The following is a 72,089-nucleotide window of genomic DNA, read 5'->3' as shown; positions in this document are numbered from 1 at the left end:
TAGGAACTTATGTTTTTCAAGTGATAGAAATACTTTTCTGCTTTTCTCCTTTCGCCTGCTAATTTGCTTTAGCTCTCATTATAATTCAGTTTTGTTAAGTTCCATTTGTTCATTTCAAATTTTGTGTGGAGTTGTTTTTTGGTCATAATCTTCCATATCTAATTCAACTTCTAAATGTTCAAGCTTTCCATTATTTTATTTTTCTTCTTAAGTTTTATCACGTTTTTTGATTGATGGGTATTTTATCGTGCATTCTCTTATATTGCATTGCAAAATTTCATAAAAGAGTTGTTCCTAAATACTTTTTCACCATTACTTTCTAATTTGTAGTATTGTTAAACTGTTTCTGGATCGTATAGCAGACTATGCATGAATTTCCAAAAGCCTTTCCCCATTCCTAGTTTTGTGAATTCTATTTTTATTGATATCATTGAATGATCTGATCTATAACCTGTTTTGTCAGTTGAAACAACTGATTTGTCCAGGAAGAAGTCTAGTCTGGCCTGTTTCAATGGTTTGGGTTTTCGCCAAGTAAATTCCACCAAGGATCATATAGATTTAGTTCTTCTAAAGAACCGATTTTCTTGATTTGGGGTTATTTAAATGCATGTAATTGTAAGTATCCATTTATCGACCCAGCACAAAGTTATGGTCTCCACAAAATATATTGTTTCAGAATCTAGATAATATATTAGACCCTTAATGTTTCGATAGAATTTTGGTGTATTCGCATTAGCATCATAAATGTTATCTATGGTGAGAACTTCGTTAGCTGTCTTAATCTTTAGATAATTTCCATTTTCTAAATTCTTTAATATCTGGTCAGCGAATCTATCTTTAAATATAATGGCTACACCTCTTGACTGACTGGAGAGCGAAATTCTGATGACCATTCTAGTTTCTTTTCCTGTTCTTCATCTTTCGTAAAATGCGTATCGCAATAAATATTTTCCTTATTCGTGTGTAAGTTTACAAGAGCATATCTTCTTTTCTTTTCATTGTTTAACCCTTGACAGTTAGAAGAAAAATCTTAATTTTATCTGTCCTTTTTTCATGTTTTATGTAGTTTAACGCAATTTTGTTGTTTTATATTGTCCACCTTGTTGCGAAAACTGGAGTGCATTAATATATCCCCCAAGTATTTTCTAAATAAAATTGCTCAATCAAGAGACAAAGGGATTGTACAAATGAAGTGATAAAAAGAAAGGATAGACTAAAACAACACAGTAGCTTTCGTCATTACTTGGAATGCAGGGTGAACTTAACCACCAAACAGAATAATATTAAACATATCTGTAGAATAATATTACCACAATAAGGCATGAATGTAAAAAGAAGCATAAATAGGTCGTTATTTCATTTCATAGTCAAGTTAAGAAAAGAATCCTATGTCGTACTTACAAAGTATTTGTTCCAGTGTATATCCTATTAACCCATTATGAATCATTAAACCGCGCCATCAAGTATCAAATGCTTGGCGGGAAAACTATGGTATAAATCAACACGTGCAACTGTCCAACAAGGTGCCTCACAGTTCAACACTTGGTGATAAGTTCAGATTCCTGCACGCGAAATCCTTTGATATCAAAATTGACGGTCAAGTACGAGTTTGATATTGTTGACATAATATTTTTCTAAAAGTATCAGTTATAGGTAACGTTGCCTAAAGATAGTGAGACATGTGCAGTTGAAACAAATTACGTTTAATTTTGATTGTAACTTAAAGAGTCACAGTAATTTTAAATGACCAGGCTGGTTTCGTAACTTTTTCAGAAACATGAATTAACGTATTATTGTTTAGATTAGATTAGGTGTTCATGTGAGTTAATCCAGGAAGTCTCTATATCTGTCAAACAAGAACTGCGACCTGCACATGTCAACTGGGTATAATGGCCATGTATTGATCAGACCCTGAGTCTGTGTGATAAAGGATGATTTTTATAATTGCATTTCAACATTTTCGTCACGGTATGTAGTAACTAACCCTACCTCAGTTTACAGACTTTTATATATATGTTCTACTGCAACTGCCGTTATAATTAATCGTAATCGCACAATATTGCATGTCTCTCCCGTTACATTGTAAAATCGTATTAAAATTGCTTTCCTCTCTCAGGTTACCTTGCAGATGTGATGGCACAGAAAGATTTGATCTTTTATACCACTGGAGCTTTCTTCATCTGTAGCATCCTGACCATTCTTCCTTTCCTGTTAAAGAAACAGCTTGTGTCACGACAAAGTCGAATGAGGGCTGGTGATATCAAAGTGACAGGAATAACCAACAAAGGTGCAGACCTCGGATCCACAAATAACTTTACCTGATGTCCGCAGATGATCATGTTTCCATCTCATTACCATTCAACGAACTAAAACTCATTATATGATTTCTACCGCTTGTCCTTACATCTTAGATGAATACAACTCCATTTTAACTATTTGCAGCAAGTTTACTCTTCAGAATGAGTTATGTTTACACAGGTTTTAACAGTGTTTTAATTATGTCCAAGTGAGTTTGTTAAAGAAGGGGTTAATCTCGTTTGACGTTTTAATGAAGTCAAAGAACAGGGGTTTGGCGCTGGCTTACCAAATATCATTACCGGTGTAAACATCGGATTCGAACCCACGAGCATACAATCATAGAACGCATATGTGACACAATTCTCCACACCGTAGTGAAGTGTGGCGCCTTTGGTGACTGGACCACACGTACCTTTCACTATGCTGATGGTGTATCTGGAATAAAAATGCTATATCTTTTTTCCCACACAAAGGGGTTTGTATTTACAATCTGCCAGAGCTCGGAATCGGGCAGGTTTGGGTATTTTGGAATGTAAATGAAGCTATATTATAACGAGAAAATAATTTATGGAAGCCCTCATATGAGACATGAATCTCGAGGCCATAACTTACCTTATAGTGTGCTCAGCTTGGGACGCGAAGCATGGAGAATGTTGGAAGCTCTAAAGGTAACATGTATCAGGATTAATTTGCGGAACTCAACAACATAACTTTTCCAAATAGACGGTCAGATTTCTTAAGTCAAAGATGGCGGCATGTTCCTTGCATGTTCGGCTAGTTGCCAGTGATGTTTGAGAGGGCTGAGATGACAGGAGCATGGTCATTGGTCGTGTCCATTTTCCTAGTCACATGGTCCTCGTGTCGGCCATTATTATCATTGTTTCTATTGTCTTGCTGGAATGAATGTAATTGTTAGACGGATAGTTATGGGTGGGAAAATAGAGTAGGAATTGAATAGGTGTGTTTAGGGACATTTCATTATTGGAGTTAAGATAGAGGGGTGGGTATAATGTATACTTAAAGAGATGGTATGAATGGTATTACGTAGGTCTGATGTTTTAGATAATTTCATGAATGTTTTGCCCCTTATTTCTGTTTAATAATAAACCTTAAATTCGTTCGTTCATTCGTTTTTTTTTGGTTTTGTGTCTATGATTGGAAGTGATAACCCGACCAGGAGGCTAACAGAAGATGTCGGCAAGGAATACGACAATGCACTGCACTAAACATGTGACCTTGGCCACAAATCTATTTTGTTCCGCTGTCACTGGGCGCCTATTAAAGCGCTATTATCAGAGTGCACAACAACGTCTGCTGATGAGAATTGCAACAACTGAATACACTGATGCACCCTCGGCGTCAAAGACGTCGTTTGACGACCGAATAATTAGGAAGATGCAATGGCATGCTTGAACTTGGGTCAACACAACGTCACGTTGCAAGCGTTTTTTTGTGTAAGCAAAGTGTGATTCGCTGGGCATGGAATCGGTGCATTGGAACAGCTACCCAGCGACATGCAGGTGGTCCACCAACCCGCGGGAGGATTTCAGCAAAGACGTCATTACTTCGTGACTGCCACCACACTCAAAAATGACCTGCGGCGGTGCGTTAGATCATGCGTTGGACAGGCCAGGGTGCCGTTGTACAAAGCGATCTTAACTTTAAGGTAATCGTAACACCCACACCTTGACATAGACGCACGGCAGTCTCAGCGTTGAGGGTGTTTTGTGCAACGGCACCCTGGGCTTTTCACTGATGCACCGAGATACTGTCTAGACTTCATAGATCCTCGTGGCCGAGGCTGGCGTACGCAAAGAGAAATATTTCAGGATTTCAACGAAGCCAAAGATGACCGCTGTGGAGGGGGCTCATCGTCTATCCGATTGTGGAACTCTATTCCGAAATTCTACGATTTCTTGTTTTAAAAATTCGTTACAAAAGCACCACCCCACGTCACCTGCGTACTTCGCTTATGGAAAAGAAAATATAATATCTTACACACAAAACTGAGATACATGTGCAGTCAATTGAATTACGATTTATATAGAATTGGTATAAAAGATCACCCGAACTGTACATGTTCGAATACATGTGAAAATTCATATCATTATCTCATGGAATATACATTGTTTAATCATCAGCGTGAAACTATGTTAAACAGCCTTAAAAATATTGTTCATAACATACCTGTTGATGTACACTTACTGTAGATCACGTTGTTACAGAAAATGAAGTTATATTTGAAGCAGTACAACATTATATATGTACAACTAAAAGATTTGTGTAAAGAACTGTTCATTCAACAATGTATCTCTCTCTCTCTCTCTCTCTCTCTCTCTCTCTCTATATATATATATATATATATATATATATATATATATATATATATATATATATATAGTGTTGTATGCATATACATGTATACTGATTTTGAAATTGTGATTTTTTTTTGTAAATACCAGGGAGAGGGCATTCTAAGTTGGAAGAACTTGTCCTCCAATCCCGTTCACTCATGATTTGATCTTCATGTCCTACAGTGGACAGGATGACAAGGTGTGCATTTCAGGGATGACATTATGTGTGTGTACTTCAGGCAGTATACTTGGAATTTGGACCGGATTTCATTCTTATGGTCAGGGTCATTCATGCCTACTTAGAACAAAAGACCATTATCTGTATGGAGTGGCCAAACCTCAACCCTATCGAACACATGTACAGATCGCCCTCTCACGAGGAACCTTACCGTAACTCGACAGACAATGTGTTACTGCAGTGTGGAACAATAGTCCCTTGGTAACACTTGCTGGAATCATGAGAAGATGGTGCCATGCTGTGATCGCATCACGTGGATCACATACGCGCTACAGAGAGTCTGTTTTGGGTGACAATGAATTTTTTTCGTGATCTTTTACAGTTTCAGTTTTGGTCAGATACTCTTATATTGACAGGTGATCTGAGTGATTATTGATCACATGTTGTTTGCTGGCATTGTGTAGCACATGACAACGGACTTTTGTTCATAAAATATGTCCTCACTGATTATTGTCTTTGGCTAGATCGCAATGCACAGAATTGGACGTTTTACCTTTCAAAGTGGTGATCCAATGCAACATTTGAGGAGTAAACGTTTTCCCTCACCTACGATCTGTCCGAAACGAAATATACATGTAAGTAACTGTATATACACATTATTGCCTATTCAGTCTTGGACCTGAAATATCTTAGAGGCAGAAATAATGAAGACGACAGAAAGGGTTATTTTAACTGCCAAGCGTTCAGGTAGAGGAAGCCTGGACAACTGATATGTGGTTTCGTACGATTTTTACTGCCTCAAATGTATTCTTAACTTTGACATATGCCTTGTGAATTCCGATTTTAAATAATTATATATTCATGAAATAGAAGAGAATAATAACGTTGAACATACGTTTCTAGAGTACTCTTTATTGGATATACTTTATTGGAAATGTAGAAAATACTCCTGAAGTAAATCATTCGTAAATGTGGGAGTCTCTGGTTTCCCCTTCTGTGTACCACACCAGATGCGCTCATAAAATCGCTTTGTGTCAAAACGTGTACCAACAATCCCGTTTGTCTACACTAAAGTACTGCCGGAAATGCTAGAAAAATGTTTTTTTGTGGCTTTATCTAATAAATACGAGTCATAGGACTATAAAAAGAGCATATATCAAAATAACGCAAATTGCCATAATCTGGCCTGTCATAACTGACACTGTCATTACCCCTAAAATGTACTTTTATAGGTAAAATGATGACCAGCTTAGAAAATATTCGTGTGTTGTCATGCATGTATGAAATGGCCTATAACCTGAGGTTATTCTTTAACACCTTTCCCGAGATGATGACCTCACACCATCCCGTGCATTCTAACAGTTGCAAATGTCACCGAGTTGGTCTCAAAATATTGCTGTTATTGTACTTAATTGACATGTGCGTTGATGGGGTAGCAATTAAGGCTGTGTACTGCATTATATTTGCTTGGAAACGTGATGGACTAGTTTTGAATCCAGAAGTATTTGTTGTTCTTCAGATAATTTCTTGATGTAGCATTTATCTCCGCTGATCTATACTTTTGAATGTGGTGTTGTGTCTTGCCACAAACTCTTTACACTTAGCCAAGATGGGTACAGCAGGGTTGAGCATACAATGTCTGATTGGCGTACGTAAGACAACGTCACCGTGTTGTGCCGCCAGCACAAATGTCCTGTACTTTATAGGGTTCTTATTCAGCCGAATTTTCTCCATGAGGTGAACTTTCGTTTCATAAGGTCTGAAGTCGACAATGTCATATATTTATGTATGGTATCCTTCGGATTATTCATGGTTAGGGCGACAGTATCTAATTCCCGGACGTTACATTAGCTGGCGTTTCCTGTGACAATGACACTGACGTTGTATAAAATGGGCAATAGCTGAAGTTCCAACCAGTCTATGAACACATCACCTACTATACTTTCCTTATGAAAACTAGCACACATCCATCAATAAGCCCCATATCAGCGTGCAAAGTAATGACACGATTACCTTTACCTGATGGTCTATGGGTGCTTTTTGTCCATCTGCCGATAGCCACATGTATTCAGAGGAATTATTCATCAAGGTAAATTATCTGGACGCCCTGACTGTGATAGTTATGAATAGTTCGGATATAATGTGACCTCATAGACAGGATGGAATATTTTCCTCTGAAGTGCTCGGTCAGCGCCACGCGCAGTGTATCGAAATCCCATATTTTGGGGGGCAATAGTTAGTGCAGTTAACATTAATTGTATCTATTCTTCCCAAATTCAGGGTTACCTTCTACTCATAAGGCTTGTATACTATACGCCTAATCACCCTGTATCAAAGCTGTCTAATATCCTTTTACGTCCCAGTTTTGTTTTTGAGACCACCCCTTTACATCTTTTGTTTTATTTATCATACCGTAGACTTGATGGTATGAATTGAAAACCATATAGCTTGGACAGTTTGGTAATTCACCCTATCTAAATTGAAAAATGATTTCCCCTTATCTCCCAAAAGAACCCAATACAGATTCCATATCGTACACCGTGGTTATGGCTATGCAAGTGTAATGTAACATGCATCATGGGAGCAATGTTAACAAAACAAACGCAGAGTCATTTTGTGATTTTAGAAGATGCACATCTAGAATTTTCTCAAAATGATTTTTGTGTGTAGATTAGATGTTTTATGAAGACTATATTATCATCAATAAAACAGATTCACGTGCGCAATTGTATATTGTCCGTTTCAGACAGTCATCATTGGACTTCCTGTTTTCGTTCGAATTTGTCCCCTGTAAACTTGTCGATATGACTCATTGTGTCTGAAAAACTTCAAACCAAGGTTGTCGGTCGGTACTTACTCGATATTTCAGAAACAACAGTCTGTGAAAAATTATACCCTTTTTAACAGGCAAAAAGCAGTTTTCTAGTATTTCCGACAGTACTGTAGATTAAAAATGTAATTTACAGAGTGTTTCTCATCATTCTGGCCCCAAGATAATGTGTCACAATTCTGAAAAAAGATGAAATATAGATGTTTGATTCTTGCCTGATGGAATCGGTGATACTTTGATTTAGGTGCATCTTATGAATAATATATTGATAATGAAAGTGAAATGTATGTACACTGTAGAGACTGCAAGTGCATTTCTGCTACATCAATGATGACCCTGAATCGAACAACTAGAAAAGAGTGTTGCGTTTCCGTATATTTTAAAACCTATGTATAAAGTAAATGAGTGAGTTAAAACTTATAGTCACATCGGCATTATCGTCACTAGAAAATGTTATACATTAATAATAATATATTAAAAACTGTCGACAATTGACAATAATATAACTAGATTATCGTTGATAGTCCTTAAAACTAGTATTAGAGTATTAAAATGTAGAACTATTTGCAGACAGTACAATATACGAACGGACTATAGATCGCCCGCAACTAAAGGTAGATCACCTTACAAAGCTTAAGGACTCTGCATGACACACCATCAGGGTTTACATCAATCTTTTAGTCGCTGGCGATAGTTTTTAATTTTAGGCAAATATTTTAAATTGAACCAACATATAGACTACCAAACCACAGGGAACTGACGAGAAGCTTAATGGAACTATAAACAGATGGGCACTGTCTTCCATTCTCTTACACTATGGGCGTCTTTGCTTGTCATTGACTCCACGTTTGCAGACGTTCATCGTGGCCCTTGAATAGAACTGAAGGTCGTATGGATCACTGTAGAATAATACAACTTGGTTTGAACTTCAGGTTACGTGTTTGATGCCTGCAAGTAGAAAACTGCAACATTATTACAATTGTGTAATACTTAAATTTACAATGATTGTTCATTTACTGATAATAAATATTTGATGATTGTTTTGTAAGCCAATATACCAATCTGAGCAGAAAACAGTGTTAAAAATAGAACATGAACACTACTTGTCAGATATTCTCGTTTATCCAGTGTATTCCATCTCCATTATGTTACAATAATACCGTGAATCCTTTCACCACCATAGCTTTTTTTGACTATGGAACTAATCAAAGGATACTAAAAGTATTTACATTCTTCTTTCATGATTGAAATAAACGGAGATACCCTTACCCTCAATACTGAACTGATACTGTTTCACAAAGCGTTCTTATGAGTTTGTGACTACCATAGTTAAACCCTGTCTCGTGGTAGTCGGAATTCTGTTTCGCTACTCAGAAAATAGATGTCAGATGTCATTAGCTCGTGACAAGTTGAACATCGTCAGTATTGAAAGAGAGTAGCCTATAAAAAGTCAGGGTTGGAGGCATCAGAGAAGCGTCTCCCACTTGTTATCAACAGAGTTCGCTTGTTATGTTTCTCTGGCCTCCAATACCAAAGGGGATATACATGTGTTACTGAGGCGCGATATGTACAGGACGATTTGTATTACACAACCTCACTTCATTGATCTGAGCCAAAAGAAATCAGGAAGATATTAAGATATTAACTTGGTCAGTTCCAAGTGTATCATCTCCTCTATTGTCTAGTGTACATACGACAGTGCCGAGCTGGGGATGCTATTGATATGCTGATAGCAGAAATGTCCAGGCCAAATAGACAATTCAATCATGTTAATGCCTATTTCGGTGCAATGCACGAGGGGGTCCTGCCATACACCCGTTGTATATGAGAGAGGTGGGCTGCAAAGAATATCTCGGAAAGATTTCCAAAATCATATTGTTATTCCTTGAGTATAGTTTACAAAGGTCTTAATTTCAAGGATAATAATCAAAACAAAATGCTCAGCAGTTCTAGCTCCTATTATTAATGAACAATAAATCGTAATACATAACACCATACAGTAACGTTTACAGCACCGGTCTTTAACAATTGCTGTCAAAGTCCACAATGTGGAATACCATGGTCATCTGTATACCATCAAGTTCCCGAGCCTTTTGAAAACCCCATCAGATTTCATTTCACTTGTCGTACAACAGAACTACATCCATGCAAAGTAAATTGATGTTTCTCTCAGTTGAGTAACATTATGAATAAGAGAGAAACTGCTAAGGGAGGTAATTAGCTTGGGCATGTTAAGGGTATAAATATGGGGCGTGGAAAGCAGCTCGTCTCTCTCGCTAGTCAGCATGACAGTAACAGTGAATATAAGTGTCAAGCTCCACTATGTCTCTAGACGATTCATCTACAGCGGGAAAAAATGACGCCATTTAGAAAAAAATGGACTCCAATCATAGAGATATTGAGAGTTCTGTTGAGATAAAAAGTTCTCACCTAAGAGGAGAATTTATTCATCAAGTCAAAGGTCTGAAAAAGTTAAATACTGAAACAGAATATTCTTGGTCAAGGGAAGGAAATCGAATTCAATTTATTGTTAATTCGGAAGTTTTAGAAGATTTACTTAATACCAGACGAGCCATTCAGAATGGAAATTATTATGAGTGAGTGAGTGAGTTTTGATTTAACGCCGCTTTTAACAGTATTCCAGCAGTGTCAGCTTAATGTGGGAGGAAAGCTCGAAGTGATACGGGAAACCCACGAGGACGGGTATGGTGCTGACAAACCTAGAAACATAATCGGGGCGAACCGGGATTCGAACCCCCAATCATAGGTTTCTGGCATGCCCAAGGGACGCAACTCTGCACAGTGAATCGCGGCGCCTTAAACGATTAGACCACCCGTGGCAAGTTCGCCCACTACACCCACCGGGAATGCAGTACAGGCAGTACAACCAAGCGTACGAGAGGCGTCAACGTCACAGCAACCAGTGCCTCTTAGGCAGGATACAGACTTGTCAGTTAAGTGTAGTTTTGGTAATGTACATTCGGAAAACAATATGCTTGATGATTATGACAATGCCGTTACGAATGATTATTATGAATATGAACAGGGATCAGCAAAAATTATAGTGAAGGGTCGGTTGAAGTCTACTATTCACGTTTGGTACAATATTGGTGCGTCTCAATTCATAATTGATATTATAGACAGGCCTCCAAAGATGGAGTTACGAAATAACAAGTCGACAATAAGACATACAGAGTTTGTTAACCAAGCTGTTTTAGAATTGCATAAGAAACAATTAAGTGTGAGTCTCCGCCGTACATTGTTAACCATCTAGAATGTGTACATTCATTCTTCGGGGGAAAGGCGTTTGATCTTAGATCTGTCCAGAGTTAACAATTACGTTAGTAAATTGTCAATCAAACATGAATTTGGAAAATTGCACTTGAATATATTAATGTCAACGATTGATTGATAAAATGTGATATATATTCAGCATATCATCATATGGACATTTTGGAAGGCCATACTGAATTCCTAGGTTTTTCGAGGAAAAATGCTACGGGTGTTAAGCAATATTTCAAGTTTTGTAGTCTTACCTTCAGGCTAAACTTCAGCACCTTATGTGTTCACTAAGGTTAGACGCCAATTAGTCAATAAATGGCGTTTTGAAGGGAAGAAAGTGGTCACCTTTTCAGATGACGGTCTTTTATCAGCTGAATCGGAGCTTAGTACACGCTCGTCTAGCGAGGCTATAAAAGAAGACTTGATCAAGTCTGGATTTGTACCCAAATTCGAACAATCACTATGGTTACCTTTGCAGTCTATTGTGTGGCTAAATCTTCACATAGATACACACACTCTGTGTTTAACTGTTCCGCAGAGGAAGTTAGATAAGGCCATTGAAACAATTATATTTGTTCTTATGCGATTATCGGACAAATCAGAACAATGAAACTAGTTATGGGAAATGTTGTACAATTAATGACTAGTTTCCCAGTATTGATGTTTTGATAGTTTCATCGTGGAACAGCAAAGTTATATTGTCGTCACAGAACACTGAACAATTACAGTATTGGATTGAAAACATTGCTCGTTTGTCGAGTACAGTACTGGTCAAGAGTTCAGCTTTGAGTCGAGTTGTATACATAGACGCCAGTGATACCGGATATGGAGGGTATTGTGTTGAAATGGATGGTGCTTATTCGCATGGTCGGTGGTCAGAAGAGGAGGCTAAGATAGTTCTACATGGAGAGAACTCCAGGCCGTTGTTGTCGTTCTGCAAAGTTTGATCTCACAGGTGAGACATCGTAAAATACTGTGGAGTACTGACAATCAAAATGTGGTTACCATAATGGATAAGGGTAGTATAAAACAGCAATTACAAAGAATAGTTATGGACCTTTTTGAGTTGTGTTCAAGCCAAAATGTTAATCTGAATATGCAGTGGATCAAGCGCTCAGAGGAGGGGACTTCAGATATGTTGAGTAAACTTGTTGACTACGATGATTGGTCCATTTCGCGATGTGGATAGATTTGCATCTTGGTACAATGCCAATTTGAGATGTTTAAATTCCAGGTATGATAACTCGGGATGTGCTGCTGTGTACTGTTTTACATTCAGGTGGAGTGGGGTGGTACATTGGGTTGTCCCCCCTATTGATATGGCACCAAGAACTGTAAGACATATGTCTGTGTGTTGTGCTAAAGGCGCCATTGTTGTGCCCGAATGGCATTCCGCATGCTTTTGGCCGCTTATCACTCGTAATTCTTTGTTTATTCGGGTGATAGTACACATGTATTTGTCAAAATTTAAACAACGTTACGTACCGTCTAGGATTGGAGGTGGATTGTTTGGAGAACAAGACTTGCTGTTAAATATGCTTGCTCTGCGTGTTGATCTCAGCATATCTTGAATGCATATATGGCCTTGATGCGTAAAAACGGGGGGCACATTCTTGTTTAATGGCTAGGAGTTTACGAATTTCACCTTATGCACTGCGATTTATATTTGCTGTCGGTTGTTCAGCAGAGTGAATCGTTTGCTCCTGTGCAAACCGCATTTCATAGTATTCGCCATGCTCATGTGACAGTAGGATTGCAAAGCTCGACTGAGAATGGTTTAGTAAAAACTGTTTTAGAAGCAGCAAAAGGAAGATTGGCCAGATGTGTTAATAAAAAGGAGCCGATTACCATAGAGTTTTTAGAGAAATGATATGATGTAACAATGCTTAATCCTACACTTTTTTAATTTAAGTATCATGTGCATGTGCATTGTAGCATATTCAGGACTCCTGAGATCAGCAGAGCTATTACACATTAGACGATCTGACATTGTTTTTAGTTATATGATGTTATTTATTGAACAATGAAAAACAGACATATACACGGACGGTTCGTAGCTTGTAGCTTGTAGCCCGTTACCAGTTTGGAAAAATACCTTACCTTATCCGGAACTCTGACTCATTCTGATGAATATATTTAGATATAGAGAACCTAATAGAGCAATTAATAGTATGACCACAAACCAGCAATACTACTTTGGCGTGACTGTGTGTTTGATCATGTGTGAGGATAGGGGGTGAGGGGACAGACCTACAATGATGCCCCTAAATCTGTCCACTTTCTGTATGCAGTTTCCCGCATAGCGTTCCCCGCGACGCATGCAAACACGACGTCTACCAATCACATTAAAATCAGATCTTAGTTCCCGCTATCGCTAAACAAAGATCTGAGGACACCCCATTACGGGTCACGTCAGAAAGACCTTTCGCGAACTTTGACCGACCACTGATAACGGTTAGACAGGTCTTGTAATGGCGCTTGGTGCTACATGTGGTGGCATGCAAATGAAAACCCAACGTTTTCAAAGTTTAATAAGTGATGTTGCGTGTGCATTTAATGTTGGTGTTTCGGCGCCAGACTCTCACGTGGTTGTGTTTTTGGCGATTTCTCCATCTTTTCACCAAATTTCTGCAGTACCTCATTTTTTTCCACACAAATCAATCCCAATCCATGAAGAAATTACTAATTCATTTTTTAGCATTAATTTTGTATGGATGTCGGCAACACTCGGTCAGATATTTACGATTTTACGACTTTTGCGTTTCCTTTTTTATTGACGACTATATATCATTCAACACGAACTGCTACGGAAGAGACTCTGAATCAAATAATCGGAATTACCGATATTTTAAACTATAATAAACTATTTTCAGTAATTCTCAAATACTTAGCATTGTGCTTTTCGCCGTCGTGTGGCGAGTTTACGTCAATTGTTTCATTGTTTGAGGAGTGACATGACGTGACAAAGCCTCACAGACGGCCTTAGTTGACGTCGTTCAAGCAATAGATGGATTGAGCTGTTGTCTGCACTTGGAATAAAAGTAATATGAAGAGTAACATTACTTTCTCGCATCTCGAAACCATTGTGTGCCTCGTAAACTGAGCCTCGCTATAGCTTGCGAGTTACATAGTTGGTACAACGAATCCTTGGCGACCAGTGGGCAAGTTAGTTATATCCGTATCAAAATAAACTCATTCTGACTATTAATTGACCCGTGAAGATCCGGCGTAGAATAGATTTTCAGCAACCCATGTTTGCCGTAAAAGGCGACTATGCTTGTCGTAAGAGGCGATCAACGGGGATCGGGTGGTTAGGCTCGCTGACTTGATTGATACATGTTATCGTGTCCCAAATGCGTGGGGCGATGCTCATGATGTCAATCACTAGAGTGTCTGGTTCAGACTCGATTATTTTACAGACCGCCGTCATATAGCTGGAATATTGCTTTTTCGGCGTTAAACAACAAACAAACAAACAAACATACAGACTAATAATTCCTCAAACTTTACTCGTCATTTATAAGAAAATGAAACCTATGAATTACATTTTCATTTTTGTACAATCTCTTTTTTGCGTACAAAATACAGAATTGTTACAACATTCCACTGATTGCTCTCAATGCGTCAGTTGTAATAATATCAGTGTAATATCATTAGCTTCAACATGTGTTACATAAAAAGCGTTTAGTTGTATTTGATAGTAGATACATGAAGTAGTACTCTTTGAAAGCTTTGTATGTAGTACAACATCATCAGCAGACACTACTAATCTTCGTATCATACTTAAAAGAATAAAACAATCAAACGTGACTTGAAGAAATAGATAAGTTCATCTACCATGAACATATACATACAATTCATGATGGAAATATGCAATATATTAAACATATATTGCCATCTCACTTACAAAACTACAGTAAGATACCATCTTCGGGTATCTATCGACAATTTCGTTCTGTGACTTATGAATGTACAGCCTCTTATACATAAACAATACTAGAAGTCTATCTGACATCATTGAAACAATGGTAAAACCCATATATTAGATATATTATGATTAGGGTTAAATAGCATCGTCTACCACTCCTCAGTAATTCTGGCACGCTATTTCACTACACGCGAAAAGTCTAAATGGTCGCATCAGATGAACAGTCACGAACGTAAGAAACGTCATAGTGATCACAAAGCTTCAGGACGTAACCAGAATTTACCAGTGTGCCCCTACCTAAAATAGTATTGTTGAGCAAAATATCGCATAGGTAATGTATGCCATGGCATGAATGAGTTTTTCAAATAATATAAAATGACGACCACTACCCTCTGTTTTTCGTAATATTTAATGAAGACGCACCGACCTGTGGCAAGACTCTCCCGACAGCTGTGATGAAGACCCTTCCTCTGAGTGTCCGGCAACATACACAGTGTAGTACACATCCAGTTTGTTCCTAGTGACTCTTGCCCTGCAGTGAGACAACGATTAATTGTAAGTTCTTTCAGTGAAATTTGACACAATGCCAAACGTAGATGTGACTAACCTCTCTGACGTGCTAAGAAAGGGCCCCGGGGTATGCCGAGGCGATAATTCTGGTTACCACAGTCAAATAGTTGAAGAGCGTGGCCTTGACAGCAAGCACTTTGCTCGTACTAACACAGTACGGGATGAAGAAAATGTTTTAAATAACAAAATACATGTTGAAGAATATGACTGTCGTGGAAACAAACCTAAGAACGATGTTATTTGTGATAGTAAAAAGAATTGTGCGAGGGGCGGTTGTCATGGCAGCAGTTGTGAAATCAAGGTTCAAGACAATGGTGTGGGAAAACGCGAGAGAAGAAAATACTGGCAGATAATGGCTGTCGTCAGTGGTTTCATTGTCAACTTGTTTGCTGGTGGACTCCCGAACTGTTACGGAATAATGTACACCTACATGAAAGAACCTCTTTGTGTGACGGAGGAGGAACTCTCCTGGATAGGATCTCTCATGAACGGTTTTATTGGTATTTCATGTAAGTTAAACGTTCAATCAAGTATAACATATTTCATACCGTGAATACACACATGCCTTCGCAAATCAAATGTTTGTGATGGCAATACCTTTAACCTGATTATTTGAAAATTCGTGTCTTCTACCAAATATGTCTTGAACCAAACATATTATATTTCTTATAAGCATACATTTATATAATGGATACATTTCATATTCTATTGGACATCACATTGATTGCAATGTTTTCACTTAACCATAGAGAAATATTAATCCTGGACTTGAATATTGACAATTGCAGCGGTTCTCGGGATGGTGTGTCTGGACAGCCTTGGAGCCCGACGCACCACTATGTTGGGAGGGGTGCTGGCCACAACTGGTTTTATCATCGGCAGTCAGATGCACAACCTATACGTTTTGTACTTCTCATTTGGAGTTCTGCCTGGTAGGTGGATTAGAATCAGAATCATGCGATAGGGTTGCAAAACGGCCTATACCATGACATCCGAGTTCACTACCATTTAATTTGCACATACTTATTTGAGTCGCGATCGAAAAGACGTAAATTTATTTTTGAAATGTGGCGAAAAGTCTGACCTCACTTACTTCACGCTTATAACTTTGCGTCTTATCACTGTAGTAATGTCCCATAAACGTCATGAGTTAGTGAATTTGGATAACGCCGCATTGAGGAGTGTTTCAGTTATGTGGCATCGTGTCAACTTAATGTTGAAGTGTTGATGGCATGACATCCTGTAACGCTTACAGTGGCTTAATGCCATATCGCCATCAAGGTGTTTTGTAGGTTACGCTGAGAAGTCTTCCTTCTTTTATGCATATCTTCATAATTCTATTATTATGCATGGTTCTCTTGCAGGAATGGGTATATCCCTTGGTTACACTGCTAACATGGTGAATGTCAACTCACATTTTTCCAAATGGCGGCCTTTAGCCATTGGAGTTTCTATTACCGGGATATCTGTGGGTATGCTAATCTGGCCACCCATGTGTTCCCTTGTTTCCGACACGCTGGGGTGGCAGGGTACTTTCCTCATCAATGGAGCACTGACACTGCATTTCATACCATGCGCACTGTGGATGACACCCAGCAATAGCAACGGTGAGCTGAGAATGATATAATATCTATATTAACGTTAATTGTAGTGAAGTCAGTCAAGTAAATGACAGTGGGTTTTCATTTCGGCTTTGTTAAGAAACTGATATATCTATGCGAGTCACTGGTATTTGGAAATCTTAACATTACATTTTCCTCAGACCTTTAACCGTTTTTAGTTCAAGATTTCTCCAATGGTCAAAGCCTCTCCGTCAGCCAGACATTGGTCAACTGCTTCCAGATATTCAGGATACCAGGAGCAGTAACTGTCTCCATCGCTCACGTCACCCTCGGCTTCAGCTACTACACATTCTCCACCTTCATTCCTGAATATGTTACAACCTCAGTGTCCAGATTGACGGCAACACAAGCTGCTCTCGTGGTGACAACTCCGGGATATGGCAGCATGGCTGGTCGTATTTTATTTTCCGGCATTTCCATGTCGACTGTCAAGGCTACAAACTACATATTTCTACTTTCAATCTTTTGGATGGGCATCACCAACCTCTTAATTCCCCTGTGTGCAAATGCTACTGCGTTTCACATAAACGGGGCGGTGTATGGATTAGCCTTGGGTGAGATATTCTGACATTGTTCTTACATTATGTACTTTTATTTAGAATGTCTTTGTTTGATTACACTAACTGACATCATTATTTTGGTCTTTTCAATAACTTTCTGGACAAATATTATTTCATAAAAGTGTACATATTTTCATATTCGTATTTCAGGAGGCTTTTCTAGCGTCCTCCCTCTTGTGTTAGTTCAACTGTTTGGACTTCATAATTTGTCAAAAACATTTGGCACGTTTATGATGTGCTTAGGGTTTGGGGCATTTGGAGGATCACCTATACAAAGTAAGACATTGATGGAAATTTTGGATGCTATACGCTGTCCTTTTAACTAAGTTTTAAGACTGAAACACACAATTATGGAAAACGACGAAGGCTGAAGTAGATTATACCAATGTCAATTGTAATGCCTTCTCTCTATCAGGTTACGTCACGGAAACTGTGATAATACAAATAAGAAACGACCCGTTGTGACGAATTATATACAAAGTTTAGGAATTCATATTTTCGTATTTACACTTTCATTCTAATTCCGGATGGAATAGGTCCCAAGCAACCTATGATTGTCGGACAAGGCGACTAAAAGGATTAGCGGTCAGACTCAGTGATGTGTAGCGTGTCACAGAGCCCCTCGTAGCTCTTGATACCAAGCACTAGTTGGTCTGGTCTAGACTCGATTACCTACAGGCTGCCGTCAGATAAATGTCATGTCGCTGATAGTAGTGTAAAAAAACAACAGACGTTAGCACCTCAATTGTAAACTATAAACTTATAAGAAACACAACGTTCTAAATCTTCGTCTGTATCATTATGCACAAATAATATGGTAACAATGAGCGTACGCGATTTATAATGTTTTGTCATCTTCTTTAGAAATTACAATAACCTTAACCTTTGCAGGTTACCTAGCAAAGATATATGACAGGGATACCCCGTTCTACCTTGCCGGGAGTTCGTTTATCCTGACGATGATGCTGCTGTTGTGGGTAGTGATGAGGAAGCAAATGGCGCTGTGCACCAGGAAGTCAGACAATCTGGAAGTGGAAGGTGTCGACAACTGCGGCTTTAGCACCGGCGGGCCAGATACCACGGTCTGACATCTGGATGGAAGGACACTGCAGTCTGTGTATTGATGGTCCTGATGCTACATGAAGGCGGCTTCTAAGCAGTCGACACGTGTAGGGACTTATGGCGATATACCTTGACGACCGTATGTCCCTGGGTACACATAATACTCTTGGACTAGCGAATGAGTAACCAAGTGGAGATGCAGATCATGTAGGGATGTTCAATGTTTGATTTTCTTTGATGTTCTAATTTATACATGCGATGTAGCTGATAGTATGTGAAGAATAAAGTGAGTGTAAGAATGATATTTTGAGTGTCTGTTATATTATGTTTCTTCAAGTACAGCCTATATTTGTCTAAGCATGGGAGTTACCTGTTCAGGCAAAGCTGTACATGCTTCCAAGGTAACTTGGCACCATACATACTGTTTTAACCATTTGGTCATAATTATTTGATATGACATAAAACCAAAGATGTTGCACTCCAAACTGTGCACCTTAATTTAATATAATTTTTTAATTTGAAGTTTACACGATCTACGTCTTTTCCATTGGACGAGAGGTCGGTCATATGACCGCGAAATTGACGTTCATAAGGGCATGAACGACACAATTTGACGTTCATACGTTTTTCACGAGACTGTGTTCTTGAAATGACGTAAACACTGACGGACTCCTTCCACATTCCTGGGGAAACCCCTGGGAATTCCCTAGGACGAAAACCTACATAAGCGTTCTTTCTGTTCTTTTCGAACCTTTAATCTTGGTCTCTGCGGTTCAGTATGCATTGATAAATGTCAGAGAGCTTGTACTGCATGATTGTTGACGAATATCCTCGCTACGGCCCATCCTAATCAGCAAACGAAGAAATTCACATCCAAACTATCGTAGTTTTGATTCGATCCGTGTCTAGACTGACAGTGACCGTCTCCAGCAATCTATGCGTTTACCTTAATGTCTGTTTGAACGTATCTTTAATCACCTTTCAATGATCGGCCAGTTGATCAATGATGACTAACACATGTAACTGACACAGGTTCATTAACAACTTCGGAAATCGCTCCCGTCATGTTTATCGTGTCGGCCATTTTGACGTCTTGTACTTGATATAAATGTATTACCACGCGCTGTCATTGTGACTGACTGACTGAGGTAGTTCTTTACAGACATTTCGCATCTAATGGTAATATTATTTGAACACATGTGTTGTGAAAGGTGTTTCTGAAGAGCAAGTTATGATTCCATACGCTCATGTCAACTCTCTTTTTGAGGAACTATTTTATTCCGCGATGTACATGGGTTCCTTGAAACCGTTCTAATGATCCATGTTCAACTGTTTAATGCGTCGCCACGCTAGACAAAGCGAGAGAATGGAAGAACGTGCTCAACTTATGTCACACGACATGGCCGTGTGAATGTCATTATCATACTTTATTATTAGCTCGACTGGCCGAGACTGCATCTGTCCACCATCATGTGATGTTATGTGACATCTGGATGATTCTTCCTACCATGATGAATAGTCGTTCGGCTTTCTACAGCTCTGTAAATCCTTGCCCTGTGGGGGTGTTTATATCCATTGTAAAACAAAGGCATACACAACGTCCTCATAATAATAATAATAATAATGATAATAAGAATAATAATAATAATAATTGACAAGATTGAGGAAAAACATGGCAAATATGCGGATCTCGTCTCGAAATGTCACGCTTGCATCCCAAGTACCATGTTGTCTGACTCCCCATTGTTCTCGGTGACTCGGTTTGGACCCTCCCAATCTGTTGACTGACATTGGGAGAGTACCCGGGTTTGATGCCAGGAATGCAGCCCTTCTGACAATCTGTGTGATGCAGAAGGCTGTCGTGTTGGGGAGTCTTCACAATCTCCGAAAAGTTCTGGGTGGGTTCGACTAGGCAGCGCTTCCTTGGAGAAGTCCTATTCGCTGTCTGGGCTACGTGTTGAGGGGGACAAGGGCCCTGAGCTGATGATTAGCCTAACCAGCCTGACTGTACCAGGATCACCCAAACCTTCTTTGCTCCTTTTTTTATTTTAATCTGTAAATGATAATAATAAAAATAATGCGCCAAATACACATCGTTAAGCGTTGCATTAAAGCAAATAATGTTCAGCCTATAAGTCTGAAAGCGGCCATGATTGAAAGAGCACAGTTATAGACAACCCAAAGGTTAAACCGTACTAATACTGCGGTTTGTGTACTTAATGAACAGAATGTTTCTCTGAGTAAGATCAATAATTAGTAAATACACTAAGTGAAAACATGAGTAAAAACACTTGTTGAATGTCTTTTATCAAGATCAAGTTTTTCTAAATATGATTAATACTTTTTATGATATTATAAATGAAATTCTCAAATATAACAAAACACAAATACCAGAAGCGGACTTTTTACAAAACTGCTATTAGCTTTGAATCTAATCCAATGAAAGCATACGTAGCACGTCACCAACTTAATCATATAATATCTTGACAACGTGGGCAAAGAAAGTGCAAGAAATGTATTTAAACGGGCAAAAGAAACGCCACCAAACAGACGCAAAATTCAGTAACAGTTGATGTTTTATTATAAAAAAACAATTATTCAAAAGCGGAATTTGGAAACGACAAGATCAAAAGCCATGTACTTAAAGTTCTGCAGACACGTTTATCTGGGTGCAGTATTCGATCCCACCCGCAGAATCGACGTCGATCTCTTTTAAAGTTCTGTGCTACACACTTGGCTCAGTATCGAATGTGGTCCCCTCCTAACACGACGTCGAACTGAGTACACGAGTCTCCTGACATTCTGATTGGGGATCCTACGCCATTCTTCCTGCAGGGCAATTACCAAGGTATCCCTCGTCAATGGCGACTGTTTTTGACTGTCCTAGAGGTGCTCTATTGGCAACAGGTCCTGGCCACTGTAATACGGTCACGTTGTTGGCGTTCAGAAAGTCGCTAGTGACTTGAGTTGCGTGAGGGGTGGCGTTGTCCTGCTGAAGCAGAGTCCATGTGTGTCGTTGCAGGAAGGGCGGCAAAGCCTCATCAATTTAACGACGTGCAGTGAGATTTTCGTCGATAATGACGAGACCTGTCTTCTGGTCCCCGCAGATGCCGTCCCAGATCAGAACACTAACACCTCCATAAGGCTCCATTTCTTGGACGCAAGAACGTGCTGTCCGTTCACCACGTCGTTGGTAGATTCGAACCCGCCCATCAGACTTGGAGAGCTGGCATCAAATCTCGTCGCTGAAAAGCACTCTTCGCCAATTTCTCTGCTGACACTGCTGGCCCATCTCAGTCTCTGACCGCTTGTAATGATGCTGTTCTTAGAGAAACTGGTCCACCCTAATTATCTCTTACCTATGTAACAAAATGTGTAAAATATTTTGGGCTAAACTAGTCATTGTGAAAAATGACCGACCTCCGAAGAAAACGTGTCTGATGCTGTATATATTGTATTGTGCAAACATAATTTCCTGGCCAACTAAAATATAACATAATATTTTTCCAGTTTGGCTTTTGTTACGCCTGGATTATTAAAGATATCTTTTTATATCTCAGTTTAAACAACGTGTATTCGATTACAACATCCAGCGATGGCATTCATCAATATCATCAAATCCAAAGCTAGTGGCATATTCAACAAACAAGTCAGTTTTACAGACCGAAGTATATCTTACACATGTCGACTTTATAGAAACAAGCAGTGTCAAGATTTAGATGTGGCTGTCATCAGTTGATGATCGCAATGGCATCGATCCAGAATGATTCTAAATACTTTGTAAATCCGTCACCGGAATTCTTTTTTCGCCCGATGTCTTCTAATCATAACCCAACTACTGTACAGTTATCAAACTTTATATCTCATGCAATGGAGTCACTTCTTCAGTAATTGTATTCCTGTAATGTTATGTTCTACGGCCTGTGGCATCTAACTTGAAATAAAGGTGTATGACACTAGTGAAGAATTTACAAAGTCATACTACTTGTAAAACCATCTTCTACATGTGACAGTATTCATCCTCCTCTCATCATGCCTTGTCAATGGAGACACGTTTGTTGACAAGTACGGTTATATATTCAAATGAAAGGATTTCATCGTATGGAATATCATCCAAATACATGTCTGTTGATGTTAATGTCATGCAGAATCACTGCTTCGAGAAGCATTTGAAAGGCAATATAGAAGGATGTGGCTGAACAACCGATAAACGGTTTAAGATTATCATAGTGTCCCATGTGCTCGACTTATTATCTTTTGAGCATGTAATATTGATTGTGTCCATCACAGTGCTCCGTATTTTTTCTGAGCCACTACATTAAATATTTCGCAACATGTCCCTGCGTTACTCTAATCAGAGCGCTTGCTTCACAATTTACCGCGAAACACGTCGGGCGTTAGGGGTCTTTTCAGTTGATGAAATATTAGCGATGTCTGACGATACTGCTGTTGGTATTTCACTTGAATTTGCAAAATGTGAAAACTCTAATGACAGTTGTCATGGCACTGTTGAATTGGATAGCGATCATGGCACTGACACCGTTGCTGCAACCGTCCTTCAAAACAAGAAATGTAAGTCAAATGCAGACGACAGTATTCCAAACAGTAGTCACGAAAGCAACTATGCCCATCACTTTACTGGGAAACACACTGGAAGGAAATACTGGCAGATTGTGTCAGTGTTCAGCTCTTTCATTGTCAACATGTTTTATGGTGGACTGGCAGCCTCGTACGGTGTCATGTACTCATACATGAAGGAGCCTCTGGGCGTCTCAGAGGAGGAAGTGACTTGGTTTGGATCTCTCTTTGGCGGATTAATTGGGATTGCATGTAAGTAAAACGCCAACTCGTGTGTTACTAGCTTAACGTAGCCACAACAGTATTTGCCATCTGAAAGCTAGATTTGAGTAATAATGGTTTAGTAATAATGAAAAGACCTTTGTTTCAATTGTTTACGTAAATGTATTATATTCTTCTCATAACATTTATGAAGACTTTAGAAATGTTCCTGACTGATAGTTAATATGTTCACATATAACAATATTTTCAAAATATAAAAACCCAACATATACAGTTGATTCAGCCTCTATACAACATGTGTCCAATATTGCAGCTATTCTTGCGATGGTATGTGTTGAACATTTCGGCGGTCGTCTTACCACTTTGGTCGGAGGTTTGCTGGCTGCCTCTGGCTTAATCCTCGGCAGCCAGGTGAACGACCTGAACCTGATGTACTGCGCACTAGGATTTCTGCCAGGTAAGAAAAATATTCTTTTACTAGGACAGTAGTTGTTTCCAAATGTTGTTTACATGTTTTATTATAAAGATATGTTTCAGACACACGTGTATATTACACGCAAATTCATTCTGTACTTTCGAGGATGATGGTGCAATGTCCATAGTACGGACAATATCGAAAGTGGAACCTTTCAGTTGACACTGTAAAACGCTTTCGGAGACTATCTGGCATGTGTCTTGCTTCTTGTCAGCTCGGTATTTGGGGACAATGATCTTCGTTTGGTTTGAGGGTGGTTGTGGATTCGTCATTAGGTGGTGATTAAATGGAGGATTAATTGGGGCTTGTGACGATTAGAAAGTATACAGATATTACTTTGTCCCTTAATTCGGTTCTTGTAGCAGATTTGAGCAAGTTTTTTTGCCGCTATAGTGGTAGTACAAACTTCAGATTGACCGGTACATTTGTCATTTTGCAATGGTATTAACTGATACGGAAAAATCGTATATTATGCAGGTAATATCTTGCCATTATAAATAAAAGCAACAAAACCAAGACACATCACTATGTATGTATCAGCATAATGTGCTCTGATTCCCACTGTGTTGCAAAAGGAACATATTTCTTTAACGTTTTCTTTACATGTAGACGGCAGACGTAATTCCAAATTAACATATCGTTTGGTCGGAAAATGCGTTATTGTGCACTTGGGTATCTGGTCCATCGATCACTTGATTGTATGGTTTGTTACAGGCCGCCGTCGAATGGCAAGAGTTCTGCTATTCGGCCTCAGGTAACAAACATTTAGTAATACGCTTTTATGCAAATTGTATTAATGACTGGTGCTACCGGTGGGGCAGGACATGCTTACCCTTTTCGCTAACGTCTGGCATTAGTCGTTACATTACACCAGAGAAAACTTCCTCGTGCGTACCTCCGTAGCCTGAAACATTAGTCGTTATATCACACCAGAACTATACCTTCTTGTTTGTATCTCCGTAGCCTGAAACATTAGTCGTTACATCACACTGGAGTAATACCTTCTTGTCGGTATCTCCGTGGCCTGAAACATTAGTCGTTACATCACACTGGAGTAATACCTTCTTGTGGGTATCTCCGTAGCCTGAAACATTAGTCGTTACATCACACTGGAGTAATACCTTCTTGTCGGTATCTCCGTAGTCTGAAACATTAGTCGTTACATCACACAGGAGTAATACCTTCTTGTGGGTATCTCCGTGGCCTGATACATTAGTCGTTACATCACACTGGAGTAATACCTTCTTGTGCGTATCTCCGTAGCCTGAAACATTAGTCGTTACATCACACTGGAGTAATACCTTCTAGATGGTATCTCCGTAGTCTGAAACATTAGTCGTTACATCACACTGGAGTAATACCTTCTTGTGGGTATCTCCGTAGCCTGAAACATTAGTCGTTAGATCACACTGGAGTAATACCTTCTTGTGGGTATCTCTGTGTCCTGATACATTATCCGTTACATCATACTGGAGTAATACCTTCTTGTGCGTATCTCGGTGGCCTGATACATTAGTCGTTACATCACACCAGAGCTATACTTTCTTGTTGGTATCTCCGTTTCCTGATACATTAGTCGTTACTTCACCTTGGAGTAATACCTCCTTATGGCTATCTCCGTAGCCTTAAAAATTAGTCGTTATATCACACCAGAGCTATACCTTCTTGTTTGTATCTCCGTGGCCTGATACATTAGTCGTTACATCACACTGGAGTAATACCTTCTTGTGCGTATCTCGGTGGCCTGATACATTAGTCGTTACATCACACTGGAGTAATACCTTCTTGTGGGTAGCTCCGTAACCTGAAACATTAGTCGTTACATCACACTGGAGTAATACTTCCTTGTGGGTATCTCTGTGGCCTGATTTCTCCAGTTTGATGTATCTCTGCGTCCCGTGTATACAGAAGAAGAAGAAGAAATTGTGCTTTCATTGCTGTAAAAATGCTAATCTCGAAACAAAATCCCTGCAGTGACAGTCACAGTCACTGACTCACAGTCTAGTACAAGCAGCCACAAACAGATTCACACACATACAGAAAGACACACACACATACACATCCATGCATGTCGCTACACTAGTGCACTGAGCTTGAACGACGTTGAACCCCATTTCACCTCACCTGACCACATAAAAAAATCCGTCCCTTAGTAGTTACGTCACAATGGAGTAATACATTCTTGGCGGTTGTACGAACGAAGGTATGATCATAAAAGGCTACCCTACTCTTTCACACTTGCTTCGGTGATATGTGTTTTAAAAACACTTCATAAAATGAAAAAGATTACTTGAAACACGGTATAAGTGCAAAAATCTTCCTTTTTCTCCTCCAGGTGCTGGTGTGTGCCTTGCCTATAACGCGACTATGGTTAATGTCAACAACCAGTTTTCAAAATGGCGGCCGTTAGCCGTTGGGATATCTGTAACGGGGATAGCGATAGGTGTGTTGGTATTTCCACCAGTGTCAGCCGTTACTGCAGACGTGTTTGGATGGCGGGGCACATTTCTCATCTATGGAGCGCTGATATTACACTTCATACCTTGTGCTGTGTGGATAACTCCAAGAAATAACACAGGTAGGAAAGACAGGATGGCCATTTGCTTCTGAACATTTTTATCCCCGCGGCATATAATGCGGGGGTATATAGCGATCAGCCAGTCTGTCTGTCCGTCCGTCCGTCCGTAATGATTTCCTTTTCCGGGGCAGAACTCGAAAACAATTCAGTGTATTTGATCGAAACTTAGCATATCTATCAGTCACATACTGAAGTTGTGCCTTTTGCTATTTAGGAATTTTAGAAATTTATATATTTACTTTTCCATTGTAACAAGTTGGACTTAGGTTCTATAAGGGTGGTGTTCGTTTCCGGAGCGTAACTCAAAAACCGTTAAATACTTTCTTACAAAACTTTGAATGTCTACCAGGCACATACAGAACTGGTGCCTTTTGCTTTTAGGAATTTTATATTTTTTTTGTTTTTTTACGTTTCCATGGCAACAAGTTGGATTTAAGTTTTCATATAGGGTGGGTTCACTTATGGAGTATAACAAATAAACTGTTAAATAGTTTCCTTGCCAAACATTGCATGTCCATTTATAAAGTACATACTGAACTGGTGCCATTTGATATTAAGGAGTTTTAGAAATGTTTATTTTAGAATTTCCATTGCAGCTTTTTTGACATGGGCTAAGAGAAATTTGGGGTCAGTTACCTGGTTTGGGACCATAACGTGTTAAAATGGGCGGGGATATAGATGACTTCGTTGACTATACGCTTGTTTAGTTATTGTTTCTTGTAATTTGTCATTTGTTTGCATAAAAAAAAAACAGAAACACGCATGTTTTAGTTTCCATTTCATATGGATGCGACTATGGTGGATCTTTTGTTGGTAAACAATGCATGCTTCTTAAAGAACGTTCAACTTTGACTCATTACATACAGAATTGCACATTTACTTGTAGTTACTTTACAGACAGCTGCCGAGGGTATATGTTATCTTTCTGATGACTCTTGTTTAGTATTGCATTTTAGAATACTGAAATAATAGCGTTTTATTTCTTAAAGGTGATTCTGACAGTACAAGAGTCTCTCTAGGCCAGACGATTGTCGATTTTCTCCGGTTACTCAGGAGTCCAGATGTAATAATTGTGGCCATTGCTCACATCTCCCTTGGCTTTGGCTACTACACATTCGCCACCTTCATTCCTGACTATGTAACAACCTCACCATACAGTATGACAACATCCGAAGCTTCTCTCATAGTTTCAAGCTTGGGATATGGCAGCATTGCTGGTCGTATTATATTCTCTGGGATTTCCATGGCTTCTCACAAGGCGACAAACTATATATTTATCCTCTCAGTGTGCGTATGTGGTCTCACTAACTTGCTCGTGCCACTTTGCAAAGATTCCATTGCATTTTACACGAACGGTGTAGCGTATGGAATAGCTCTAGGTAAGATTGTGTGGAGTTTGTGGAATTGTCGAAATATTTTAACGTTTTGTTAGTATCACCCTATATCAAGTTTTCCACAATATGTCTTCGACATCTCAGAATTTAATTAATATCTAGATGTAAATGTTAACATTAAGAAACATACTTGTGCGTTTCAGGAGGATGGAATGGTGTGCACACAATTCTCTTAGTCAAACTGTTTGGACTTGATAATTTATCGAAATCATTCAGCATGTGTGTAATGTGCCAAGGCATAGGGAGCTTTGGAGGGGCTCCTTTGCAAGGTAAGTAGTGAGACATAGACTCATGCCACCAGAACATGGAATCTCCGTCCTTTTCCATTTCAAGCTGTTTCGGCCGGATCAACATTTGTTTCTTGCTAGAAAACGTTACTCTGCTATATAATATCCTGATGATCAGATTATCATGCGTGTGATCCAAATATATTGACACACCACGGGCGTGTCTTAGAAACATAAGATGAAACTATCAATGCATTAGAATGTTGGCGCAATTATTATACAACTCTTTTATTGACAGGCTATTTTGCGACTTTATTTGACAAAGATATGGCGTTCTACAGTGCGGGGACTTCCTTCATCTTGACGGTGATGTTCATGGTGATTATAATGCAACATCATTTGACACCGTGTCCAGTGAGGAGAAAGTCTTTCAAAGTTGTGGGCAGCGGTTTTGCTAACGTCGGTTTTATCGCAGGCAGCTCAGACACTGTAGTCGCCTCATGAACACGATGGTGACAGTAATGAGAAGACAGGACGTATCATCTAGCCGCACTCTACTGGGAAAGCCCTTTGAGAACAGCTGCAGTATCCAGGAATGTTCACTCACTCACCAGAAACCTCTCTATTTAAACGTTTTCAACACAGGAGTATCGTCATTGATTGGGGGGCTTTTGGTCATAAACCTGTCAATTATTCTTCGTGTATCAAACAGCATATGTATTCCAGCTTATTGCTTATTTTGCTTGTGGAAAAGGTTAATGCTCATCCTGTCGCCATATTAAGCATCTATTTCCTGTAGACATGTGTACATATACTCTCACCTTTCAAAAATGCTGTACCCATACTAACACTGATAAAATTTCCGTAAGGGTAATTTATTACGCATTGTAAGCCATATTATATGAGTGTCCGCGACAAAACATTTTGCAGGACGACTGCCTTTGCTTCCGGAAGTTCCGGTATGAGTTTGAGTGCATGATGAATTGCCTCCAAGTCAGACGTGAATACTGACTGACCATCAGGCAAGCGAACTGAATGTGCTTGGGGTTTGGAACTGTGGATATGGATCCCGTAACCAGCACTGTTGTTGATAGGATTCTTGGATCCATCAGTGTATATATGGGCCCAGCTGTCCCAGGTAGTTTGAACTTTAGTGACAGCTACTGATCGTAGTAGGGTTGGGTTTTATTTTTTTTTCTAATGTTAAAGCAGTGTCAACTTTGGGAGTTTTTAAAGTCCAGGGAGGGTGTAACCCTTTGTAGTGACTTTCTGGAGGCTGAATGTCATCACACTTGTGACTTCGAATGAGTTCACGTACTAATATCCCAGATGGCTTTAGTGAGGGATGTTTTCGAGCGAGGGCTTCATCTCGAGTGTTTTTGTCTTGCCTTATCTTTTTAACCAAAGGGTTTGATGTTCGTCCCCTGAACGATTTGCCTGCTCTCTTCTTAGTTTCAATGGGAGTTCTCCCGTTTCTACTTGTAGTGCTTCTAGTGAGGTGCCTGTTGCTGCGCCTGTGGCCAGCATTAGGGATGTACAGAGTATGGTTGACAAGTATATATACAGGATAGGAGGGAGTGTTTATACAGTTGAGTAGGTTTAAGATGCAGTTACACTGCTGGAGTGGAGAAGCCTGTTATGTACACAGAAGGGTAAACATATTGGCCGGTGAAGCCTATAATTATGGACAAAAGGGTGAAGCCAGTAATGATCAATCGTATTCAGTATAGCTTCAGCATAACTTTAAGTACAATCCCTTTACATTATGTTATTGTGGTCATGAGCGTTATCACTACAGGTGCATAATCAGTTTATTATTGTCATTGTTAGTATTCAACTAATAAAGTTAATGTATTGGTTCAAATAATATATTTGATGTCGTATGAAGTGTGTATTTACATGTGTTGATAGCATGAGTGAGTATTGAGAGCCTAGGATAAAGGGAAGAATCACTAAAGGCCTGCGTGTTGCTAAACGGAATCTGAAATGGCGTTATTAAAGTATCAAACTTCTCTACCTACTTAAATTCGTACACGTCGTCAGTCGTTTGAGTTGAGCGAAGATGGACAAAAAGGAAGACTTGTTCGGATTGTACTTAATTTGTGTAGATGTACGCTGTGAAATGTCACTGGAAACCGTCCGATCACACACACACACACACACACACACACACAAACGCACGCACATACTTGTTCCCGAATACACCCTTTTGCCGAGAATGAAATACCAATGCAATGTCTTCAGGCCCAATCTACTGTCATTATTCACAGCAATAACAAAAAGAACCTATACCCTCTCAAAATAGTATTGGTACTGAAGCTTTACCCTTGTTTGATGTTAGTGTTGTTTGATCTACCGAACTAAAGACGCTTCATCGATTAGTCTTCTTCCTTTAAGACTAAAGACAGACGTATTAACTATTCAGGTAAAAAATTAATTGGACTTACAACAACATTTTCAGGTTACCTGTCAACCCTTTTTAATCTGTTTTGTTGCTGTATACGTAATGACAACAAATGAGGTTTCGTCCTTTGATGACAAAGAAACACCTCCAAGTCTTCCTGCTAAATAACTTGTTAGGGTTTAGCATTTATGTAATCAACTACTAAGCATTAACTCAATGACGATGCTATTATCTTTACCAAACAAATGTAAATGTCAAAGAAAATACATTATTTTCGTAGAACGGATCGTATGCTTGTGTTTTGAATTTAGAATGGAGTAAATGTTAGTTAATAATCAATAATGAATAAACTTGTTCATCACAGGTACAGGAGAAATGCTCAATGAAAAGCGCAATATTTTCTTAACACCTACAAGTACACGAACACGGCAGCGAGTAGAGCTGTGCTGAATGTTTTTGTCCTAGAGTTATCAGAGTTATGGGCCTTTATTATGCACACGGACATGGTAGGATTCGTTGTTCCTGATTTGTTTCTAATCTACTTGTCACATAGGGTCTATGAATGACAGTTTCCGATTAGTTACGTGTATACACCTTCCATATTGATAGTCACGCACTTGAGAGGAGAGTCGAGTATCATAACCACAACAGACTGGTTACGACCAGATCGAGACTGACACATCAACATTTTACAGCATTGGAAAAGCAATCCTTTTAATAGAACAGATGCATGCCCACGACTAGGTTGAACTCATGTATTAATGAAGCAGGGCTTAGAGTCATCCCACAGATGACACTCTTACTTTGTCAGCTTGCCGACGGGGTCCGACCGCAGATCAGAAGGTCCGTGCCTCGAATCCACTCGCGGGACTCGGACTTTTATGGCCGCTATATAAAGACGCACAGCTTGCATTTTGTAATCTATATATTAATACACAAAGAAAATATTAAATGTTTGTGAGTTTTCACCTACCTAACATATGACAATAGATGAATAATTCTTTACGTTGGGTGTTAAAATATATTTTTCAAACATGAACTACATTGTCCTATATTTACACAATGTATGTGTAGGGACTGATGCCGATATATTGTGCTACCCCACTGAGATACCATGCCGCAGTTTAACATGAATACCCAACTCAGACACCGTATACTGAGTCCGAGCCGACCAGTCCTTGTTTTAGCCCCTTAATGCCGAGCGCCAGAGAGGCTAACAACTAGTACCATCTTTCAACGCGGCCGGGGATCGAATCTCGGACGTTTCGCTCTCCGGGCGGACGCTCTAGTGTGAATCTTCATAGTGTGAGGGCCAAACTGTATGAACGTCGGAGCTTGTGGAATCGCTGAATAAAGTAGTTCCTCAAAACGAGAGTTGACTTGAGCGTATGTATGCACAACTTGCTCTTCAGAAACATCTGACACAACACATGTATTCAAATGATATCACCATTAGATGAGAAAGGTCTGCTAAGAACTACCTTAGTATGTCAGTCAAAACGACATATACGAGTACATCGAGTACAAGACGTCAAAAAGGCCGACACGAAAATCGGGACGGGAGAGATTTCCGAAGTTGTCAAAGAACCTGTGGCGGTTTTTGTTTTAGTCATCATTGATCAATTGGCCGTTCATTTAAAGGTGATTAAATATGTGTCAAATATATACTAAGGTAAATTCATAGATTGCTGTAGACTGTCACTGTCAGCCCAGACACGGATCGAGTCGATATCCACAAGAGTTTTAGCCAATGCACCACTTATGAGCAGTGCTTTCCGCCAAATGAAACCTGGCAGCTAGATCGGATTTCAATGGAGGCCATTGGACCACCAGCTGCCGCTCCAATAGCTGCCACTCGTGCTGCCAGTGGCCGTCATCTTGCAAATAGCCAGTTCAGATGGACGATGGAGGAGACACAAATGGGCGATAAACCAACGCCTAGTGACAAAAAATACTTGTGTCTCAAATGACATATAAACTGACGGCCAAAAGAAAGTTTGGTTTGGGGGTTTTTTTTATCAGTGTTAGTGTCTGACATGCCGTCCGTTTCGTTCATTTACCCTTATTACACGTTAGTTTCAGCTGCCCAAGCGGTAAAGGTCACGCTTTCGCATTTACTAAAAAACGGTGTCGTTCTGCTAAGAGCATCGTTGTGTTTGGACGATATGTTTTGCATTGATTTAGTTGGAACTTGTGTTTTTAAATTTTGAAAAGTTTTAAGTTTCTTTTGGCCGTCATTTTATTTCAAGTACATGGTCGTCTAAGGCGCCGCGATTCGCTGGGCAGAGTTGCGTCCTTTGGGCGCGCCAGAAACCTATGATTGTGGGTTCGAATCCCGGTTGTCCCCGATTATGTTTCTAGGTTTGTCAGCACCATACCCGTCCTCGTGGTTTTCACCGAAGTGGTAAACGTCTGAGACCTGCATATCTGCGGGCTTTCCTCCCACATAAGGCTGACGCGCCGTGATATAACTGGAAAACTGTTAAAAGCGGCGTTAAACCCAACTCACTCACTCACTAATGCGTGTCATCGTATTCCAATTGCGCGGATCGATGCTCATGATATAAATCACTGAGATGTCTGGTCCAGATTCGATTTTTTACAGACTGCCATCATAAAGCTGGAATGTTGATGAGTTCGGCGTTAAAAACAAACAAACAAAACAATGCAAGTATAACAAATAAATTAAATACTTCATGGTAAATTGCTATATTTTTTTAGTTTGAAGTTTACACGATATAAGGCTTTTCTATTGGACGAGAGGTCGGTCACATGACCGCGAAATTGGCGTTCATAAGTATATGAACGACACAATTTGACGTTCATACGTTTTTCACGCGACCGTATTCTTGAAATGACGTAAACACCGACGGACTACTTGCTCCCAGGGAATTCCCCACCACGAATACATACAGAAGAGTTCTTTCTGATCATTTAGACCCTTTAATCTTGAACTCAGCGTTTTGGTATATATTGAGAAACGTCAAAGAGTTTCAATGCATGGTCGTTAACGAATATCCTCGATAGGACCTATCTAAGAGAACAAAAGGAAGAAGTTCACATTCAAACTATCGAAGTATCGACTCGATCCGTGTCTGGGCTGACAGTGACAGTCTACAGCAATCTATATACTAATACTGACAAAATAACTATTGCTAATATTAAAACCAATACTAACTACACTATGTACTATATACACTATATACTAATACTGATTTACTGGTTAATTGACAGTCAAACAAAACCTGTAACTGCCACAATATATCCATCTATCCATGTGAACAACACTATCAGGAAATATAATCAGGGAATCATTTACCTTTCTTGAGACTTTTTTGATCCACAAGAGTTTTAGCCGATGCACCACTTATGAGCAGTGCTTTCCGCCAAATGAAACCTGGCAGCTAGATCGGATTTCAATGGAGGCCATATTGGACCACCAGCTGCCGCTCCAATAGCTGCCACTCGTGCTGCCAGTGGCCGCCATCTTGCAAATAGAGGGTTCAGATGGACGATGGAGGAGACACAAATGGGCGATAAACCAACTCCTATTGACAAAAAATACTTGTGTCTCAAATGACATATAAACTGACGGCCAAAAGAAAGTTTGGTTTGATCAAAAAAGTCTCAAGAAAGGTAAATGATTCCCTGATTATATGTCCTGATAGTGTTGTTCACATGAATAGATGGATATATTGTGGCAGTTACAGGTTTTGTTCGACTGTCAACTAACCAGTAAATCAGTATTAGTATATAGTGTATATAGTACATAGTGTAGTTAGTATTGGTATTAATATTAGCAATAGTTATTTTGTCAGTATTAGTATATAGTGTATATAATACATAGTGTAGTTAGTATTGGCATTAGTTACCAGTATTAGTATTAATATTAGTATTTGATATTAGTATTTAGTATTAGTTTTCAGTATGGGTTTTAGGGGTTTTAATGAATATTTGATACTACACCGTTTTACTTAGTTACGCTTGGGTCAGTCACTACCCTAGCAGGTCCTTTGTGTCAGCCAGGGCAAATGTTCTGGTTGAGTGGTTGACCCTATTGTTCTCCTTAGGGTCAGCTTTGCATGCTTTTTAACCCTCACTTGCACCTCAGTCACTTCACTGACAAGTCACTGACAGACGTCAGCAAGCGGGCACATTTTACAGATTTTGTAAAGTCAAGGTATGTTTCCAATTTAATACGTGAACATATATAAATCTATCTTTTCATAAATAAGATTACATAAATAGGTGTACGTTAAATAAGGTATTTGTTATGATGTGTGTGAGATTTAGTCAATGTCTGATTCTCCTGGACAGAGTGTTGTTTGACTATGTTTATGAGGCTATTATCATATATGTGTTAAATCTATTTAAGTGTGTGGATATTTATGATAGTTTTATGATGTTTAGTAATTTATTGTGTTTTATGGTAGTGCTGTGTTCAGATCTGTAAATATGTATAAACAGTAGCACTGATTTGATAATAATGTCCACACATGCAAGAGCATTGCGCAGGGAAGCTAGTTTTATTGTAATTTAGAATCATTTCAATATGTTTAGGTATTTTGATGTCACTGTAGCCCTGGCAGTGTAGTCGTGGCAGACTAAAGTGTAACCAACACCTAGAGGCCATACATCTGGTATGTTTACTTATCACCACATGTAAATATATATTATTATTATTATGTTTATGTTTATCTCTTGATTACGTTTTACACGACCTAAGAAGTGTTTTGATTTGACGTATGCATATACATGTTCTATATTTATGTATAATGTAATCCTAATGACGTATCATGTTCTGACGTATACATATCCTCTATATATGTATAAGGTAATCCTAATGAAGTATCATGTTCTCATTTTAATTGTCATAATTTACAAGATTCTTATTGAGTGTTATTGTGCATTTCAGGGTTAAAACAATATACCACACATACTCGTCATCCAATAAAACGAATCACACCCGTACCCGTGTTTTCACATCATTCAGCGATGCACACATATTCTGCTACAATATTGCTTAGAATAAGTCCCTCATTGCTCTAACAGGCGACTACATTGGATCCGTATATCAAGCTGTGTGATTTGCCAGATTCTATGTCATCGTGGTGTGGATCACTTTCTCATTTTTTCAATCAGTCAGTGGTCAACCTAGTCCACATTTGATTATTTACAGGTCCCTGTCATATAGCTGGAATAATGCTGAGTACGGCGTGAAACAACAAACAAAAACAATCATGTCATAGGACTACGTGTAACATCAAATTCCAGTTCCGAATACCTGGGATACCTGCAGCCTACAAAATATTTCTCCGTGGAAGGGATTCAGTGAACAGCTCATAATCAAAGTTCCTGGTTACAACTTCTTACCTCGTCTTAGGGCTTGGTTTTGTGTCGTCCCAGACATTCATCACTTCCTGGTCATACATCCTCAGAAGTTGCACTGGGAATGTTTCATGCAATTGTCTTTTCGGTGTCGTATCTATGTTGAATCCAAATTTTCGCTCCACACAACCAATCCATTTACGATTGCGCGTGGGTTGATCAATATTAGTGTGACACTATATCAGAATATGAGAGAGACCTCTATATTACTGGAATTTGTTTATGGAAGGGCCAAAGGTGAGTTTCGGTCATGCGGTCATTACCTCCGATTCATTCCATCTCTCTCCATAAAGCTATTTATACATACAAAGAGCTGTTATATATATTATATAATATATCCGCATGCGTAATAATAGTTCTATTAACATTTTCGGAACAAAAATGTATTTCCAGGTATTCCTATGTTTACTATGTAGTCTGTGACTGTCCTCAACACGGGACTCCGAGGGTTCTCGGTGAAATGGTGTCCAATGCTGGTACAGTTGTTCGGCCTTGAAAATCTTCCTAAGTTCATTGGAGGTCAATTGCTGATGCTAGGTATTGGATCAATGTGTGGGCCGCCATTGCAGAATAAGTGCTGGTCTTTCAATACCCATAGCTATGTTGTATCCTAAGCCATATCTCTTCGGGAAAGTGAGTTTGAACTGTATGCCAGCTCCATTACGGTGTATCAGCTTCATGTGGGAGAACAACTCGAATTGAAGCAGGCATCAAGACTTTTATCACTTACGTGAAACGTTGAGGATCATATGATGACAAACCAAACCAAATTTATCGTTTCCAAGGAAAGAATTCTCTTTGCTGTGTATTGACAAAATGTCAGCGCTTACATGTTTGGTTGATTTTTTTATATCAAATTCAAATACACTCAACAAAAATATGAGGCCGTGATTTCGATTCTCAAATTCCATAGAACTTACATCACATATTCTATTTTAGACCTAGAGAGTCAGAGTCACCTCCCTTGCTCATCACGTGCATGTTCCATTTGCAGAGTAGCCACGGTTAAAATTCCTTTCTCCGTCCATCGACCCCAATTGTGCTGTTTGTAGATGTGGAAGGATATCTTTAATGTACATACTATTCGTGGGTGGATGGCTATGTAATTAGGGGAGAGAGGGTTATGTTTCTGTAATATTCGCTGCAGATTTCTTGTGTGATTGAGTTGAACCTTTCTTAGCTCCCCTGTTTGTCTTTTGTCCGTCGTGTATCATCTCCACCAGAAAGCACTGGATCAATGAACCTACAACTTCACATGCATGTTCCCACCAATGATAAAACTCCGATTTGTTCAAAAGGTTCAAATCTGGTTTCCAATATGGCCGCTACGGAAGTCATAATAAGAATTTTTTTTGTTGCAATTACTCAGTCATATGATCTCAAAATGGAATGAAATTTGGTACATGTGTAGTTAGTAGTGGGGATAAACATATATGTTCCGGTCCTTGTGATGTCTTTAATATTGGCCTTATTTTGACCTTTGCACTTCGACCACACTGATACATCATATGGACGTTACTTTTCCAAATGTTATTAGTGAGTGAGTTAATATTTAACGTCACATCGGCAATATTGCAGCCATATCGTGACGAGAGAAAATGTGACTTTAATAACATAAATGTAAACTGTATAAAATTCTGTCGACAAAGGACAGTAAAACAACTAGTTTATCACAGATGTAGATTGTAAAACTAGCATAGTATAATAAAATTCATAACAATTCAAAACAGTACACAATAAAAATGGGCTAGAGATCACCAATAACCAAAGGTAGGTCACCATACTAGGTACCATGGGGACTTACGATACTTCTGCTACCTACATGGTAACCCAGCAGGATTTACACCATCCCTCTGGCTACTGGTGATTGTCGGCAAGTTTAAGCCAAAACATTTAAAAACAACAAGAATTCTACGATTAAAAACATGGAAAATGAAAAATACTTTGAATGAAATGGGACTTACATACCTTCTCAGGGGGATAATTATTTTACGTTACTTCAACCCCCTTTAAAGGTACAGCCACTAACAATCACAGTTATATAATCATTTTACCAAATTAAAAGCACATACTTTATACAATACATATCATAATTTATCAATCAATTCTATGTCTTTTAAAAAACCAAGAATTAAATGAGAATTAATATGATTAAAAAGATCCTTGATGGATGAAACTTTGAAATACTTATCCCTTGTGATGGAAAAATCAATACAGTCAAGCAGGACATGCTTGACCGTGATTCTTTCATCACAAGGGATACAGAACGGAGGATCTTCACCTTTTAATAAATATTCATTTGTATATCTTGAATGGCCAATTCGACATCGTCGTAAAATGACCTCTTCAAATCTGGACTGACAACCCAAGTAGGTGTAACCGATATTTGGCTTAATTTGATGTAATTTATTGATACCTACTTGGGTGTCCCACTTCTTTTGCATAAGATCTCTTATGTAACATCTGATCACAGGTTTGTAATCACTGTATGGAATTAGAAGTGGTGTCACAGATTTGTTGAGCGCTGCTTTAGCTGCAGCATCAGCCATTGTGTTGCCTTTTATGCCCACATGACTAGGCAACCAACAAAAGACGATGTCGTATTGGCCAGTTGAAAGATCATTATAAAGTTCTAAAATGTTTAAAATAGTTGGATGATTAGAAGAGACGTTTTTCAGTGCCTGAAGGCAAGATAGAGAATCAGAAAAGATTATAAATTGTTTACATGCAGACTGTTTCTGAATGTATAACAAGGCTGTAAGGATGGCATTGGCCTCAGCAGTGAAAATAGAGCTATTGTCTGGTATTCGAGATGATAAATGTTTTGATCCAACGACAGCAGCACTTGCTACTTTGCCACCGTCCTTGGATCCATCAGTAAAGATTGAACGGTGTGTATCGTATTGAGATCTTAAATGTAAATATTCCTGTTGATATACTAGTTGATTAGTGTCAGATTTGAGAAAACGAGTGAGGGAAATGTCTACCTCCGGCCTCACCAACTGCCAGGGAGGAGAAGACAAAAGACGGTAAGGAGAGATAATATCCAGATTTAAATTGGCAGCATGAAAATGAGTTTTGATCCGAATTCCAAGTGGTGGAACCAGCTTTGTTTTTTTCTGAAACAGCTCTTCAAATAGAGGATGAAAAACGGAATCATAAGCAGGATTGGAGGGATTGGAACGTAATTTAGTAACATACTGGAGAGACAATTTAATACGGCGTTGTTTCAGAGAGGGTTCATCAGCCTCGACATAGAGGCTGTCAACCGGAGAAGTTCGAAATGCACCAAGGCACAGTCTAAGTCCTTGATGGTGGATTGAATCTAACTGCTTTAGATTACTCTTGCAAGCTCCAGCATACACAATGGAGCCATAGTCCAGCTTAGAGCGAATTAAAGATCTATATAAGTGAAGAAGGGTTTTCTGATCCCCTCCCCACTTTGAATTTGAGACAACTTTTAATAAATCTAGTGCCTTCAAGCATTTAGTCTTTAAATATCTGATATGCGGCAGAAACGTCAAATGGTGGTCGAAAATCAATCCCAGAAATTTGGCCTCTTTGACAACCTTAATTGGGGTACTATCTAAAGAGAGCTCCGGGTCTTTATGGGTTTTATATTTCCGACAGAAATGTATACAATTTGTCTTTGTCTGTGAGAACTTAAATCCATTCTGAAGACACCATTTTTGAATTTTATTAAGACACAACTGTAACTGTCTTTCAATGGTACGCATATTTTTACCACGACATGAAATATTAAAATCATCCACAAACAATGACCCATCGATTGAGTCATTTAAAACTTTAGATAAACTATTTATTTTTACACTAAACAATGTGACAGACAAAATACTGCCCTGTGGAACCCCCTGATCCTGATTATAATGATCAGACAGGGTTGATCCAACACGAACTTGAAATTGTCTATCTGTTAAAAACTGTGATACGAAATGAGGCAAGCGGCCTCTTAAACCAAAGTCATGTAAATCATTTAAAATGCCATGCTTCCATGTGGTATCATAAGCTTTTTCGAGATCGAAAAAGATAGATACAGCATGTTGTTTATTCACAAAAGCATTTTTAATAAATGATTCTAAACGAACCAAATGGTCAACTGTACTTCGGTTTTTACGAAAACCGCATTGGATATCACTGATTAGATTGTTGGTTTCTAAAAACCAAACTAATCGATTATTGACCATGCGCTCCATGGTTTTACAAACACAGCTAGTTAATGAAATGGGTCGATAATTTGAAGGATTGGTGTGATCACGTCCAGGCTTAGGTATTGGTACGACAATGGCTTCACGCCATGAGGAAGGAAACACACCCGATGTCCATATGTCGTCAAATATTAGCAGAAGGGTTTCTAAACAGGGTTCTGGTAAATGCTTCAAGAGTTGATAATGTATATTATCAGCTCCCGTCGCAGTATCATGGGCTTGGTCAAGTGCAGTATGAAGCTCATGTATGGAAAAGATTTCGTTATAATCTTCCCCATTGTCTGATTTAAAGTGTATAGTGTTCTTTTCTTGCTGTTTTTGGTATTTTTGGAATTTTGGGACATAGTTAGAAGAAGAAGAATGTTGAGCGAGGGTTTCTCCAAGCTTATTGGCAATATCAGATTTGTCAGTTAATAGCTCGTCTCCATCCTTAAGATGATGGATGCTAGATTTTGAACCCTTACCTTTAATTTTCTGTATCATATTCCATACTTTGGACATGGGTGTTCGGGAATTTATTTTTGAAACATAATTTTGCCAAGTTTGGCGTTTATTTTGTTTGAATGTACGCCTGGCTTTAGCATTAAGAATTTTAAATTTATTCAAATTATGCACCATGGGATGGCGACGGAAATAATGTTCAGATTTCTTCCGTGCCTTTCTAGCTTGCTTGCACTTATCAGTAAACCATGGTTTTCGAATGTGTGGATTTGCAGAGGACTTAGGGATACATTCATCAGCTATTTTGTTTAGTTCATCAGAGAACACTTTTATTGAATCAGGAACATCAACAAAACGATCAGGATTTAATTTTCTCGTACAGAGTAACTCGAACAAGGACCAGTTAGCTTTTGTGAAATTCCATCTTGAAGATGTAGGAACATCAGTGGGAGCTATTGTTTGAAGAATAGTTGGAAAATGGTCACTTCCACAGAGGTCGTCGTGGACTGACCATTCGAATTCATTTAGCAAATCTGGGGTTGTAAGTGATAAGTCAAGTGAGGAATAGGTGCCTGTACCAGGATGTAAATAGGTTTTAGAATTATCGTTAAAAATGCATAAATCATTATCAGAAATGAAATCTTCTAGAATTTTCCCTTTCTGGTTGGAATCAGCACTTCCCCAAAGTGGATTATGTCCATTTAAGTCGCCCATAATGACACAGGGCTTGGGGAGCTGGTCATATAGTGCTTGAAGGTCAGTCTGTTGGAGAGGAGAAGATGGAGGAACATAAAGTGAGCACAATGTAAACACAATGTTTAGAGTTAACCGGACAGCAACAGCTTGAAGAGGTGTATTTAGAGGAACAGGGCTATGTATAACACCCTGCCTCACCAAGATAGAGGATCCTCCAGTGGCTCTAGGTCCTGGAGGAGAGAAATAGTTGTATGAATTATATTGTCTTATCTGGAGTTGATCGGTATCTTTAAAATATGTTTCCTGTAAACAAAATGCTGATGGTTTAAAATCTTGTATTAATAATTGTAAATCATTGAAATTATTCTTTAGCCCTCTGCAATTCCACTGAATAATATTATTAGAGCCATTCATGGTGGCTCAACTGGAGATAGTGAGCGAGATGAAGACCCTTTCCCATGGACTGGGACTGAGGGAACAACATCCATTGCCAAAGGTTCAAAAGGGTTATGAACCTCGACAGGGGTATTAGTAGGAGAAGGCACCTCTAAGTGCTGAAGTGCCCTGGCCCTTCTCATTTGCTTTTTCGTTTGTTTTTTGGACAAATTGGCTTTACCCTGAACAATTTCAATGTCATGTATCTTGTCTGAATCTGACTGTGTTGTAGACTGTGTAGTAGATGGGGAGAGATTCTCTGTTTGAGAAGCAGTTGTCAGTTGGCCACCAAGGTTTATGAGGTCAGCCTGTACCCAAGAGATGTCTGTTTGAGTAGATGCTGTTGACATTTTGGGAGCTGATTTTGTGGAAGACACAGCAGCTGAATAGGTTATGTTGTGTGGAGTCAGGGATGGAAAAAGTAGCTTTTTTGCTTCTGTGTAAGAAATATTGTTTGTACATTTAAGTTTCAGTATTTTAGTTTCGCGTTCAAAAACCGGACAGGATTTGGATGAAGACAAGTGCTTTCCGTCACAGTTGGCACATTTGATGTCATTTGTGCAATCTGCGCTGTCATGAGTTCCGCTGCAACGGAAGCATCTTGTCTTGGCTGTGCAAAATTTAGCCCCGTGACCGAATTTCTGACACTTGAAACACCGGAGTGGATTTGGGACATAAACCTCCACTCCAATGGAAAAGTAACCAGCTTTTATTGTTTTGGGTAGTGTTGAAATTGAAAACGTGAAAAGGTAAGTCTGAGTATTGACAATATGTCCATCTTCAGTTTTTCTAGTGAAACGTTTGACCGTAGTGACACCTTGGTTTTTCAATTCAGCTGCAATGTCTTCCTCCGTCATGTCTGCGAGACAGCGAGCACGATCTCTCACAATGCCTCTGCTTGAATTCAGTGATTTGTGTTCAGAAACAACAACCTGTGTGTTAACAAATTGCTGGAGACCCAGCAGATTAACAGATTGCTGCCTCCGAACACATTCCACAAGGATTGAGCCAGATCGTAGACGTGTGACGTTTTGTACTTCTCCACAAACACTTTGTATTCCCTTTGAAATTGCAAAAGGGTTCAATTTTAGGGGATTGTCATCAGCGGATGAGATGACAATGAACCTTGGCCATGAGTCAGTTACCTGTGAAGGGACATCTTCATCAGAAGAAAGAGAATCGACATGCCTACGTTTGTTTGTTTTAGATGAACCAGAGTGAGGATTTAAAGCCATGATGTAAGAAAATATTTCAGCACCCCTGCTCCCCACCCGCCATCGAGTGTCAACAAGGACAGCGCTACAGTGGAAACCAGTCTGGAACACCAGGGTTACAGGGGTGTTATACTCCAGAAATAAAGACATGAAAAGCTGTTGTTAGTAAAAGGACAAATGTCAGGCTGGTTCGGCCCATGGCATTTTCCTATAAAAACACAGAATTCAGAGGTCTGTATCACCAGATTGGCCCATGAGCCACCGCCTTCTGGCATAGGACTCTAGGCAAAATTTAAATGTACATAATCAAGGTCAACAAATATCCTGATCAAAAATGGTGTGATGACATTTTTAAATAATCAAGCATTCCATGCACAGGGCATGGCGTGACCAGCCGATTGATAGAATCGGGCCCATTCTACCACCCGTCTAGGTGAAGTTAGGGTCAAAGTGGTGTGTTGGGCAAAAGAACACTGTTCCTGGTTCCAGTGCCCTCAACCACCAGAATCCCGTCCTCCACCGACACAGGGGCGCAACCCACGGCAAACAGGTTGCCCAATTTGGTCGCCTTTTACGACCAGCAATGGGGTGCTGTGGAAATATTCTGCCCCGGTTCCACACGGGGGAAGAGCGATTAGCGTTACCCAGCACTCACCACGAGGAGGTTGCTCTTCACGAGTGCCCCAAATGTTATTAAATTTGGTATATTTGTAGTTAGGAATTAGGCTCCAAACATTATGCCAGGTCTTTCACAATATTTTAATTTTTGATCTTGACATGTCCATTTCACTTTGACCATGTTCGAATCAAATTGTCTATATACTCACCTGGCCAGCCATATTGAAGCTAAATGTAGCCCTTACTCAGTCATTTTGGTTCAAATTGGAATGAGATGAGGTGAAACGGGTTTATCGTCATACATTAGGAATGTTTGTTAGATGTTGTTTATTAACGTAATGTATTATCAATAGACATTGTAATAAGCGAGACTCGGTGAGCTTAATACATATATTTTGTTTATCCCTTATATCTACCATCCCCATAGTCACACGCGACAACAGACAATAAAGTTCCTACATTTTACTGAAACTTGTGTCCTTTAGTGTGTCCTAACTGCCATGTAGACAGAAAGACAAAGGGAATCACCTATCGCGGTTTTCAATCTGACCCCGGCTGGAGTTATAGGGGAGAAACTCCAGTCTACGAGGCATCTACATGTAAGCTCATTAAGGCATCTCGTTTGTGCGTACGTGCGTGCGTACGTGAGAGAGAGCCTTCATTTACATCAACATAATTGATTTGGTAATCAAAGCAGGAACATTTACTTACGACAATATTCACAACACATCATATCATTTCATGGATTAGCTTAAAAAAGGAAAAGAACATAAAGGTCAAAATATGCATGAATTTGGTCGGAACAACATAAACAACATAACTGAAGCAGTTTTCTTCTTTTGTGCTAATTGAAAACTGTTATCATTAATGTTTTTTGGTTATTAGAGTGAACGTGGTCCATATTGAACCTTATTTTGACCAATATATATTGATACATTTCTAATTTCTCATTTTTTAAATACCTCATATGGACCCATTTTCCTGCCCACATTAACCCCAAGTGGGGCACGCGTATACATGATGACAGGGTTGTTTTGTTCTTTAAATCCCGAGCGCCAGGATGAGATTTCATTTCATTTCCTTTGGAAATGAGGCGGCCAGATACTGAGCCACCGACATTACTCTCCCGGTGGAGGCTCTATCCGCTTATCCATCCAACTGGAAATTTGGAACATGTGTAGTTAGTAGTGGGTCTCCACATATGACATATGTTACGGTTTTTTAGGGGCTGTATTTTACATTTTGACCTTGTTTTGACAATTCTATTTAATTCTATTGAAGGCATATTGGATATGAAGACTTCTTCTCTTCTGAATTTGAGACTGAAGAAGTTTACCTTTAATTTGGCATGTATGTTTCTCCTCATGATGTCACGATATGTTGTTCAAATCATTGTGAGTTTGTACTACTCTGTATTAACGTAGATGCCAACACCAATGTTTTAAGTGTCTGTCTTTGTTGACTGATGACTCTTGACTACATATACAGGTAAGCTACCATTCCCGTGGCACTAATTTTACCAATTTGATGAACATGGTTACTCAACGTAACGCTACATACTTGAACCAGAGAAACAATACAGAATGAATTTTCATGGTGAACCCCATAACTCATTTCCCAATAATAATAATGTTATTGGTTTCGCTCAGGTTACCTAGTAGATATGTTTCTTCAGAAAGATGTAATCTTCGATACCACTGGAGCTTCGTTCATCTGTTGCATCCTAGTTGTTCTACCTTTCCTGCCCGGATGACAGCGTGGATCACGGCAAAGAGCTGACTTCCACCTTACAGGAATATACCAACACAACAGCGGAACTAGGCTCCATCAACGACCCTATATGATGTCCAATGAAGAATACATTCCTTACATTATGACATACGCCCCTGTGACTATCTCATGAGCAATGGATAACAATTTACCCTGCAAACGATTACACAAAGGCCTTCTTCAGTCACAGATCCTTCCATCATGGTGGATATGTTGATTAGCTTTCTCTTTAGATGGCTCATGATTGTACATGTACTTGTGAAAAAAACACTCCTGTTTGACATATGTATTCATATGTATTTTCAGTAATATCTTATATGAATTTTTAATGCCACATATACATGTATCATTACCCTGAGTTTGGGTTTAACGTTATTTCAGTTATCAGGGTGTCTCAGTATAATGTGGGAAACGCCAATGTGATGTAGGTGTTATCACTTTGGTGCTGATAAACCTTGAATCATAGTCAATGCGGATAAGGGACGAAACTCTACAAAGCAAATTGAGGTGCCTCAAGATGACTGCACCACTCGTGTCTCCACTCCTGTAATGACGTGTTAATGATTATTCCAGCTGTAAACAGTATTTCGTATTGTATAAGCTATATATAGTTCTATAAACAGGCAATGCTGAAAACCATTCGTGTTATATTGTAAAATCTAATCGTTTGTTTTATCTATGTGGTGTTAGTATTATGGTATGTGCCACAACATTGATGTAACTGGGCTCGAGATTTGTAGAAACTTTTAAGGGTTAATCAGATGATTAACTATAAAAGAGCTAAACTAAAGTGAGGGGCGGTCGGGTAGCCAAGTGGTTAAAGCGTTCGCTCGTCACGCCGAAGACCCGGGTTCGATTCCCGACATGGGTACAATGTGTGAAGCCCATTTCTGGTGTCCCCCGCCGTGATATTGCTGGAATAATGCTAAAAGCGGCGTAAAACCATACTCACTCACTCACTCACTCAACTAAAGTGTAGCATTAAATCTCAATGGTGGAACTAACTCATAAGCCACAAGGATGTATTTGTTTTTGCGTCATTCAGCAGTATTCCAGGTGGCCTTCTATCAATAATGGAATCTGGTCTAGACAATCCAGTGATTCACATCATGAGCATCAATCTACGCAAATGCGACAAGATGACATGCATCAACCAAGTCACCGAGTCTGACTTCAGCATAATTTAACATCGTGAAAATAAAGAAAGACAAGTTCTATGGATGAACAACTTCCTTATTACAATTAGTGCGACGTTTCAGTGTAGATCCTAACACCTTTATCAAGCAAGAGATGGATAGTGTCAGTCAGTCAGTTTCTTAGTTTTAACGACCCCTTCTAGCATAGCTAATTTCGGGGTCGGGATGGCCCCGTACTAGTAGATAGGGAGAATTTGAAAAATAAAGTCCTGATAATGACGTGAATAGTGGAGATATGATAAGGTAGCCACCAAAAAAAATGTAAGGTTTTATGGGGCAGGGGAATGGGGTGGAGGGCTGGGTGGTTGGTGTGTTGGGACGGGGCCTAGCTATAGTGTGATTTATTTGGAGTATTTTACGTCCGCGCCCCAAACTCTGCCATATCCAGACTCACTAATAATATAGCCGTTTAACCAGCCACCCGCCCAATGTCAATCACTTTCACTTTTCATTTTTTTCCACTTAAAATTTTATTTTTCTTATTATATACTAAAACATCAGCTTAACTGATCTCTATTTTCTTTCTATCTCTCCTACCTTATATATACTCCCCTAGACCTTGGTTAACGTAGGACTTTTACAATCTCATTATGGAATCTTCACCCCAATCCCGTCTTCTCTCCTACTTTATCCCCCTTCATTTACAGTGTTTTGGGCTAGACGTTTATTATTATTCCCACTATTTATGGTTTCATAAGACCCGTCTGCCGCGAGTGCGAAATAGCCAGAGGTTGAAGCGCTCGCAAAATCTCCTAACTATTGCGTAAAACAATATTTTCTCCAAATCAAATTATTAAATTATTCCCACAGACACAAGAGATGCAAAACAAACTACTTCTGGACAACAATAGACGGGGCTGACATCGACTCTATTTTCTCGGATGGCAGACCCAAATCAGCCATACGATCTACACTCTTGGGATTTTTCAATGTGAGGGAATTATTAAAAATTAAATATTAAATAAAACTTTTGTTTCAAAAACACAATTTCATGAATTCTTCCTCCACAATTATCTAAGCATCTCTCAATAATAATAGCCACTATTTTTAGAATACTCAACTTAATTACAATGTAGCCTAAAGGAGGAGGCAACCATAAAGAAACATAAAGAAACTAATGAGATAAGAAACATCCTCCTTTTTTATACCTAATGAACAGCAAAACTTATATTATTACCCACGTGGTGAAGATACAGGTGGTAATATACTAAATCCGTACTTCACACGTGTGTCGTACAAGGTTGACCTTGTTTTATTTGTTTTGATTGGATAACCGTGACCTCTGTCACACCGAGACTACTTTTTTCATTCATAAAAATCGCGAGACGTCATTCATTTAGCAACTGCAAGGCAGAACTGAAACAATCTCATGAGCGCGAGTTATATTTACAAACACTTCATTGAACCAAACAAGAAAGCCACACGCATCAAATTCGGTTTGCACTCTATATAGGTTATACATAGAGCTTCTACAGACATTATATAATCGAGCTATATCAATTTACAATGTACGACTACCGATCAATAGATCGAGGGTCCCCCGTGACGCACCCGACCACTTTTGCAACTTTCAATTTGATTTAACGTAAATGGATAAGCGTGGTGAAATGAAGTCAGTTTAAACTATCTGGACAGATATCTAGACTTACTTGGGATATTCCGGTTGCGCCATTAGTGCCCCATTCGAAGCGTATTTTGTGGCACTGTTTCGGGAGTTGTTTGTTCACGACGGCACTACCAGATCACGCAAAGTTAACATTTCCGATACAAATCATTCGAAAACTTCGTAGAGGTGTGCCTGATTTCTGATTTTCGGCCCAAAATAGCCTAAATGTGAATAATAACATTCCCCATCTCTAGCGTAAAACGCTGTGAGTAGATCACACTTGTCCTTTCAAGCAGACTTGAGTGTCTTGATTTTCACGTCTTCAGTATAGGGTGGTACAGTTAACATGAATGTCTTTGGCGAAAACTCTGATTTCCCTCTTCCAAAATGGTACGGACATCATATTTATTCAACTGATAGATCAAGGAAAGCGAACCATTTTGATTTCATAGACGGGACACCAGCAGTGCGAGTGACCGACTGTTGGTCCGATATTCAAAGTGCGGGGCTAATGTGACTTTTCAAATTTTCTTATAGGTGTCCTGCATATTAACAACATGGCGCTTGAATAACCATAAGTTGAAGAAATTCTTCCAAATGGATCTTGAGCGTCAGTGCTGTTATGTTTGCAAACACAACTGCAGGCGCATGTTGTTAATGCGTATGCATAGAAATGTCAACAATGCGCATATTTGGGCATCTATCAATATTCATGCGCAACCAGATTTTGCAACCGGTTTCTGTTTGGTCTGTCAACGAACGTAAGGTGTTATGTATTTACGCCTAAATATATATTTAACGTGGGTAATAAATAAATAAAATACCACACTCGCTCGATCAGATACCATAGAAAGTCCACTCGTTTCGTAAAAATGGTATCTAACGAGAATGATTTTGCCTACCTGGTAAACGGTATGTTTGTTTTGTTTTGAATGGCTGACACAACATGAGATGTCCCAGTTTGAAACTCTTTCTAAAGACGAATTTGACACTTCGTTGACGGAAAATTCTAGGCCAATTCTTCTTACGTGGGCATCTGATCGGCGATCCACAGGCACCTGAGATCTCCACCATTTGAGAGAAATATCAATATTTTGTAAGATAGTGAGTTCCATAGCGCCCATGTTTTCCTGGGCATGCTAAAACAATTTAAAAACTTGGTCTCGACAATGCCGATCACCATGAGGCCATTTCACAAGCAGATATGTCTTAAAATAGAAATCATCTGTCAGTTGACACACAGGTAAATTTGCCAAGAAGAGTCTGGATTGATGTAACTTTGGGCTTTGGTCGCAGGGGAAATGAAAATCAACGCGATTGAACCAGGAAATCAATTGTCGATGTTGGGTTTGAGCTCATCACAATGACCAATCCACCAATCCCGTCCAGGGGGATTGCAAGGTAAGGGTGAGGCAAAACCCCGAATTTATGCCACTCACTGCCGGTCCTTGAAAATGTACATGTCAAAATTGAACCACCAGAATCCTGCTTTCTATCAGCTTCCCGCAAAACTGTCACTGCTGGTGATTCATGTTGGTACACATTATAACCGCTTGGCCTGAATCCTCTGCCCTAAATGATGAAAACAATTTACACAAACCATTGCCTTAGGGCCACCAGTGTGACTTGTTGTGCCATGCTGCGGTAGAGGCACGTGAAATCATCAAACTCACTTGTCATAAAAATCAACAGTCCTTGATGAGTTACAACACTGACTCATCGGCGAATCAGAAAAATACTCTTCTTCGATTCAGCTGGGTTCAGATTCGACTGTCAGTCTAGTATCCTCCTCTGTCACTTCTAATTTCAATCTTGCACAAAACGTAAAAACTGGCAAATCCGCCTCTTTCCAAATTTCAAATTGTTGCTAAACTTCAAGATAATAAGTAGGTCAGGCAATTCCATGTAGTGTTGGCAGGCGGTACAGTACTACGGCATACCAAACAGTAAGGCGGTTTCTTTCGTGTTTCGAGGGTTTATATAACCAAACTGTAATTGTTGCATTGAATAAATAGTTGTTTTTGTTCTTTTGACGAATATATTTTTTACGTTACACTGTTTAAAAGAAACACAACGAAAGAAACTTACCTCTCCTTTCACAGACGAGTTCAATTCGCCTCTCATGCCATGCCGGATTACGCACTGTCTTACTGGTACGAAGGAGTTCGATTTTAAATCGGTCATTGTAGAATGGAGACAAACGTACTGTGTTTGAAAATTAGATTAGTGTTAGACCGAATTGATAGTTTCGAAATAAATCATTTGAAAGCTTACGCTAAGCGTTCGGGTTCAAATGAAATTTAGAGACTATCAATTCGGTCTAACATTTATCTAATTTTCAAACACAAGTTCGTTTATGTCCTAACTATTTTATATCAAATCTTTTCAACGGTAATCAGACAATCTTGAATATTTAACAAAGATGTGAAGTAATATTTAACCGCGCACCTTTACATCAACATAAACCTTTTCATAAGATGACAATCTGAACAATTATATCAATCTCGAAGATAGTGACTGAAACTAATGTAGTCAGAGACGCAGCATCCCACACCCCAAAGTCACTTGATGAGTATAAATATTCCCCCGTATTTTTTGCCTTGTTCCTTACATAGTACAGATATACTTTTGTTTTTAAAAGTCAAAGTTAATGTTAACAAACAACTCAAGCTCTCGATCGCAAGAAAAAAAACCTGATATATGAATTATGGTATGAAAATATAATAGTTAAAATAATGTACCTTGTTTAGTTTATGACTTACCTACCCACCTAAATGATTGGAATACAGAGTAAATTACTTGTCACGGACGTACTATAGGTAACACACATTGGGGCTACAATATCTAGACCAAAGCAGAACAAACAAGTGTGATAAGTGTGGTCATGCACTTACATTATTAAGTTATGTCCTGACATTCAAGACGCATATTCTTCTCTATAGGGTCGAGAGAACCCACACCATCACATTTATCAATAGATGTTCCCAGTAGGAGCATTACTGGTCCTGTGTAGTTTAGTTTAGATTGGTACAATGTCTGCCGGCGATGTGACGGATGTTACTGGTGACTTCAGAATTGGTACATGGATGTGTCGAGATGGCAACAAGGGTCCCCGTGGTCCACTAGATGATGACAATGTTAAGAGCATTCGTCACAGCCACAGGCAATGTGTCGAAGACAGCAAATCTGTGGCAAGCACTCATGAAGGTACCCGTGAAGTTACCACAAGTAAATACCGGCAGATTGGATCGGTGGTCAGTTGTTTCGTTGCCAACATGTTTTATGGTGGTCTGGCAGCCTCGTACGGTGTCATGTACACATACTTGAAGGAATCTCTTGTTGTCTCAGAGGAGGAGGTGACTTGGATAGGAGCTCTTTTTGGTGGATTTTCTGGAATTGCATGTAAGTTAAACCAATTTTCAGGATTCCGTATCTGATGCCACTAGGGTTGGGAGCATATATCGTTGCATGCGTTCATTCTTTTAAATACTTTGTACTGTCATATAGCTAGAATATTGCTGAGTGTGGCGTTTAACAACAAACAAACAACATATACTGAACCGCAAAAGAAACGTCACCCCAAGTAACTTTGCATGAAAAGTTGTCATTTAAATATCTGGGTAATTTTTGTCAAAGTTTCTAAAATTTAACATTTCCTTGTGCGGAAAAATGACATTTGATGATAAAAAAACGAAATTACAATAAAGCCGATCAACCAAATGCATCACGGCAACGGACATGGTAACCTGATGCATGTGAGTTCCATGCAATTGAAATGCACACGCGTTCCCCATTTCTTGCCCTATAAAAATCCACCCAGATCAGGTAACTTTCATTCGTTATTGAATTGCTAGCACATGCCAAGATTGACAAGAAATAAGCGACACCAAACCCTTGGACGATTGCAAGCTGGACAAACCGCCCGGCAAGTAGCCAATGCATTTCAAGTCCTGGTAAGGACCATATACAGGCTCCAACAACGGTGCCAGGCCACTAATACTACAGATGACCGACCACATAGTGGAAGACCAAGGGTCACCACCCGACGTCAGGATCGTCAGATTGTGCGACAGAATCTTCCAGATCGCTTTGTTACTGCACGACAGACCATGGGGACACACCTGCGACACATTAGTGCGGACACCGTGCGTCGACGATAGACAAGCAGCCACCTCAACTGTCACAGGCCACATCGAGGACCCATCCTGACACTACGTTATCGCCGGGACCGTCTTCAGTGGGCAACACAGCACCAGCATTGGCGCCACCAGCAGTGGAGAAGAGTCCCCTTCTCAGACGAGAGCCGTTACTGTATCCCAACAGCAGATAAAAGAGAGAGAATCTGGTGACGACGTGCGAAACGTTAATCGGATGCTTGTGTTGTTGAGAGAGACTCGTGGGGTGGTCTGAGCATCATGCTGTGGGGTGGAATTGGTCTTGCACAGAGGGTCTGCCCTGTGGTCTTCCAGGACATCGGTCCTTGGAGAGGCAACGGTGTCAAAGCAGCTCGGTACATTGATCAAGTCTTGAGACCACACGCCATACCTCATTTGGCACGTCGCCGCAACCACGAGCTTCAGCAGAATGGCATCAGAACCATGCAGTGGCCTGCCCTCAGTCCCGATTTAAATCCCACTGAGCACCTGCGGGACGAGATTCAAAAACGGCTGAATGACGTCCGACCAAGGCTGACAACTGCAGCTGAGCTGCGTCAGGCATTCCTCAGAGTGTGGGCTCAAGTGCCTATGTCCTTCATCAACCGCCTTATCCATTCCATGTATCGACGTTGCACGGCAGTCAGCAATGCACATGGCGGACACACGAGATACTGACTTGTGATGCCATTTTCTCAGAGACTAGTGTCGTGTTTCACTATAAGAACATTTGACACTTTAATTTTAACCTTGATGATCAGTTGTGCCAAGTTTCATCTTTTTTAATATGTCTCAAAGTATGTTTACAGTGTTTGGACAAATAAGTTTTCTCATTTATCTATCCATGGTGACGTTTCTTTTGCGGTTTAGTATACGTTGTAAGTTACAATTGTAACAGCTAGCTTAAAGGGCTACAAGCGTCAAACAGTTTTTGCTTCAAGTTGTTTAAGAATCATTTTTTTGTAGGCGACCGCAAACTTTATCATGTAGATGATAACATTGTGATTAACCCATTGTAACATCGATATATAATTTCAGTTTCACTCACGGTACTAATTATACAATATATTGACGTATATTAGAAATGGACATTAGACTACACTCGAAAACCAACCGCGGACAAACTCGCACATAAAAAGTTGACCTGTTTTGCGGTTTGAACTCAAAATAAGTTACATTAATCTGGAAACAATAGTATACAACAACAATAATCAACTCCAGTAACCTATATTCCAGCCATTCCTGGGGTGGTGTGTGTAGATGGCCTCGGGGGTCGTCTTACCACGTTATTTGGAGGTTTGCTGGCCTTCACTGGCTTTATCATCGGCAGTCAGGTGAACGACCTGACACAGCAAAAAAAATGCAGTTTCCGGTATCCGGATACCTGCCGGATACCTACCCAAAACGCGTCCGGGTATCCGGTGGCAGATACCAGGCCGGATACCAGATCAGTGGTATCCGGCATGGACACCTCACCTGAAAGTATGCCACCTGGAATCCGGGTATCCGGCACCGGATACCTCACCGGATACCTCAATCTGGGTGTCCAAGGATCCGGCACCGGATACCAAGGATCCGGCACCGGATACCAAGGATCCGGCACCGGATACCTCATTCTGAGTTTCCAAAAACATGTCACAATTTGGGGGTGCATTTGGTCAATTAAGTGTGAAACACCTAAATATATTTTGGAAACTAACCATGAAAATTGAACATTGCTGAAGGAATCCGGCAGGTATCCGGCAGGTATCCGGATTCAATTTTTCGAGATGTCTTAATCCTGGTAAATGATGTTAGCCTGGGCATATCAGATAGCTGTAGTAACATTCTGTGTCATTTTAGTTGTAAATATCCCCTTAAAGTTGAGATCTATGGGCATGTACTTTTGGAGAAGACAATTTTTTCAATCTTTTTAGATGTTAAGCTGTTTAATGAACAAACATCAGTTCTAATACATGTATGATGATATCCTTAAATTTCATGTTCAGACTTCCAGATTGTTCTGAGTGAAAGTATAAACTCATCGACTGTGTGCTCACTTGGGCCTTTGGTCCTAGTGAAATGATAATATGATTATTTGTAAAGGTACAAGTACTTGTTATGAGCATACCAGCTTCATTTAAGTTTTGAAACACAATATGCCTCACTCTGAGGGTGACATGTACCAGATTTCATCACACTACAGAGAGCTGTTCCTCAGTTACTGTGAACATTTTTACTGAAAGACATTGAAAGCTAATTTGACCTTCAATATCAGTTGCGACTATTTCAAAAACAATTGTAAATTGCTTCATTCAGTATAACATTGACAAACATATGACAATGATATACAACTATATGTATAAGAGTTATTTAGACTTTTGCAGGAAAATGCACATTAGAGAACAAGAGTCATCAGAAAGATGACATAACCCCCCGGCAGCTGTCTGTAAAGTAACCACTAGTAAATGTGCAATTCTGTATGTAATGAGTCAACAGTTTAAAGTTCTTTAAGAAGCATACATTGTTTATCCACAAAAGATCCACCATGGTCGCATCCATATGAATGCCAAGTTTCGATCAAATACATTGAATGGTTTTCGAATTCTGCCCCAGAAACGAACCTCATCCCCAATTGAATCTATGTCCAACTTCATTCCATAAAAATTTAAAAAAATAAAAATTAGAAAAATCCCAAAATATCAAAAGGCAACACTTCAGTATGTGCCTGATAGCTTTGCCAAGTTTTGATCAAATACACTGAATGGTTTTTGAATTCTGCCCTGGAAACGAACCCCATCCCCAATTGAGTCTATGTCCAACATCATTCCATAAAAAAAAAAAAATTAAAAAATTAAAAAAAATCCCAAAATATCAAAAGGCACCACTTCAGTATGTGCTTGATAGATTTGCCAAGTTTCGATCAAATACACTGAATGGTTTGGGAATCCTTCCCCTGGAAAAGGAAATGATTACGGATGGACGGACGGACAGACAGACTGACTGATCGCTATATCACCCCGTAATATATGCCGGGGGGATAAAAAGTAAGTGTATGACCTGTTGCCAACTTCTATCCCTGCCCTAAGGAAGAGTTTGGCCATTAACAATTTTTTTGTCTGGCTATGACATTGACCTTTGACATAGCAGATCAATGTGTTATTCCAAAGATGTCCAAGCAATGCATGGTTTCATCCGATAACTATGGCTACCAAACTGAGGCAAAATATTGGAAAATCCCCATTTACACACCTGGCTAAAGAAACATAAACAACAAACAAATTATCAATTTCTTTTATTTATATGCCTATATCACACACTGAACATTGTTCACATGATGGTTCCTGATGCAGTATGCAATTTCCTCCTATTCTTCAATACTCATAACAGAGTGGGATAACTGTTCGCTTGAAAGCATAAGCAGACCATGCTCACCAGTTCAGAGTTACTTGCCCTCAAATATCCTTTCCCTTCTATATTGCCATGGAAAAACAGGAACCAGGATGAGGGGAGGCCAGATCGGCTCTATCCCTGTTGCATTGTGTTAGTAGAATTGTGAACATTCTATTTGGTGTTTGGGTCCACATTTATAGACAAGTAGTCGCAAACATCATTCCTTTCAAGTGATTACCACATGGCCAAAGACAATAATTGCTTCAACGTCCTTGAAGGGTCCCACTCCGACTTGGCATTGGTTGGTCTTCTCACATTAGCCAGACCAGCCTTTGTGAGTGTGTCCCAGAGTCAATTGGGATATAACTTCTTGGTAGGCCCCCATTGAAATAACAGGATTCTCCTCATCACTGTCTGCCTATCACTTCTGATATCTGGAAGGGTCCTTCCAGACTGTCAACCAGTCATCCGGGTATCTCAAGTTGGACATCAGTTTCTGCAAAATTATGTATAAAGATTGTAGCAACAGAAAAGAATTGTTGCAACATGTACTTACAGATAAAAGGCAGCAAATTCACTTACTTTATCATCTTTGAGTTTTGTTATATACCAAACACTTGAGATATATATTGTTCCATGCTGATGAGTTGAAACAATGATTAACTGACATCTCTTAAAAATGCTTGCCATACAAGCCAAAGTAATAGATGAGGTAGCAAGTGGGCTCATTGATCGCTCGTAATCGTACCCAATAACGTGGGATGTTGTCCATAACAGTCATCATCGGTGCGTCTGGATTGAGCTCATAACATTAACCACTGGTTTGCCTAGTTGAGATTTGAGATTTGATTATTTATAATCCTTGTCATTTAGCTGAACTATTGTTGGATGTGGTGTTAAATGAGTGAAATGGGAAAAAAGCCCGAAGTGATGCAGGTCTTACATGTTTACCACTTTGATGAAACCCACAAGCAAGTGTATGATGCTACCCTCGATTCAAACCCACGACCATTGGTTTCTGTCAAGCCCAAGAGATGCAACTATGCACAGCAAGTTGTGGTGCCTTTGATAATTAGGCCATCCATGCCAACAGGTGATAAAGAACAAGCAAACTGAAGAAATATTTGCAGAATAGCTACATGAACATGATGAACCAAACAGAATAATTTCAAATATTTACCACTCACTGCTACTCTTCTCTTGTTCCTCATTGCTTCCCTTTTTCCATTGATGCTGTGCAGATGACTGACTCATTCATTCATCCAGACATTCTGCAAAAATAAGTAGCATTCACATTACAGAAATATCCAAACTGTACATGCTGTACATTGAATTCAATTGAAAAGGCCCCAGTTGAGTTTCCAACTTAGAACTGTCCTTATTAAAATATTTCATCCCAAACATTCAGAGATAAAACATAATCCCATATTTAACAACTGTCAAACAATTATTTGACAACAAAGCCAGGGTCATTCAACATACACTTTACATAGGGAATCACTTGTTGCAAAAAAGATCCTCGCCAAGGTCAGAGTCATTCCATGAAATATTGAATTATTTAGTTATGAAGCTTATACAAAACAAGGACATAACAGTGTAATTATAAAAATATGTTAAGCGTAAAAAAAGTAAAGTCTTTGGTGGCCATTATTGTAAATTATAGTCTGTATTAGCATCCCACAAAAGTTTAGAGTTAATAATCGTTCCTAGATCTTTGTACATTTCTTCATTATCTATAAAAAGCGGATCTAATTTGGATCATCTTGTTTTGACCACAAATCCATTACGCCCCTTATGCAAATCCTTGTCGTCATAACAAACAGTTGACCATAATACTAAAAAAAGGACCCTTGGCGTTTACAGTAAAGTATGTAGAGCAGGAAAATATCTAAATCAATCCGTTCCATAAGATCTCTGCACGGAAATCATAAGGTCACGAAGCCCTGCTACGTACCTGGCATCCGCATTTGCTGCCAATCGCCTTTCCAAATACTGTTGACTTCCGCGTTGTGGATGGCTCAGAGGAACTTCGGCCGGCATTTCCGTGGTGGAGGTGAATGAGAACAATCTATCGATACACGAGGTAAGCTTATCGTAATCAAGCATCACAGTGTATATAGAAACACGAGGTTTGTTTACATCCATGTTCTAAAATGGCGCCCTGGACCGCAGGGGAATATGGGTAAATTGGCTTGTTCCGGGTTAACACAAAGCTGGGCCCCCGTCTCTAATATCACAATATTGTTTGGCGCAAGTTGACGACGCGCATAGGGAGCCGGGAACTAGTTTAACACGACATAAGCTGGTTCCCGGCTCTCTATGCACGTCGTCAACTTGCGCCAAGTTATATTAGAGACGAGGCCCAGCTTATACACTGAACACGATCGGTCATTTCGTCAAAATTGGCCAAATATTGAGATTGCAGCTGAGGTAATGCTGGCAGCTGAAGTGACACATTAAGGTAAGGAATATGTGAATATTACAATGATCACGTATTAAAGTAATTTACCACATGTAAGCCTGTCACATGTGACACATTAACTTTCATAGCCAACATGTAAGTAAATGTATCAGGATATAATTATATTTTTATATAACAAGTAGCCTGTCTATCATATGTTAGTATATGCTTATGTATATAATGAAGAACTATGTTTACTTTAACTGGATAATTTGTATGCTAATGTGACTCACTGTCTTATTTCATATACTCCCTTTACTCTGTGAGATGATTAATAGCCTCAGCATATTTTTCCAGATGTGAAGAATCAAGAACAGCTTTAATGACAGGGAAGTTTTGCATCAGAGATCATCGTGAAGTGGAAGATAAGACATTTTAAGGGTATGAACATTTTCACTTGAACTAGCTGAACAATAACCATGATGACAACTTTATCATGGGGGAATTTTGGGTGGTGGGGTAGCCTAGTGGTTGAAGCGTTCACTCTTCGTGCTGAAGACCCATGCAGGTTTGATTCCTGCCACATAGCTGCGATATTGCTGAGTGTGGCGTTAAACATCAAACAAAGCTAACAGCTGCATACATACTCACATGGGGATTCCAGGTTGAAGTTAGTCCCCATCAACATGATCAACCTATGCTAGTTGTAAGAGATAACTTAATGGATCGGCTGATCAGGCTCGCTGACTTGGTTGATCCATGTCATTGTATCCCAATTGTGTGGATGGATGCTCATGATGTCAATCACTGGATAGTCTGGTCCAGACTTGATTATTTACAGACCGCCGTCATTTAGCTGGAATATGGCTGAGTTAAACAACAAACACCATCATGATTCTACAACCTGCTCTTGTGGATACCATTTTGAGGATCCTACACATAACTTCTTTTCGGGTCTTAACTATTACAATATGTTCTACTACATGTGTTTTAAACATATATTTTTTTCATTGGCTTATCTAAATGATGCTCAAATACAAAATAATTATTAATAAAATACTAATTCTATACTTTTGCAAACTATCAGTTGAGCAATAATGTAATCATCTGATTATAATTAGATAATGAAGGAGAAGTCCATATTGATTAAATCTACCAGATTCTGAGATAAATGCACGTATTGATTGATTTATTTCAATGTTTTCCTGTACATAATTTTCAACAATTCCATATAAAGCTTTCTTATATCCATGCTGTATAATAATACCTATTATTTCTAATAATAGCATAATTTGGACACACAAATAAGTAATGAATGGTATTTTTATAACAGGTGCCACACGTGCGGGATAGGTCATTTCACATGAATCATTTTTATGTGAATTTAAATCACTACAAGCTGATCTGAGTCCTGAAAGGATATGCCTTCGATTCTGTGAAAATGGAAATGCTTAAACATCTCCAAGTATTAACCATGCTATTACAGAATCTGTTCACTTGTTTGTGTATGTAAAATATTTTTTCAACGATTACATCCATCTAATGATTGTTTGTATGTGTGATGTGCCAGTAGAGGTATATATGTACAAGCATGTGCATACGCGTATAAAAATTATGTATGTTTGGCTAGGTACCAGTATATGAATTAGTTGTTTTGTGCGACTTGTATATTAGCATCATCATAGTTTCAACAGACAGTTTATGTATATCAAATGTTAAATGTCTTTGTAGGGAGAATTGCATATCAAAACTGTCATTATTTTATTACTTATGAGTAGAACTTTTTAAGTATCTGGCAAGATACATTTCCTTGGTCCACAGAAACATGTTACTAGTAAACTGTAAACTGACTTGTCAGTGTGGTTGGAAACTAACTAAGCCGTCACTACTCAATTAAGTAATTAACAGATAATTGCAAGTGATAATACCCACCTGACACTAATTGCCCTGTTAATCCCTAATCCACCATGAGTTGACATTGAGTTCATCTTGCTAATGAGCTGTTGTGAGCGTAACAAGATGATAAACATCAAAGGTGGGGGCAGGCTTTGATCAAGTGTTCTGTAGAAGAGATTATGTCATTTGTTTAATGTTTATTTAGGATTAACTACATCCCTTGATCCTACCAAGACCATACTTGAGATTATCAGACAGTTTGTCTGGATACAACCTGATGTCTCAACTGTACTTATTGGATTCTGCCTTGTAGCAAACACATTCAGTTGCAGTTTGTACTCCAAGCCAGCAACACCTCTCCAAGCCTCCAGAGCCTCCTCAAGCCCACGCACAGCACCGCTGATAGCAAGCCCAGGGAGAACTTCAAAGGTAATTATATAACCACTCACCCATCCATTCACAACAACCTACACCTCCTAATCAACGCTCACACCCAAGCCCAAACCTAAAACTACACTCACAAAGCCCACCTAAACAAACTCAAACACTTCAAATTAAAACACAAGCCCTCCAATTAATCTCTTAAAGCTTTAAACAACTCACAAACCCAAAACAACCAAAACACCGCAAACACTACTCACCCCTTCCAAAACACTCCATCCACAACCCCTCACCTCAAACACCAAAACTCACACACACATCCTATACACCCAATCCCAGCATGACAGACCAAAGACAAATCGAGATATGCGAAATATCTGGCATTACATCCCCTACACCTGCGGAGGCGCACAACACCTCCGACAGGGCAACACCCTCACTCATTCCCGCAGGCTACGGCGATGAAGACCCTCAAGCCTCCTACATGGAAACTCAACCCAGCACCCCACCTCCCCAAGCATGCAACTCAAAAAAACGCAAACTAGACGCATCGGCATCACCTACCTCACAAACCCTCTCACCCGCAGCCCTCATCACCACATGGGCCCTCTACTTTTTTTCGGCCACCCCCTCAGTACAACTAGCTCCAACACTGACCATAAATAAAATAGGCATGTGGCTAAGGCAACAAAAAATCAATTACCTAAACATCAAACGTAGTTTCAAAGGATATCAGATAATCTTCCCAAATCAAGAATCCTACATAGCAGCAACTAAAATTAAACAAATATTCCAATTCACCGTAAATAGCTCTAAACCTAACTGGCAAATATACACTAGGGGAGTTATTCGAGTGCACCCAAGGGAAACCGACGAGGACCTCGACATATACGCCAAAGAAGCTAACACTATCCAAACCCAACCACAAATAACTAGCCTCCGCAGGATTAAATCAAACAGAAACGGGAAAACCACCCCCACACCTATTGTAATAATAAACTTCAAAAAAACAGCTAAACACCCTGAAGCCCCCAAACATATCACTTTCGGCGCTAACCATAACTTAGAGGTCAAACCATACATCAAGCAAGTAAAGCAATGTTCTAATTGCCTACAATATAATCACACCGCTAACCAATGTACTTTCAAAAAAACTAAATGCAAAAACTGTGCTCAAACAGACTGCCCAGGCATATGCACACCCTGGTGCATCCATTGCAAATCCATAAAACACTCATCACTCTCGAACCAATGCCCCCACAGACTATCACTCACCCAACAGGCCAACAGACATATAGACATAAACACGGCCAAAATCCAAACCAAAAAACCCACACTGCAAGCATACAAACCACTACTACCAACACCACCCCCAAACAACAACACTCACGCACGCAAAACAGTATACCCAGTCTCCGTATGGGACCCAAATCAGCGAGACGCATACACCGCAAATGAAATAAACACCCCACACATCCCACAAACTCACACTCTCACCCTCCCCGCCTCTCACCCTACAATTACCACATCTACACCCGCAAGCAAAACCCAACGCACAACGACCACCACACAACCAGCACCAACACAAGCCATCACAGCCACAAGGGCAACAACACTCCCAAACCTACAGGCAACCCCCGAACACCCAGTCAACAGGGAAACTACAGAAACCACTCAGACTCTCGCACCCAAACCCAGCATGCAACCCACCACCGAACAGATTGACCAAACTAAAGACAACTTAACCGAAGAGGACCAGTACACATCCTCAGAGGAAATAAACGAGCTTACCTTGTCAGCCCCAAAAACCAAAAGCTATAGAAAAAAACTCACCCAAAACGTAGCAAGCAAAAATCTGAACAACTTAGTCCTCCTACTAGCTTACGTGTTAAAGCAGTCTAATCCAGAAGCCAGCTCCAAAGCCTTCTTTGGTGTAGCACATAAACTAAAACTCGTCACCACCTCTTTCGAACGTTTCAGCAGCAACCTTAATAACCTACTAAAGTAAATACCTAAACCAAGCCTAAACCAAACATAAATCCACCCATTTTCCCAATGGAAGGCCTAAACATTTTTCAATGGAATGCCAATGGCCTCGCCGGCCATGGTTCTGAACTCAAAGCTAAATTCAAAATAGATAAAGGTCCCCATGTAGCTTGTATTCAAGAAACCAAATTCTCACATAAAACTAAATTCAACCTACCAAATTATAACGCAGTGAGAACCGACAGGTCCAAAACCATGCCAGGCAGAACAGGAGGAGGTCTAATCATCTACGTTAGAGAGGATATTAACTACGAGGAAGTTAAAGTAAACACTCCTAATCTAGAAGCTAATGGAATCCAAGTCACCATCAATAACCAAAAAATAAAAATCATTAACATCTATCACTCAACACTAAAACCAATTAAAGATACAGACCTAGATGTCCTTTACCAATTAGGAAATAAATCAACCATCTTCCTAGGAGACTTCAATGCCCATCATCCTACCTGGGGCATTGCAGATAAACTAGACAACCATGGACAACTAATATCAGAGTGGATCGAAAAAAATGACCTAATACTATTAAACAATAACCAACCAACTAGGTACGACAAAACCCACCACACCATGTCGGCTATCGACTTAACAATATGTACGCCAGACTTAGCACAAAGTCTGATGTGGGACGTCCACCCAGTACCTCTAGGCAGCGACCACTTTCCCATAAATATAACCCTAGGAAATATAAAAATACCAAATCAAACCCCTAAACAGGAACCTAAATTTCAGTACAAAAACGCCAACTGGGACCAATTCCAAGAATTATGCAACGAAGCTAATCTAAACGATTTAGAAACAACAGACCCCGAAACATTCTGTCAAAACCTAACTAACTTCATAATCAACGCAGCCAAATCCGCAATCCCCTTCAAATCATCCAACCCAGGAAAACCCACTGTCCCTTGGTGGAATGAGGAAATAGAGCTAACTAGACTAAAACGCAAATCAGCTTTCAACAGAGCTAAACGAGACCCCTCTCATCTCAAAACAGCTCATGAACTTAACCACCAAGTGCAAAACCTAGTTAAAACTGCTAAAACCAAAAACTGGAAAAAATTCTGTGAGGAGCTAAATCACCACACCGACGCTAGGAAGGTGTGGCGCAAAATTCACGCCATCCGAGGCATCAAACGGCACAAAAAAAGCCCCAATATAAACAACTCAACTAACCCCACCCAAAAGGCCAACAACCTAGCCAAACACTTCTCTAAAGTTAGCAGCAACAGTAACTTCAGTAAGAAATTCCAAGATAAACTAAATAAAGAAACCAAATTCTCCAAAGAAAACAGACAAGACAACCTAGAAATAAATCAACCTTACACCATAGAAGAACTAAATCACGTACTAAACAATAGAAAAAAAGGAACAGCCCCTGGCCTAGACCTCACCTCTTACCAAATAATCAAACACTTACCTACCAAACTACTCCAAACTTTACTTAAACTATACAACCTAGTCTACCTAAACGGACAGGTCCCATCCTCATGGAAGGAAGCTCTAGTAATCCCAATACCTAAACCAAATAAACCAGCAGATCAGGCAAACTCCTATAGGCCCATCTCCTTAACCTCAAATCTCTGCAAAATAATGGAACTTATGACTAAAAATAGGCTACAGCACTACCTAGACCAAAACAACATCATAAACCCTGACCAAAGCGGCTTCACTCCTGGCCGATCAACTCTCGATAACCTTGCCCGACTAGAACAGGATATAAAAACAGGACAGTTAAACAAGCAATACACCATAGGCATATTCCTCGACTTCTCTAAAGCTTTCGATATGGTATGGCACCAAGGGCTAATACAAAAACTAAAAAAAATAGGACTAAAAGGTCAAATAATAAACTTCATCCAAGATTTCCTAAACAATCGCAAAATTACCGTGGGTATAGACCATACACTATCGGACCAGTGTCCCCTAGAAAATGGCACTCCCCAGGGCAGCATCCTCAGCCCAACCCTCTTCAATATAATGATAAATGATCTATTCGAGGGCTTATCCCCTAAACTAAACACTTCAAAATTCGCGGATGACGGAGCCCTATGGATCCGCACTAAAAGCATTAAAATGGCAGAAAACTTAATCCAAAAATCTCTAAATAAAATACAACAATGGGCAGACAAATGGGGCTTCTCCCTTAACTCAGATAAAACAACAGGAATAGTATTCAAACATAAAAACATGAAACCTGCCTACCCAATCCTCCAGCTAAACAACCAAACAATCAAATTCCAAAAACAAACAAAATTCTTAGGACTTATTTTCGATCAACACCTCACCTGGGAGGCTCACGTCCAAAACCTAAAAACTAGATGCAGCAAAGACCTTAACACATTAAGATGTCTCACCGGCTCTAACTGGGGAGCCTCCAAAGATACTCTCCTCTCACTATATACAACACTAATTAGATCAAAACTAGACTACGGCTGTGCCATATACAATACCCTAAACAACTCTCTTTCTAAAAAACTTGACTCAATACAATATCAGGCTCTCAAACTAATTACACGCACCCAACATGGCACCTCTTACACCTCACTTCAGGCCCTTACAGGAGAAATGCCACTAAATCTACGCAGGGAACATCTAAGCCTTAATTTCTGGGCCGCGTCCCAAACAAACCCTCTCATCCAAAACCTAATTAACCAAAACATTAGCCCAAGAAACCAAGCTCTAGCTCGCAAACACCCCTTACTCACCCCAATATCCCAAAGAATAACTAACTACCTCAATGAACACCAAACTCAAAATCTTAAACAAAACTGCAAAAAATCAAATATCTTCACCCCTAAACTCAAAATACCCCAAATAGACACAACGCTAGCTAACCAAATAAATAAACAAACCGACCCAAACATAGCTAAAACCACCACACTTGCATACATACACGAAAATTGGCCAAATTGGTGTCACATATACACTGACGGATCTTCAGACCCGATCTCCAACCACACAGGCTTCGGAGTCCATACCACACAACCAGTTATATCCACACAATCTTACCGACTCCCTAACAACCAATCAATATTCACGGCCGAACTTATGGGCATGGCCTCAGCCCTGCATAACCAACAATCTAAAAACAACAAAAAAATCCTAATTCTCACTGACTCCCTTAGTGGACTACAAGCCCTCCAAAACAAAAATACCAAAAAACGACCTAAATTAATAAACCAAATACTTAAAAGCTCCAACGACCTAACAAAAGCAGGCAAACAAATAACCTTCTTGTGGATCCCCGCCCACGTAGGAATTTACGGCAATGAAAGCGCCGATAAAGCAGCTAAATTATCTCTCAAAATACCAGAAATAAGCCTAAACCTACCCATCTCAAAATCAGAAATTAAAAGTGTAAACAAACAAAAAATAACCAAAAAATGGCATAATCAATATCAAAACTCAAATAGCCAAATAAAAAAAGTGCTCAGAAAACCACTAGCCAAACCTAAAATCCTACACCCCTCTAAAAAAATTGACAGATTAATTACAAAACTCCAAACAGGACACACCAACCTAAATAACCACCTAAAACAACTTAAAAGACACACCACAGGCAACTGCCCCCACTGCAAACAACCCGAAACCACAGAACACGCACTCATTCACTGCACCCACTATCAAACACACAGAACCACACTACAAACCGCCCTCAATCTAAATAAGGTTCCTACTCGAGATGAAATACTAAACCCTCAAAATAAACTAGAAAACTTCAAGGCCCTAGGCGTATTCCTAATCAAAACAGACCTAATTAAGCGCATCTAAAAATTAATTAATCTACCAATCCAAAATCCAATAAACATACAAACACGCACCTCACCCGGCTCCCTTAGTTCCCTCCTCCACCCACCTCGGCATTTATTCCAAATTTAAAAATTTCAAAAAATCAATATAAGCAACCCCTAAAAGCCCCCTCTTGGGTTGCACACACCACTTTCACCCTTCTCGGAATACACTAAATGGTCCGGCCAGGCCCGTGTGCGAAATACGCTGTAGTCGGAAAGCGCACGTTAAATCTTTTATATCAGTCAGTCAGTCAGTAGCAAACTATGTGTGTGACAAGGACTTTGACCACTCTGTGCAGATGCATAACAATGCACTTGGGGTATGATTCAATTGGGGTATGATTCAATTATGTCACACAAGTCAAAGATGGGTTCCACTGTATTTAGAAACAGACGATAGATGCAATACTGTGTTACTTTATAACAATCAAACGAGTATTCAAATAGGAATACACATATATTTACAATGACCCTTGAAAAGTTCCAAAACCAAATGGAACTACTTAAATTATGATTACACTTGACCAATATATTTGGCAGTTTTTCCCGTTATTGTTAATCTTAATTAAAGATAGGGTAAATGATAAAAATATGATAATGATTTTACTCATGACTAATCATGGGCGGATACAGCTTTTTTTACAGCTATTTATTGTCTTTGGTGGAAATGTATACAGAAATAAAGATTTATTTTCGAAATAAAAAGGGGGGTGCGCACCACAGCACCCCCCTCTGTATCCGCCCATGCTATTGCCAGCAGCCGAAATAAGGTCCCCCAAATGTAATATACATAGTTTTTAGTCGATTGTTCAGGTGGTTCTTTTCAGTTGATTTTTTGTATCAGTGGCCTACCAATTAATGGTAGATATTAATTATCAATAATAAGTGAGATAATTATTTTCAATGTGGCTCCCATTGCAACTGAAGCAAGGAACGATTCAAATTAAGCCTGATTTAGCTGCTACATTTATATGTACTTGCTTCTCTAATCAGTAATTCAATCAGTTGTATAGTGACTTGATATTTGGTGAAAATATCTGTTGCATGAAATCCTAATGTTACTTACTTTTGTATTTGAGATGATATTTGTATTTGGTAGCCTAGTGGGTAATGCGTTCTCCGAAGCACTGGGTTCTGTTCCCCACATGGGTACTGTGTGAAAAGCCCATTTCCGGTGTCCCCGCAGATATATTGCTGGAATATTGCTAAAAGCTGTGTGGAACTATACTAACTTGCACACTCATTATATAATATTTTGAGATCACTTACATGACTTGTGTGATTGAAAGTTTTGATAATTATGAATACCGTATACGACAGAATAAGCGCCCAGGGCGCTCTCAAAATTTCGTGCTTTATGCTGGCAGCCTGAAATGTTAATGTACGACAAATATATTTTTCCAGAATGAAATTCCCCATAATTAAGGGTGCATATCACACACGAATGTGTATTATATGCAAATAAATAAGTCTTGTATACATTGATCAATTGGAAAGGGTGCTAATTGGGATTGTTAACGAGACAATATATTAGCAAATATTCCCGTGGGCGCTTATTAGAGCGAGGCGCTTATTACATCAAATACGGTAGTTCTGTTTTTATGTATAAGAACCTATTTTATGCAATTTGCATTGCCTTGTTTACCCTTCCTTATGTTTTGATGTAATGCAAACATTTGAGAAAAAATCAGTTGAGCCTGCCTTATGGCACTACAGGAATTGTTTTCAGAAGATCAATTACAATTTTGTATTTTCTGTAAAATTTACTGTTTGCTATGGCTTTTTTACATTGGTTAACATGGTTTGGTTAACAGTTGCTTGATAAACTGTCATTACCTTACTCATTGAGAAACCAACTTTTTACCCTTTGTCAATATATGTATATTTCTCATATTTTTAATAACAAGATTTTAAAGATGTTATAAATTGTTTCAGGCACCTGGATTTCACAATGACACCAGATCAGACAAGTCATACAAAGGACTCTCAGGGTGATGAATAATCCTCCCCAGAACAACTAGCAGGTTCACCTCAGAAAGTGATGATTCTGAATGAATAATGCCACATCAGTGTGATTCTGTAGATTGTTTTATTACGACATTAATCAAGTCTAAAGGAATTAATACCACAGCAGTGAGACTGTGTTTATGTGGTGTACGCTGACGCTGACTATACAAATCTGAATGACTTTTGTGGTTTACTGCACAAACATAATTGACTTTAGATATTCTTCTCCCTTGAAATTCTTCTGAGATTTGACCGATTTGTTTATTTAGAAAATGGCATTGAAGCATCTGTTTCTGTTTTTGAATGTTCTTGCAAACACCTTTGGTTACTGAACCAATGAAATGTCATAAAATCAATAAATATGATTTGTTATCTTAACAATTTTTTTTGTTTTGCTTCTTTAAAGAAATATGATATTGATCATTCATAACATAGGTGCTAACATATAGCAAATATACTAATGCCCTGAATGTTTTCCTACAATTAATACAGCTCACCGAATGAAGTTTTTAGTTCCATGTCAGTAGAAAAATTACATTGATGTTTTTATGTACCGGTACTTTATTACGGTAGGTGTTTTCTGTGGATGCACCCATTTGGGTTAATGATGTTCTGTTTCAAACTTCAATGAAACTCGTCTGTCAAGATGTAACAAGTACTGATACAGTTCCAAAATTATCTTTTAATCTCACCAGGAACAAAGGCCCAAGTGAGCACATAGCCAATGACTTTCATTTGTTTTGTCAGGGTGAATATGGTGTTATGTCACTTTATGAGCAAAATTCCAACAATATCATGATGGGTGACACCAAGCAATGTACCGATGTGGTGAATCGAGCGCTTCAACCACGAGAAACTAGAACCAACTGGGAATATGAAGATGAAATGTAAGGATACCATCATACCAGGACTGAATGCTTTTCATTTAATACGCTGAACATCTAAAATGAAATATATATGAATTTGAAAAATGTTTTCACCAAAAGTACCTGCCCATAGATCTCAACTTTAAGGGGATATTTACAACCAAAATAACACAGAATATTACTACAGCTATCTGCTATGCCTAGGCTAACATTATTTACTAGGAGAAAGACATCTCGAAAAATTGCATCCGGATACCTGCCGGATACCTGCCGGATACCTTCAGCAATGTTCAATTTTCATGGTTAGTTTCTAATATATTTTTAGGTGTTTCACACTTAATTGAACAAAATGCACCCCCCAAATTGTGACATGTTTTTGGAAACTCAGAATGAGGTATCCGGTGCCGGATCCCTGGACACCCAGATTGAGGTATCTGGTGAGGTATCCGGTGCCGGATACCCGGATTCCAGGTGGCATACTTTCAGGTGAGGTGTCCATGCCGGATACCACGGATCTGGTATCCGGCAAGGTTTCTGCCACCGGATACCCGGACGCGTTTTGGGTAAGTGTCCGGTGGTATCCGGCAGGTATCCGGATACCGGAAACTGCATTTTTTTTGCTGTGTGAATGTGTTATACTTCGCACTCGGTGTTTTGCCAGGTCTGTATCGCATCACATCCTACTGATCAATGAATGATGTGATGGTCACGCGGGTAACTACTAAAGCCTAATAATTCTTCAGTAATTTTACAAAGATATTATCTTAAAATTGTACATTCACCCTTATGTTTGGGGTTCTATTTCAAATAATACCTTATTTTGGAAAATCCTTCACTGGTTTTGAATACGAATCCAGTGAAAGAACATAATCTAAATCAAGAGAAAGTATAATATTTCTTATTGCGTTACTCAGGTACTGGTGCGTGCTTTGCGTATACAGCAACCATGGTACATGTCACCGAACAGTTTTCAAAATGGCGACCTGTAGCCGTTGGAATATCTGTAACTGGGTTAGCTGTTGGTATGTTCACGTGGCCACCATTATCAGCCGTTACTGCTGACACGACCGGGTGGCGGGGTACATGTCTCATCAATGGTGCACTGACGCTACACTTAGTACCTTGCGCCATGTTGATAACTCCAAGAAACAGTACAAGTGAGTACAAAGTAACATCTATTAATTCCATATCTGCTCATTTCGAAATATCCATGGTCGGGATCCTTGCTATTTTATTATTATATTTAAACCAATTTCACAATGTCCTTTCACCATTTTTTTTAAGATTCTTCTGATGGTCCTAGTGTCTCCTTGAGGCAGACGGTAGTCAATTGTCTCCAGGTATTCAAGATTCCAGGAACAATAACTGCCTCTATCGCTCACATCGCCTTCGGGTTCAGCTTGTACACTTTCTCCACCTTCGTTCCTGAATATGTTACAACCTCGATCTCCAGATTGACGGCAACACAAGCTGCTCTCGTAGTGACCGCCCCGGGATATGGCAGCATGGCTGGTCGTATTATATTTTCCGCCATTTCCATGGCAACTGACAAGGCTGCAAATTACATATTTCTTCTTTCAATCTGTGGGATGGGCGTCACCAATCTCTTAATTCCGCTGTGTGAAAATCCGACTGCATTTTACATAAACGGGACGGTATATGGACTAGCCTTAGGTGAGATGTTCTGGCATTATTCCTATTTTATTTATCTTTGATTCAGAATCTCTAAATAATGAAAGAATATACTGACATGTGACTATATTTGTGTGTCACAAGTATTTTTTTAAATGTTAAATTCATGTTTTACAGGAGGCTTTTTTGGTGTTCTCACTCTCGTGTTAGTTCAGCTGTTTGGACTTCATAACTTGTCAAAAACATTTGGCATGTTAATGATGTGCTTAGGATTTGGGGCATTTGGAGGATCACCTATACAAAGTAAGACATATAAATTGAAATCTATATAGTGTACGTTGTCCTTTGTCACTACTTTTTAAGATATAGCCACATACTTATCATGTAGTAGACTAGATTATTGTCGGTCGGGGCGACTAAATATAATCGGCGGTCAGGCTCCATACCCCAACATGTAGCTCATGGTACAGATCACTTGTTTGTCTGCTCCAGATCCGATTACTTACACACCAACTTAGGTACATTTCGATCATTGCACCTGAAATGTATACCTATTAATTTATGATATATATATAAAACGTAAATGCAAGAGAATAACCAGTCTTCATCGAAACAGATTCCATTTGTGGTACATAGCAAAATAGCTGTGGAAGGAAACTATATGAATAGAACACTGAAAATCAGGGATGACACCAAGGTTTCGCGAAATGTCCTGCTCTTCCTGTAGCACTCGCCATTCACACAATTTGCATACAAAAGAGAATTAGCCACACAGCGTTCTTCATCTTCATAGCAACCACTAAGCGCGAACTTTAGGGTAGCAATAAGCGTACGCGATGAATAATGTTTGGACAACTTCTTTTCACAAATACATATAAAATTAACTGTTGCAGGTTACCTTTCAACCATATATGACAGGGATATCCCGTTCTACCTTGCCGGCGGTTCGTTTATCCTGACGATGATGTTGATGCTGTCGGTAGTGATGAGGAAACAAATGGTGGTCTGTGGAAATAGGAGGCAATCATTCAATCTGGAAGTTGTAGGTTTTCACAACGCCGCTTTCATCACAGGCAATCAAGATGCCACGGTTTGATCTAATACCGGAAGGAAGTACACTGAATGGATACAGTTCCGCAGCTGTGTCAGGAGGCGACTCACGGGACATCAACAGTACGACTTTTTGGCAGCATACCTTGATTAATGTATCGGGGAAATAAGTATAATACTATTACACGAAATTATTATTGTCCAAGACACTGTCTGTAAGGTATCTATACAATATTGTCTTTGCAGTATCTTTGAATTTTTTCACATATATAGTAATGTGATATTTAAGTAACAGAACCTGTTGTAACGGAACATATATACAGAGTTATCCGTACCATACTATC

General features: G+C 39.4%; 4 protein-coding genes and 2 long non-coding RNA genes across 6 annotated transcripts in view; 5 read left to right on the top strand and 1 right to left on the bottom strand.

The window, feature by feature from the left end:
- Positions 1-2,322, top strand: part of LOC139447625 (monocarboxylate transporter 13-like) — an 11,614-nt gene extending 9,292 nt beyond the window's left edge. Inside the window, exon 6 of the mRNA XM_071229037.1 lies at positions 2,117-2,322. Within this exon, the coding sequence (XP_071085138.1) occupies positions 2,117-2,322 (206 nt within the window). The remainder of the gene's footprint in view (positions 1-2,116) is intronic.
- Positions 2,323-15,453: 13,131 nt separating this feature from the next.
- On the top strand, positions 15,454-18,710 carry LOC139449127 (monocarboxylate transporter 13-like). Its single transcript, XM_071230610.1, has 6 exons — positions 15,454-15,949; positions 16,229-16,372; positions 16,805-17,047; positions 17,227-17,616; positions 17,773-17,898; positions 18,514-18,710. The coding sequence occupies exons 1-6, from the start codon at positions 15,454-15,456 to the stop codon at positions 18,708-18,710; spliced, it is 1,596 nt and encodes a 531-aa protein (XP_071086711.1).
- A 4,404-nt stretch (positions 18,711-23,114) lies between these two features.
- On the top strand, positions 23,115-28,662 carry LOC139449128 (monocarboxylate transporter 13-like). The gene is made up of 6 exons (XM_071230611.1): positions 23,115-23,514; positions 23,798-23,941; positions 26,295-26,537; positions 27,527-27,916; positions 28,075-28,200; positions 28,457-28,662. Exons 1-6 carry the CDS (start codon positions 23,115-23,117, stop codon positions 28,660-28,662), a joined length of 1,509 nt encoding a protein of 502 aa, XP_071086712.1.
- A 22,522-nt stretch (positions 28,663-51,184) lies between these two features.
- On the top strand, positions 51,185-71,791 carry LOC139448622 (monocarboxylate transporter 13-like). Its single transcript, XM_071230187.1, has 7 exons — positions 51,185-51,554; positions 53,543-53,650; positions 69,689-69,724; positions 69,978-70,220; positions 70,348-70,737; positions 70,873-70,998; positions 71,589-71,791. Exons 1-7 carry the CDS (start codon positions 51,185-51,187, stop codon positions 71,789-71,791), a joined length of 1,476 nt encoding a protein of 491 aa, XP_071086288.1.
- On the bottom strand, positions 55,597-57,775 carry LOC139447560 (uncharacterized). The gene is made up of 3 exons (XR_011652034.1): positions 57,633-57,775; positions 56,859-56,949; positions 55,597-56,174 (listed from the first exon to the last, which is right to left on the bottom strand). It is a non-coding gene; the product is annotated as an uncharacterized lncRNA (long non-coding RNA).
- Positions 57,990-68,572, top strand: LOC139447559 (uncharacterized). The gene is made up of 3 exons (XR_011652033.1): positions 57,990-58,139; positions 58,437-58,520; positions 68,126-68,572. It is a non-coding gene; the product is annotated as an uncharacterized lncRNA (long non-coding RNA).
- Positions 71,792-72,089: the final 298 nt, after the last annotated feature.

Source organism: Haliotis cracherodii, unplaced genomic scaffold, assembly GCF_022045235.1.
Source record: "Haliotis cracherodii isolate W230 unplaced genomic scaffold, xgHalCrac1.p SCAF_7, whole genome shotgun sequence".
Lineage (NCBI taxonomy): Eukaryota > Metazoa > Mollusca > Gastropoda > Lepetellida > Haliotidae > Haliotis > Haliotis cracherodii.
Note: the sequence above shows the minus strand (reverse complement) of the source record. Positions and strands in the feature narration are given on the sequence as shown.

Coding starts and splice junctions, on each gene's coding strand:
- LOC139449127 (XM_071230610.1), top strand. CDS start 15,454: ATGCCAAACGTAGATGTGACTAACCTCTCTGACGTGCTAAGAAAGGGC. Junction 17,617..17,772: donor GGTGTATGGATTAGCCTTGG/GTGAGATATTCT, acceptor TTCGTATTTCAG/GAGGCTTTTCTAGCGTCCTC. Junction 17,899..18,513: donor TGGAGGATCACCTATACAAA/GTAAGACATTGA, acceptor TAACCTTTGCAG/GTTACCTAGCAAAGATATAT.
- LOC139449128 (XM_071230611.1), top strand. CDS start 23,115: ATGTCTGACGATACTGCTGTTGGTATTTCACTTGAATTTGCAAAATGT. Junction 23,515..23,797: donor CGGATTAATTGGGATTGCAT/GTAAGTAAAACG, acceptor CCAATATTGCAG/CTATTCTTGCGATGGTATGT. Junction 23,942..26,294: donor CGCACTAGGATTTCTGCCAG/GTAAGAAAAATA, acceptor TTTCTCCTCCAG/GTGCTGGTGTGTGCCTTGCC.
- LOC139448622 (XM_071230187.1), top strand. CDS start 51,185: ATGTCTGCCGGCGATGTGACGGATGTTACTGGTGACTTCAGAATTGGT. Junction 70,738..70,872: donor GGTATATGGACTAGCCTTAG/GTGAGATGTTCT, acceptor CATGTTTTACAG/GAGGCTTTTTTGGTGTTCTC. Junction 70,999..71,588: donor TGGAGGATCACCTATACAAA/GTAAGACATATA, acceptor TAACTGTTGCAG/GTTACCTTTCAACCATATAT.